The sequence below is a fragment of the Hipposideros armiger genome, unplaced genomic scaffold, assembly GCF_001890085.2.
Source record: "Hipposideros armiger isolate ML-2016 unplaced genomic scaffold, ASM189008v1 scaffold_592, whole genome shotgun sequence".
In the NCBI taxonomy this organism is placed as follows: domain Eukaryota; kingdom Metazoa; phylum Chordata; class Mammalia; order Chiroptera; family Hipposideridae; genus Hipposideros; species Hipposideros armiger.
This window is the reverse complement of record NW_017731942.1, coordinates 1,026,649-1,089,763: the sequence shown is the minus strand read 5'-3', so window position 1 is coordinate 1,089,763 and position 63,115 is coordinate 1,026,649. Positions and strand designations below refer to the sequence as shown.

Genomic DNA, 63,115 nt, shown 5'->3' with positions numbered 1-63,115 from the left:
ACCATATGATTTCACTGATATGTGGGATATAAAACTGAAAGCAACAAAGGAACAAGACAAACAAATGAAGAAACAAAACTCACAGACACAGACAACAGTTCAGTGGTGACCAGAGGGTGCGGGGAGGGAGGAGGGCAGTGGTAGATGAGGGTAAAGGGGGTCAAATAGATGGTGAAGGAAGGAGAACGGACTCTGGGTGGTGAGCACACAATGTGATGTATAGATGATGTGTTACAGAATTGTACACCTGAAACATGTAATTTAACTAACCATTGTCGTCCCAATAAATTTCATAAAATTTAAATAAAAATAAAAGGTCCTAGGCACATAGCAGATGCCTGATTTTATAAAACAAAAATTGTAAATAAGAAAAATGTTTAAAAATTTAAAATTGAGTTGTTTAAAATAACATTTATTATCTCAGTTTCTGTGCATCAGGAATCCAGGAATCCAGATCCTCAGTTGGGTCCTCTGGTTCAGGGTCTCTCACAGGATGCAGTCAGAGATTAGGTTAGGGCTACTGTCTCAGTCTCATTGGCGGGGGGTGGGGGGGGGATCCGTTTCCAAGCTCACTGTAGGGCTGCTGACAGAATTCAGTCCACTATGGGCCGTTGGACTGAGGCACCTCCTCAGTTCCTTGCCATGTGGGCCTCTCCACCAAGCAGCTCAGCTCGCTTTGTCAGGGCAAGCAAATGAGAAGTGTCAGAGTGTTGAAACAAGATGAAAGTCAGTCTTTTGTACCCTAATCCTGGATATCCCATTACTTTTGATTTTATCCAATAGAAGCAAGTCTGTACTTCCAGCTCACACTCAAGGGAGAGGAATGCACAGGGCCTGAGTACCAGAAGGTGGGATAATTGGAGCCATTTCAGAAGCTGCCCAAAACACCCACAAAGTATACTTTTCATTTTACACATTGCAGTTTTCATCTCTAGAAGTTTTATGTGGGTCATTTTTATATCTTCCATGTCTACTTAAAATTAAAAATCTTTCTCTAGCTTTGTGAACATATGAAATAGTTACAACATTTAATGCCCTGTATACTAATTCTATCATCTGGATCATTTTTGCATCCATTTGATTTTCTTTTTTCATTGAGTCATATTTTCCAGGCCCTTTTCTTGCCTGGTCATTTCTGATTGGATGTCAGACATTGTGAGTTTTATTTTATTGGTTGCTGGATACTTTTTGTATTGCAATAATTAATTTTGTTCTGGGATGTGTTAAGTTACTTGGAAATAGTTTGATCCTTTCGGGTCTTGCTTTTAGACTTTTTTCAACAGGACCAATGCAGCATTAGGTTAGGTCTAAGTTTCTACACTACTGAGGCAAATCTGAAAACTACCAGATGCCCTGTGGATTATGGGGTTGTTCACTCTGGCTGGTGGGAACAGGAATAGACCAAGCCTTGGGTAAACTCCCTGAATCCCTGCATGCAGTTTTTTCCCAGCCTCGGGTACTTCCTTACATTCATGTGCTAATCCATGCTCAGGGGAAGACTTGAGGAACCCTAAGCAAATCTCAAGTTCTTTATGCAGCTCTATTTGGTACTTTGTCCTTGCAAAACCTTATATAGGGAGGAGGAAACAAGTAGAAAGGAGGTGTCGGGAAGTGGGATTAATGGGAGTGGCATGGTCGGTCAGTAGGTCATACAGTATTTTACTGAGTCTAGCCTGTTTTCAGGAGGAGCTGTCAGCTAAGGGTGGGCCAAAATCCCGGGAACTGAGGGAAGGAGAATCTTGCCCAAGGTTTGGGTAATGAGCATTTTGTTCCAACTGATCAGGGGACAAGCTATTCAACTAATCACTTTGAGGCAAACAATGGGATTTATTTATTTATTTATTTTTAAAGATTTTATTGTGGAATCGGGGGAGGAGAACAGCGCTGGGGAATCAGGGGAAGGGGACCAGACAAGTTGCTGTCCTTTTGTTCTTCAGTCTAGTTGTGGAGGACGCTGCTTCACTGGCCCATGTTGGTATTATCATTGCGCTCTTCCTGGATGAGGCAGATCGGTCACTGGCCTCTGGACGGCCACTCACGGCAGCTCTTGGCAGCTCACACCGGCTGCCAGCTGCTCACACTGGCTGCCGGCCACACACGGTAGCTTATGGCATCTCACTGCAGCAGGGGCTGCAGCCTACGCCCTTGCCAGCAACTCCCAGCAGCCCAGCTCCAGGTCAAACTGTTGTTCACCATCTTAGCTGCAGAGGGCAGTGTCACTGGCCCTCATGTGGGATCCGAACCGGGGCCCTGCTGCTCAGAGCTGGCATCCCAAGCCAGCTCTTAACCAACGTGCCACTTGGCCAGCCCCAAACAATGGGAATTTAGAAGGCATGTGTCTGGCCTTGTCACAGGTAAACAGGGGTAGCCCTGAGTCCTATCTAAGCCATATGTGAAGGGTGGTTCTTTGCAGTAAGCTGTTTTCCAGATTACAAAAGATAGAGGATTTCTTTAACAGTCCGTCTTCCAGGATCACAGTTAAAATCCAGCATTGTCAGGAGACACGGTAGGGAATGAGAAACAGGAGGTGCCAGCCCTCTGGGATGTGATGGGTAGGTGTGCAGGCCTCAGCATCTACATTCCTGAGCAGAAGCCTCAGGGCTGACTGCTCAGGACTCTTCCAGGGTTTTCACGGCCAGGCTGTCTGGCCCCAAAAGGCCCCTCAGCAAAGTAGGATTCAGGAAGGTGACTCTTGCTTCAAAGTACTCCTGACAGAATGGACAGTCTTCTTCCCAGAGTTGGTCAGTGGCTGCTTCAGCAGCCATACAGGCTGAGGGCACTGACTACGGGAATGAAAGGCTGGTGCAGAGCTGTAGGGGTGGGCAGGGACCCCAAATTTACAGGCCTTATTTATATTTAGCACGGGCTTTCAACACTCCCCAGGTGTCAATACTGCTGCCTATCAGAATGAGCCTCCATTGCAAAATAACACGTTTGTCTTCATGACCTATGCCTGTATGTTTTTCTTTTCCTTGGGGGGCGGGGAGGGGGTTTGGGGAGGGAGACCAGCCAAGTTGTTGTTCTTCAATCTTAGTTGTGGAGGGCGCCAGTCACCATCTGGCTGGCCGTTGGCAGCTCGTGGCCTCTAAGCTCAAGGTGCTGTGTTCAATCTTAGTTGCGGGTGGGCATAGCCACCATCCCATGTGGGAGTCGAACCAGCAGCCTTGTTGTTAAGAGCACACTCTCTATCCACTGAGCAATCCAGGTAGCAGCTCAGCTCAAGGTGCCGAGTTCAGTCTTAGTTGCGGGCGGGTGTAGACCGCCATCGAACAGGCAGTCTTGTTGTTAGGAGCATGTGCTCTCACCAGCTGAGCCATCCTGCCACCTGTTGGCAGCTCAGCACCAGCTCAGCTCAGGCGCAGCGTCACTGGCCCATGTGGGAATCGAACTGGCAGCCCTGTTCCCCAGAGCTTGCGCTCTTAAGCTAACTTTTAACCAACTGAGCCACTCGGCCGGCCCTGTGTGTCTTTCTTTTAGGGAGCAATCCTGCTTTGTCTGTCTTTTCCTTAACACCTTTTCTTTCATATCAGGAACAACAGAAAAACAGCCCAAAGACATTTTCCAGAATAAAGAAACTAGCCATTAAAGACCCAAGGGTTTTTAGAGTAAGATGCTATTAGAAGAGGAATCCAGTCTCCCACAAATACCAGAAATGTATTCTGGGAGAGAAATAAGAGGTCATTCACTCAGAGAAGATCAACTACCAGGAGCTATGTGCACTGTGGTTTTCTAAGGAGATGATGATCTTCAGATGAACTACAGGACCTACACACTGTGGGTGTCCACAGTGCAGGCAGCACTGCAAACTGCTCAAGTTCGTCCTTCCGCCTGGACCACCTACCCCCAGCTCCGGGGCCTGGCCCGTCAACACCTCCACCCAGTTGCTTCCTGAGGCCATATGGGCTCCATCTCACTCCTCCACCTATAAAGTGGGGCCTTGATGGAGGTTTGTCATCCAGATATGACCCATGCATATGACAAGGCGTAAGGACATCGATAACGAACATGATTAAATGGTCCATTTGTTTATTCAGTAGAACATTAAGACAAATACACCTTAAATATTACAAATTTTTATATACAGGAATGACTACTCCCCTGTATGACTACAAACTTTTCAAGTTTGAAAAGATCAAAAAATATAGTCCGCCCTGTATGATTCATGAAGATAGAACCAAGTTCTTGATGCAATTTCTTCCACACAGTCAACAGATACTGAATCTACATCAGTTTGGCCAATGCTAGAGGAAAGCACATGAATATAGAAATGGAAAGAAAATGTTACATTGAAAATCCCTTTTCCAGTGTTGGTCTGAGCACCCAGCCTTCGCCTACATGACTCCATGGATGTCACTTCCGGAAGCGCTTGAACAGTGGGTGCACGTGCTTGGTGGCAGCCCTGCTCCTAGTCGAATGGTACTCCATGTACACAGTATCGTCGGCCCCAGACATGGAGCTCATTGTGCCAAAGCGCCGAGACACCTGTGGGGGACCCGACCCACTGTCAGTTTCCAGGGGGAAAGACAGTCCTTTTATAACATTTATAAAAAGTTTATAAAATTGGTAAGTTTAACAAATTTTATTTTTAATTAACATTTATTAACCACTTACTATGTTTCAGGCATGGTTCTAGGCAGTATTTACATGTATTAACTTATCTAATCCTCACAACCACTGTAATCCCCATCTCGCAGAAGAGGAAACTGAAACACAGAGAGGTTAAGTAACTTGTATAAGATCACACAGCTCTTAAAGAGCGGTAATGCCTACGACAGCCTGACTTGGTGACCCTGTGAGGTGGGACTGATAGACCTCACCTCAGGACACGGTCAGAGGCAGGAAGTTTCTGTGGGGCTTGCGTGTCGGGTGCTAGAGAGAGATCGAGTCCCCACCCTGGGTCTGAGAGGAGAAGATCTCAGGTAGCAGGAATGGCAGCATACCCCTAGGCGATGCTGGCTCTCCTTGTTCCAGTCATTGCTCACCTTTTGGCTCTAATACCGATTCATTTCCAGAGCACCTACCTAAACTGTACTTTTTTCCTTGGAAGGCCTGATAATTCCTCATAATGACACTTGCATTAATTATACCATATTGTATTGGCCTGGCACACAGTAGACATTCAATAATATTTGCAGAATAAATGAGAAGATAAGTATTTTCAGAACACTCTAAATTTTTCAAAGTAAGTGTTGAAACTACAATATGAGTTTAGCATCAGACCTGTCTTACAAGCTGAAGGCTCATCCCCATGACTGAGGGGGAAATCTGAGATGAAACAACTTGCCCAGGCCCAAGCAAGAGCGGCAGCCCAAGCCCGTCCCAGTCCTTCCTGCAGCCACTTCAGTGAGAGCCTGCGGTCATGTTTGCATCCTGGGCTCCAACATCAAAATACTAACATACTTACACCAACTGTTACATGAACAGAGCAGGAATCCAATTACAGCCACCGTGGGCTAAGCCATGTGAAACAGTATGTACAGAAGGAAGGTCACACCAATAGTTAACGGGTTATTACTATCCTCTTCTCTATAGTTGCCTGTGTTTTCCAAGTTTTTCAGGAAATTGCATGCGCGCGCACACACACACACACACACACACACACGTGCGCGCGCGAACGCACATTTGGGTGTCTAAGAATTCGGTCCTTAGGGGGAATTGACACCTGAAGCCCCACCCACTCACTTGACTGGATCTGGAGCCAAATTCTCCTGCCACCACCTCTTCCTCCGCGTCCAAGTCAGTGGCTGCCAGGACTTTCTGTAAGAGCTGCTGTTGTTCCTCTTTCGTCGAGAATGCCAACTCTTCCTCCTCCATGCCAGCAAGCTTTGTGATCACCTGCAGAGCCAAAACCAGCAGGCGACATGTCCTCTTGTTTTCTCTCCCTTGACCCCACCCCCTGTCCCCTGGGTTCTTTCCCTCAGGCCTGGCAGAGTAGGGAGCTGACAGCGGACAGCTCCTCTGGGCAGTCCAGAGACTAGCTTCAGCAGCCACCATCAACAAGGAGCATTCTCAACGACTGCGAGGCAGGAACGGTTACAAAGATGCTAGAGAAATCTGCTCCCAACACACAGCTACTAAATGACCATTTATGGAAGACCCACAGGGATCTTGGAAAACTTGAAACTCATACTCTGGTAGTTTTCCCATCTTGCACCAGGGAAAGGAAGGTATCAGAGACTAGACTGCACAGCCTGCTGCCCCTGAGAAGGGGCTTCCACCTCCCGGCTTGGACCCAGGGCTTCCAGCAGGAGGGAGCACTTAGAAATAACAAAGTGACGAGAATGGACTTACAAGGATTTTTCTAAAAAAGCGAGAAGATAGAAGACCTGGTGTTCCTTTCTTTGGGGATAACTTACTACTACAAGGCCTACTTATCCCTGCAGAAAGCTGGGATTGCTTGTGTAAAGGGAACGTTTTCCTCTCTTTTAATTCTTCTCGTAATTTTAATTAAAAGAATATTTCTAGAAGCAGGATCTGGCTGAGCCCTTCCGGTGGTTACACATCCGGAGTATAGGCATGGGACACCTCTTGCCCTGGCCTGGTCACCCCACCAGGGTCACGACTCTGGGAATTCTAACCCGGCCGCTCTCAATGGCACTACTGAAGGTGAGGGAGACCAAGGCTGCTCCTGCCAACACCGACAGCCAGTGCTTAGGTGCCTTTTTGTCGAGCTCACCCTTCAAGAACCCACCGCACTTACTCACTCCATGCTTCTCCGACCACTATGACTGTCCGAGGCATCAGGAGGCAGGAATGATGTCATCAGCACATACTTTTATATATAAAGGTCACAATGCAAATCCTTCACTGTCCCAAGAGTCCTGTCCTCTGGCCCAACATGAGGAGTCTGGAAGTGTCACTGCCTCTGGCTAAAGGAGGAGGCCTCAGACAACCCAGTCCTCTTGTCTAAGGCTAGCAATACGTTCTCATCAGTTTACAGAAAGATACACTCGAAAGTGTCTGACAAGGCAGCCCAGTCTTCCTCAAATCAAGAACCTGGGAATGTGTATACACAAGTTCTAGTGAAGTCCTTTCAGTACCCTGCTTCCAGCATCCTCCACCCACCCTCACAAATAAAAACCCTTGGGAACTAAATCCTGATAGAAACTATTTGTGTCAGCAGGAAAAAAAGCAAAAGCCCAGCCAGTGAAAATTAGACAAAGCTTTAGAATTTTGCAAGTTATTCAAATACCGGATTTGTACACTGAATGGCTCTGATGTCTGTGAGGCCCAGCTTACCACCTGGGAAGAGCTGTACCAGCTATCTGGAGGGGGCACCCCCTGAGAAAATAACCCAGGGGCTCAGACTTACATAGCACCTCAAGTCCTAAGAGGCTTGCACATGTCCCTCCCAACATCTAACGGTCTCTGCACAGGACAACTGTAAAAAGTTAACAAGCAGAGATTCCAGCCTTTTGCTTCAGAGGCCCCCTCCTTTGACCATTCACTGTGGGAAGCTGGAGGCAGGAGGAGATCCTGCACAATATTCTCCCTCAAAGTCCCCTGCAATCATGCAAAGACAAAGGGAGTCTGCAACAGGGCCTCAAGCCCCCTAATGCTCTGCACCTGCCTGAGCTCTGTGCCACACTGGTGCGAACAGTGGCCCCACTTCTCCTGGAGGCCTGGGTACAAAAAAAGCTGTGGTCCCACTCTTACCAGACACCAAATGGACACATACCTTAAAGCTATAGCCCTGGTCTACCAGGAACCTCTGCCGCTTGGTTGAGTAGGCCATTTCCTGTGTGTCCTGGGATACCAGCGAGTAGAAGAAGGCATTGTACTCCTCTGCAACCATCCCTGGGAAGAGGGCAGAAAGGACATTAGCTGTGAGAATGCGGGAACTAAGGGTCAGGGCTCAAAAGCAAGAAATGCAGTGGGAGAGCTTTGTAGTCAGGGGGTGCCTGACCTGACTTTGTACTGAGGCTTCATCAAAATTAAAAGTTTGTGTGCTTCAAAGGACACCATCAGGAAATTGAAAAGACAGCCTAATTATAAAATGGGTCAAGGATCTGAATAGACATTTCTCTAAAAAAGATATACAAACCCACTCCAACTCAAGGATGAGCCCCTGCAACAGCTTCCAAATTGGTCTCACCCCATGAGTCCTTGCCCACAGGGCTCCTAAGGAGTGGTTTTAAAAACGCAGACCTGAGGAGGTGAGTCCAAGATGGCAGATTAGGTAAACACTGTATCTGCTGCCTCCCAGGATCACAACAAAACTACAAATAAATTACAGAACAATTTACCTTAAGAATCATCTGAACACTAGCTGAACACAATCCTTATAATTAAGGATATAAAGAAGAGGCCACATTAAGACTGGTAGGAGGGGCAGAGATGTGAAACGGACTGAGCCCAAACCCACAGGGAGTGGTTGAATGCTGGGAGGGAAACCTTAGTGGCAGAGATCCCCAGATCAGAGGTCCTGTGCTAGGAAGAGGAGTTCCCACATCTGGCAGTGAAAGTCAGAGAGGACTCTATCTGCCTGTGCCGGTGAGATGGAAGACAGCTGGAAACCCAGAGGCCCTCTTACAGAGCCTGGACACAGACTCATTTGCCTACAAACACTCACCTGCTCTCTGGTGGAGGGGTGGCAACTCAAGAGGCCCAGACACATACAGGGTAAGACTGAATTGTGTGACTTTGGGGAAAAGGCTGGAGGGACAGGGGCCATTATTATCCCTGTGTGGAGCCTGACCCACATGTAGTCTTACAGAATGATGCCATCTTTTCTGTGCTGAGCTCTCCCCCAAAGGACAAAGTCTGGGACCACACTGGTCTGGTAGAATGTGTGTGTGTGCACCACCTTGGTGATGCCCTAAGTTCCCAAGCCCCGCAGCACAGCTGGTGCTACAATACCTCGGACAGTCTTCACTGCTAGGCCGCTGGCCCCACCCCCACAGGCTGTGGAGGCCTTTATGTAGTAATGGACGGCCCATGGTGGCCTCAGAAATGTTTGCTGGTGGGCGGTATAACCTAAGACCAGCGCTGCAGCCACTCTTGGGCAGCTCTTGGGGATTTGCAAGCCTGCAGCAAGCAGTAGCTAGCTGCAGTGTTCTAAGGACGTTTTGAGAAGTGGTCACAGGCCAGGAATTGCCTCAAGGAGAGCAGTGGCTGGCTATGTGTTCTAGGGAGCTGTGCAAAGTGGTCACAGGCCAGGCATCGGTGCAAGAACTGAATCTGCATGAACTTGTGAAAACCATCACCCACATCTCATGACTCCCTGAGACTCCACCCTACCCAGGCAGGGCTGCATTACCAAAGGATGCTCTCAGCTCCGGGTCAAAGAGCCTGGTCCATGCACCTAAGGAGGCTCTTTCAACAGTTAAGCCTTATGGGCTCCTGGCAGGTAGCAATAGAATTAGGGGACCGTGAGTTTTTGCTAAGTTGCCCCAGGTCCAATACTGATGGAAGCCAGCCTCGGTTCACAAAGAGGTCACACTCACATAACTCCAGTTCCAGCAGAGACAGCTGCCAACCACATATAGCTCTTTGGCTCCTACCAGGTAGCCACAGGCAAGTCAGAGCCATGGCTGAAATTGCCCTGCAAGGGAGCCCCTCCCAAGAGACACCAAAAAAACCACACAGAGGCCAGCCTCAGACCACACCACAGCACTACCTGGTTAGTCCCACAAGCGGCACACCCAAAGTGGGGGGGTCTCAACAGACACAACAGCCTGCATGGGCAAAGCCTCCTCTGAGGGGTCAGCCCACACACAGCAGCTCATACACTGTGGGCATAGCCAATCCTCAGTCAGTCAGCCTGGGAGTCAATCCCACTCAGTGATGTGCCAAAACAATAAAGGCTCCACTACAACAGGAGAGCGCACACAACACACTGAAGGGACACTCCTGGAACACACACACAGGTGATTATGGAGCCTGTGCCATTGGAACACACAGGACACGTACTATGTAAGGCCACCCAGCAAAGACTGAGAGACATAGGAGATCTACCTAATACATAGAAGCAAACACACAGAGGCAGCCAGAATGAGGAAACAAAGAAATATATCCCAAATAAATGAACAGGAGGAACCTCCAGAAATAGAGCTAAATAAAATGGAGGCAACCAACCTACCAGTTTCAAACACAGATAATAAGAATGTTTAAGGAACTTAGTGAGAACATCAACAAAGAGATAACTAGCATAAAGAACTCAGAAACCATGGGGGCGGGGAACCAAGTCAGTAATAAAGAATACAATAACTGAAAGGAACAATATACTAGGAGGGATCACCAACAGATTAGATGAAGCAGAAGATGAAATCAGCGATTTAGAAGACAAGGTAGCAAAATACATCCATTGGAACAACAAAAAGAAAAAAAGAATGAAAAAAACAAAGATAGTTTAAGGGACCTGTGAGACACTATCAAATGCAACAATATTCATTATAAGAGTACCAGAAGGAGAAGACAGGACGCAAGGGATTGAGAACCAATTTGAACAAATAATGACTGAAAACTTCCCTAACCTGGTAGAGGAACATGACATACAAGCGTAGGAAGCGCAGAGAGTCCCAAACAAGATGAACCCAAACAGGCCCATATCAAGACACACCACAGTTAAAATGGCAAAGGTTAAAGACAAAGAGAGAATCCTAAAGCATCAAGAGAAAGACAACTAGTTACTTACAAGGGTGCTCCCATAAGACTAGCAACTCATTTCTCAATAGAAACTTTGCAGGCCAGAAGGGATTGCAGAAAATATTCAAATTAAAAACAAGGACCTACAAACCAAGACTGCTCTACCCAGCAAGGCTATCATTTAAAATTCAAGGACACATAAATAATTTCCCAGATAAGAAAAATCTAGAGGAATTCATTACCATCAACCCAGTATTACAAGAAATGTTAAAAGGATTCCATTAAGCAGAAGAAAAAAGGAAACAAAACACCAAGATAAAAAATATGAATAAAATGGCAACAACTGTGTGCCTGTCAATAATCACTTTAAAAGTAAATGGGTTAAATGCTCCAATCAAAAGACATAGGGTAACTGAATAGATAAAAAAATAGAGCCGGCCAAGTGGCGCGTTGGTTAAGAACTGGCCTGGGATGCCAGCTTGAGCAGCAGGGCCCCGGTTCGGATCCCACATGAGGGCCAGTAGCACTGCCCTCTACAGCTAAAATGGTGAACAACAGTTCGACCTGGAGCTGGGCTGCTGTGAGTCGATGGCGATGGAGTAGGCTGCAGCCCCTGCTGCGGTGGGCTGCCATAAGCTACTGTGTGTGGTCAGCAGCTAGTGTGAGCTGCGACGAGCCTCTGTGAGAAGCCGTCCAGAGGCCAGCGACCAATCTGCCTCACCCGGGAAGAGCGCAATGATAATACCAACATGGGCCAATGAAACAATGTCCTCCACAACTAGACTGAAGAACAAAAGGACAGCAACTTGTCTGTTCCCCTTCTGTCACCTTGCAGCTGCCGATTAGAATGCTCCTGCGCACTAATCCTTTGAAGTCATAAGGAAGTGTCTTGGAAAGCTAAGATCCGAGGGAATGGTCTCCTGCTTAATCACAATGAGTTTCGGGTGAAGCAGCTGCCAGTCTAACTGAATCAATTAACTGGGTATAGATATTCAAATTGACCTCTTTGTGACCTTTGTAAATAAAAGCTTTACGCCTGCCAATATTAGGGCTCTCTCAGTCTGCAGAGACCAGACCCCTGGACCACAGAAGCTCTACTTTTGACTCTTGTGATTTCTTAACCCTTCGCTGCCCCTCCTCGAGTCCCCCAGCCCTTGTCACACGGGACGTGATACCCTTCCCCTGATTCCCCAATAAAATCTTAAAAAGAATATAAGACACCTGCATATGCTGTCTACAAGAGACCCACTGCCCCCTCTTTCCCCTCCCAGATCAAAAGAAACACACACACTGACAGTAAAGGATAGAAAAAGATATTTCATGCAAATGGAAACGAGACAAAAGCTGGGGCAGCAATTCTTATATCAGACAAAATAGGCTTTAAAATAGAGAATATAATAAGAAACAAAGACATTATATAATAATGAAGGGATCAATCCAACAAGAGGATATCACTTTAGTAAACATTTATGCACCCAATATAGGAGCACCTAAATATATAAAAGAGATACTGACTGACATGAAGACAGAGATCAACAGTAACACTATCATAGTTGAGGACTTCAACACCCGCTGTCACCAAGGGATACATCTTCCAGACAGAAAATCAACATGGAGACAGTGGCCTTAAATAACACAATACAGCAAGTGTATTTCATTGATATTTTCAGAGTATTTCACCACAAAACAGCAGAATATACATTCTTCTCAAGTGCACATGGAACATTTTCCAAGACAGACCACATATGAGGCCACAAAACAAGTCTCAACAAATTTAAGAAGACTGAAATCATATCAAGAGTCTTCTCTGACCACAATGGTATAAAACTAGAAATCAATGACAAGAAAGAAAAAAAAACAAATACACACAAACACATGGAGACTAATTAACATGCTACTAAATCATGAATGGGTCAGCAATGAGATCAAGAAATCAAAAGACATCTTCAGACAAATGAAAATGAAATGAAAACACAATAACCCAAAATCTATGGGACACAATAAAAGCAGTCCTAAGAGAGAAATTCATAGCATGCAGGCCTACCTAGAGAAACAAGAAAACAGTCTAAATTTACACCTAAGGGAACAAAAAAAAAACAAGCAAAGCCCAAAGTGAGTACAGGCGGAAATAATAAAGATCAGAGTGGAAGTAAATGAAATAGAAACTAAAAATTAAAAAAAAAAAAAAAAAAAAAGATCAATGAAACCAAGAGCTGGTTTATNTTTACACCTAAGGGAACAAAAAAAAAACAAGCAAAGCCCAAAGTGAGTACAGGCGGAAATAATAAAGATCAGAGTGGAAGTAAATGAAATAGAAAAAAAAAAAAAAGACAAGATCAATGAAACCAAGAGCTGGTTTATTTTTGAAAAAATAAACAAAACTGACAAACCTTTAACCATGTTCATCGAATAAATGAAATTACAAATGAATGAGATGTGACAACCAACACCACAGAAATACAAAAATTTTAAAGAAAAATACTACAAAAAACTACCGTATTTCCCCATGTATAAGACTCACCCCTTTTCGAAAAATCTGGGGTCTAAAAACTGGGTTGTTGTAGATCGTAGTCGAGTCATTTAGGAAGCATGGCATTTCAAATGCCATGGATGGAACTGAGGACAAGGCAATGTATGAAGACAGTGATTCGTCATCAGACACAGATGAGGACAAGCTAATGGTTGGGAGTTTTGACAGAGATGAGGAGTTGTATGAATTTTATGATGAATAAAACTTGAGTTCAATAACTTTATGTAATACATTTTTTTTCAAATTTCGGGCCCCAAAATTAAGGTCCATCTTATATATGGGAGCGTCTTATACGTGGGGAAATACAGTATATGCCAACAAATTGGACAAACTGGAAGAAATGGATAAATTCCTACAAGCATACAATCTTCCAAAGCTGAATAAAGAAGAAACAGAAAATCTGAACAAACTGATTACTATCAATGAAACTGAATCAGTAATCAACAAGTTCTCAACTAATAAAAGCCCTGGATCTGATGGCTTCACAGGTGAATTTTACCAAACATTCAAAAAACAATTAACACCTATTCTTCTCAAACTATTCCTAAAAATCCAGGAGGAGGAAAGGCTCCCAAACTCATTTACAAGGCCACCTTACCCTGATTCCAAAACCAGACAAAGACATTACACAAAAAGAAAACTATAGGCCACTATCCCCAATGAACATAGATGCAAAAATCCTCAACAAAATATTAGTAAACTGAATTCAGCAATACATTAAAAAGATCATACACCACAATCAAGTGGGATTCATTTCTGGTATGCAAGGTTGGTTCAATATCCACCAATCAATTAATGTGATACATCACATAAAATGAAAAATAAAAATCATATGGTCATATCAACAGATGCAGAAAAAGCACTTGACAAGATCCAACATCCATTTATGATAAACACTCTCAGCAAAGTGGAAATACAGGGAACATATCTCAACATAATAAAGGCCTTATATGACAAACCCATAGCTATATCATACTCAATGGGGAAAAGCTAAAAGCATTGCCCTTAACATCAGGAACAAGACAAGGTTTTGTCTTTCACCACTTTTATTCAACATAGTACTGGTAGTACTGTAAGTTCTAGTCACAGCATTCAGACAAGAAAAAGAAATAAAAGGCAACCAAATTGGAAAGGAGGAAGGAAAATTGTCATTATTTGCAGATGACATACTATATATAGAGAACTCCAAAGATTCCACCAAAGAACAATTAGAATTGATAAATGAATTTGGTAAAATAGCAGCATACAAAATTAATATTCAAAATTGGTTGCATTTTTTATACACCAATAACGAACTATCTGAAAGAGAAATTAAGAAAACAATTCCATTGACAATTGCATCCAAAAATAAATAAATAAAATACAATACTTAGCAATAAATTTAATCAAAGAAGTAAAAGACCTGTGCTCAGAAAATTATGCGGCATTGAAGAGAATTATAGAAGATACAAATAAATGGAAACATATACCAAGCTCATGAATAGGAAGAATAATATAGTTAAAATGTCCATACTACCCAAAGCAATATACAGATTCAATCCCTATCAAAATACTAATGGTGTTTTTTGCAGAACTAAAACAAATAATCCTAAAATTTATACGGAACAATAAAAGACCCTGACTAGCCATGGCAATCCTGAGAAATAAGAACAAAGCTGGAGATATCATGCTATCTGACATCAAATTATACTAAAAGGCTATAGTAATCAAAATAGCATGGTATTGGCATAAAAACAGACACATAGATCAGTGGAAAAGAATAGAGTCCAGAAATAAATCCATACCTATTTGGTCATTTAATCTATAACAAAAGTAGCAAGAATTTACATTGGGGTAAAAAGAGTATATTTAATAAATAATGCTGGGATAACTGGACAGAAACATGCAAAAAAATTAAACTGGACCACCTTCTTATGCCAAATACAAGAATAAACTCAGGGGCCAGCCGAGTGGCTCAGTTGGTTAAAAGTGCGAGCTCTGAAAGAAAAAAAAAAAAAGGGCCGGCTGAGTGGTGCAATGGTTAAGAACTGGCTTGGGACGCCAGAGGGCCCCGGTTCGGATCCCACATATGAGGGACAGTGACACTGCCCTCCACAGCTAAGATGCTGAACAACAGCTCAACCTGGAGCTGGGCTGCTGTGAGTCGCCAGCGACGGCGTAGGCTGCAGCCCCCTGTGGCAGTGGGCTGACATGGGCTACCGTGTGTAGCCAGCAGCCAGCGTGAGCGGCCAGCAGCCGCAGTGAGCGGCCGTCCAGAAGCCGGCGACTGATCTGCCTCACCTGGGAAGAGCGCAATGATGGTGCCAACTTGGGCCAGTGAAGCAACGTCCTCCACAACTAGACTGAAGAACAAAACGACAGCAACTTGTCTGTTCCCCTTCCCCTGATTTCCCAGTGCTCTTCCCATCTCCCCAATACCCCAATAAAAAAAAAATTAAAAAAAAGAGTGCGAGCTCTGAGCAACAGGATCGTCGGTTGGATTCCCACATGGGCCAGTGAGCTACGCCTGAGATGAGCTGCCGGTGAGCTGCCAATAGGCGGCAGGTTGGCTCAGCTGGTGAAAGCATGTGCTCCTAACAATAAGGTTGCCAGTTCAACTCCTGCATGGGATGATGGGCTGCGCCCACCTGCAACTAAGATTAAACACATGGCACCTTGAGTTAAGCAGCTGTGAGCTGCTGACAGGAAGCCGGATGGCGACTGGACTTGGAGCTGAGCTAGCTGCGCCCTCCACAACTAAGACTGAAGGACAACTTGGCTGTTCCCCTCCCTCAATTCCCCAATTCAAAAAAAAAAAAAAGAATAAACTCAAAATGAATTAAAGACTTAAATGTAAGACCTGAAACCATAAAACTCCTTGAAGAAAATATAGGAAGTAAACTCTGAGACATTACCCTTCATAATATTTTTACTGATATATCTCCTCAGGAAAACAAAAAATAAACAATTGGGACTACATCAAACTAAAAAGTTTTTGCACAGCAAAGCAAACATCAACAAAACAAAAAGACATTCTACTGAATAGGAGAGATATTTGCCAATGGTAGATTTGATAAGGGATTAATAAATAAAATAAAATAAATTTTGAAAATTTAAAAATTTATTTTAAAAATCATACAACTCAACACCAAAATAAACAAACAATTCAATTTAAAAAATGGGCAGAGGACCTAAATAGACATTTCTCCAAAGAGGACATACAGATGGTCAATAGACATGAAAAGATGCTCAACATCACTAGTCATTAGAGAAATGCAAATAAAAACCACAATGAGAGACCACCTCACTCCTGTTGGAATGGCTATCATCAATAAATCAGCAAACAAGTGTTGGCGAGGATGTGGAGAAAAGGGAACCTTTATGCACTGTTGGTAGGATTGTAAATTGGTTCAGCCACAATGGAAAACAGTATAGAGATTCCTCAAAAAATTAAAAATAGAACTACCTTATGACCCAGCAATTCCACTCCTGGGTATTTAGTCAAAGACAAAACACTAATTCGAAAAATATATGCACCCTTATGTTTATTGCAGCACTATTCACAATAGCCAAGATATGGAAACAACCAAAATACCTATCAATAGACGACTGGATAAAGAAATTGTGGTATATTTGTATAATTACGCTGTCCTAAAAAAGAATGAATCTTACCATTTGCAACAACATGGACCTAAAGGATATTATGCTAAGTGAAATAAAGTCACACATATGATCTCACTTATATGTGGAATCTAAAGAACAAAATAAAGAAAATTGAAATAGACTCATAGATACAGGGAACAAACTAATGGTTGCTAGATGGGAGGGGGCTTAAAGGATAGGTGCGAAAGGTGAAGGTATTAGGAAGTACAAATTTGTAGCCACAAAATAGTCACAGGGATGTGAAAAACAGTATGGGGAATATAGTAAATAATGTTGTAAAGACTACGCAGGGTGTCAGATAGGTACTGGACTTATTGGGGAGATCATTTAATAGATGACATAAATGCCTAATCACTGTGCTGTACACCTGAAACTAATATAACACTGAATGTCAACAATAATTAAAAATATATATAGGGCTGGCCAAGTGGCACGTTGGTTAAGAGCTGGCTTTGGACACCAGCTCTGAGCAGAGGGCCCCGGTTCGGATCCCACATGAGGGCCAGTGACACTGCCCTCTACTGCTAAAATGGTGAACAACAGCTCGACCTGGAGCTGGGCGACTGCGTAGGCTGCAGTGAAGCTGCAGTGGGCTGCCGTAAGTGGCTGGCAGCAAATGTGAGCTGCCAAGAGCCACTGTAAGTGGCCGTCCAGAGGCCGGCGACTGATCTGCCTCACCCGGGAAGAGCGCAATGATGATACCAACATGGGCCAGTAAAGCAACATCCTCCACAACTAGACTGAAGAACAAAACAACAGCAACTTGTCTGTTCCCCTTACCCGGATTTTCCAATGCTGTTCCCCTCCCCCAATTCCCCAATAAAATCTTAAAATATATATATATGTATATATATATATATTTTTTTTATATAAAATATATATATATATTATAGTCACAGGATATAAAGTACAGCATAGGGACTATAGTCAATGGTATTTTAATAGCTATGTATAGTGTCAGATGGGTAGTAGACTTGAGGTTATCACTTGTGAGGGTTGTAAATATCTAAATCAGTATGTTCTTTTGTATACTTGAGACTAATAAAGAATAAAAATTTTAAAAGATATAGAAAGGGCCAATAAGCACATGAAAGATGCCCAATATTATTAGTCATCAGGGAAATACAAATCAAAACCATAAGGAGATACTACCTGGTACACATTAGGATAGCTAGAATTTTTAAAAGACAAATAATTATAGTTGTTGTGAAGGATGTGGAGAAGTTGGAATCCTTATATATTGCTGGTGAGAACATAAAATGGTGCATCCACTTTGGAAACAACCTGGCAGCTTATTAAAATGTTAAACAGAGTTAGGCCATGACCCAACAATTCCACTCCTAGATATATGCCATAGAAAACTGAAAATATGTCCACACAAATTTTGCATATGAATTTCATAGCAGCATTATTCTAAGCCAAAAGTAGAAACAATCCAAATACTCATTTATCAGATTATTAGATGAATGGATAAATAAAATGTAGTGTCCATACAACAGAATATTATTCAGCAATAAAGAACGAAGTTCTAATACATGCTGCAATATGGATAACCCTTTTGAAAACATCATGGTAAGTGAAAGAAGACACTTACAGGGGCCCGAATTATATGATTCCATAGATATGAAATGTTCAGAATAGGCACATTTATAGAGACAAAAGATTAGTGGCTGCCTGGGGTTGGGAGTTGGGAGATAAGGGGAAATGAGGAATTACTGCTAACAGGTTAAGGATTTCTTTTGGGGGCAATGAGAATATTCTAAATATAGATTGTAGTCATTGGTGCAGATAAGCTAGCATAGTGACGTTAATTCTAAAGAATGTTTTTAATTTTCAGTCTGATAGGCATAGTATCTGCTTCCTTGGTTTTGCAAACAGTTCTTTGGGGCACAATGTTGATTTAGATTCAGTCCAAAGATGATTTTGCCCTGCTTTAACATTCCAAAGGTTTGAGGCATAAACTATACAAGGTAGTTCCTCTGGGAAGGCAGCTCCGACTCCATTTTAAAGTGGCTCTGTTTACATCATTTTTTTACAACTGTAGTCATCATGTTGTACATTATATCACCAGTATTTATTTACCTTGTAACTCGAAGTTTAACCCTTTTGAACACATTTATCCAATGCTCCCACAGCTACCCTCTGCCTCTGGTAACCACAAATTTGAACTCTTTTTTTTGAGTTTGATTTTTCTTTTTCTTTTTTGTTTAAGATTTCACATGTGAGATAATGTATTTGTCTTTTTCTGACTTACTTCACTTAGAGTAATGCCCTCAAGGTCCATCCATGTTGTCGCAAATGGCAGGATTTCCTTTTTTAAGGCTGAATAAAAAAGGAAATTGTATGTATACCACATTCCATTGTATATATACCACATTCTCTTTATATATTCACCTGTTGATGGGCACTAAGATGGTTACCATATCTTGGCTATGGTAAATAATGCTGCAATTAACATGGGAGTGCAGATATCTCTTTGACATAGTGATTTCATTTCTGTCACACATATACCCAGAAGTAGCACTGCTCAATGATATGGTAGTTTTATTTTTTTGAAGAATCTTTTTACTGTTTTCCATAGAGGCTGTACCAATTTGCAATCCTATCAACAGTACACACAAAGGTTGTCTTTTGTTCACTTCCATGCCACCATTTATTTCTTGTCATTTTGATAATAGTCATTCTAACAGGCACATGATATCTCATTGTGGTTCTGATTTTCATTTCCCTGATGATCAGTGATGTTAAGCATCTTTTCATGTACTTATTGGCTGGCCATTTGTATATCTACTTTGGAAAAATGTCCATTCAGGTCCTCTGCCCACTTTTTAATTGTATTATTTGGGCTTTTTGCTATTGAGTTGTATGAGGTTTTTATATATTTTGGATGTTAACCCCTTATTATGATTTGCAAATATTTTCTCCCATTCCATAGGCTGCCTTTTCATTTTGTGAATCATTTCCTTTGCTGTGTAGCTTTTTAGTTTGATGTAATCCCGACTTGTTTATTTTTTATTTTTTTACTTATTGCTTTAGGTGTCATATCCAAAAAAATCATTGCCAAGAACCACATCAAGGATCTTCTTTCTATGTTTTCCTCTAAGAGTACTGTTTTCAGTCTTACTAAGTCTTTAATCCATTTAGAGTTAATTTTGTGAGTGGTGTAAGATAGGGGTCTAGTTTCATTCTTTTACATGCAAATATTCAATTTTCCCAGCACCATTTATTGAAGAGACTATCTTCTTTCCATTGAGTATTCTTGGCTCCATTGTCAAGTATTAGTTGACTGTATATGCTTGGGTTTCTTTCTGGGCTCTTGATTCTGTAATTGGTCTATTTCTGTTTTTATGCCAGTACCATACTGTTTTGATTACTATAGCTTTATAACATAGTTTGAAATCATAAAGTGTGATGCCTCCTTTGTTCTTCTTTCTCAGGATTGCTTTGGCTATTTTGGGGTCTTCTGTGGGTCCACAAAAATTTTAGGATTATTTTTTTCTACCCCTGTAAAAAATGTCATTTGAGTCTTGATAAGGATTGCATTGAATCTATAGATGGCTTTGGTTAGTATGGGCATTTTTACAATAATAATTCTTCCAATTCATGTACACAGGATATCTTTCCATTTACTTGTGTTTTATTTCTTTCATCAGTGTCTTTTAGTTTTTAGTGTAGAGATCTTTTAACCTCCTTGGCTAAATTTATTCTTAAGTATTTTATTGTTTTTGATGCTACTGTAAATGGGATCATTTTACTTCTCTTTCAGATAATTCATTGTTAGTGTATAAAAACACTACTGATTTTTATATGTTAACTTTGTATCCTGAAACTTTTTACTGAATTTGTTGATTAGATCTAACAATTTTTTCAAGGAGTCTTTAGGACTTTCTGTACATAAAATCATGTCATCTACAAATAGAGACAATTTTACTTTTTCCTTTCCAATTCTGATGCCTTTTCTTGTTTGACTATTTTGGTTAGGACTTCCAGTACTATGCTGAATAAAAGTGATGACAGTGAGCATCTTTGTCTTGTTCCTGATCTTACAGAACAAGTTTTCAACCTTTAACCATTATTAGTTTGCTAGCGTTTGGTCTGCTAGTATTTTTTTTTTTTTATTGTTAGTTTCAGGTGTACAGAACAATGCAATAGTTACCCTTTTCACCCTCACAAAGTAACAATCCCCCTCCCCCCATCCACTGCCCTCCCACTCCCAATATCACGCTTATCTATTACAATTCCATTGAATCCGTTCCCGCACTCTACTCCATATCCCGAGGTTATATATGTATATATAATTATCGTTGACATACAGTATTATTCAACATCAGTTTCAGAAATACAATGCGGTGGTCAGGCCTCTACATCAACTATGAAGTGGACTCTCCAAAAGGACATGGGTCCATCTGGCCCCCTAAGAAATGCTTACAACATTATTGATTGTATTCCTCGAACTGTCTTTTTCTATCCCTGCGGTCAAATTACAATTACCCAATTGTATTGTCTCATCCCTTCCCCTTCTCCTTCATCCCCACCCCCTCCCGACTAGCAACCCTCAGTTCTTCCTCTGTGTCTCTGAGACTATCTCCATCCACTTCTCCCATCCATTCAGTTCCTTAGAATCCACGTATAAGTGAGATCATATGATATTTGTCTTTCTCTGACTGACTTATTTCACTTAGCATAATGTTCTCTAGTTCCATCCATATTGTTGCAAAGGGTACTATTTCCTTCTTCTTTATGGTCTGCTAGTATTTTATTGAGAATTTTTACATCTATATTCATCAGGGATATTGGTCTATAGTTTTCTATAGTGTTTTTTTTCTGGCTTTGGTATCAGAGTAATACTGGCCTTGTAAAATGAGTCAAATGGTATTTAAAAAGAATAAAATTCTAATCAAATTTCAAAGCGATTTTCAAATTATATTTTTATCTTTTTTATGTGTGGTGAAGAGTAAGGAATAAGTAACGTATTACTTTCACATGTGTTAGTCGGATTATATGCCTGTCAGTTTATAAAAGCTACAATTTATTGAGCAGCCTACTATATTCTGTTATGTAAGTCTCGTTCCTCATAATAGTCCTGCAAGGTAGGATGGCCACTCCTACATTAGATAGGAAACCAAGGCTCAAAGGGGCAAATTACTTGCCCAAGGTTACACAGTTAGTCTGGTGCCCAATTCTTTGCTTGCAATTTATAACTTACTTTGTCTCTATTTTAAACAAAATCAATTAGCTGCTTCTTAAACATATTTGAATATGGTACAATTCCAACATGTGCCCACTGATCATGTCATTTTCAAACATCCTAGCAGTCCAGACGCCTCTTAAGTGAATTCCTCCTGTGTACCAGGAGGATGCCATGTCTTAGCAGCAATGTCAGTCCCTGTTGTTGCCCACAGTTGAGGTCTGATCCCTTTTACCAGTTAACAAGCAGAAAAATCCATGCCTTTTGCTTCCTCATTCACTGAGCCTGTGATACCCTGATGCAAGCTATGACTCAGGGCACCACGCTTCACAGATGAGAAGGGATGTGTCCACCTGTGCTTGCCCAACCTGCTCCTAGCAGGCCTTCCTCTTACTCCTAACTGGAGGTTCAGGGGACAGCTTCCAGGTCTCACCCTTCCACTGGAGGCCCAGCTCTGCTTTCTCCCTTCTAGGTCCACATCATTAAATACTAATGTCCAGGCTTCCCTTACTGTCTACCAACACAAGCGCGCAGCTTAGAGAATATCCATGTGAGTTCCAAGCAGTTGCCATGAAAAGCACCCACATAGTCACCCCCAAGGCATGAGAAATAACAAGGACCTTAGTCCTTACTTTGGGACCCCCTCTCTCAGCGTATGCCTAGCCAAGGAGCTCAAGCTTGCCGTCATGAATGCACAGGCAGTTATCCCTACCCTCTTCCTGTCTGAGGTGGACCAAAAGGAGAGACCTCCTGAAGCAAAACGGGAAGATCATCTTTACCTTTTTTGGCTCGGAGGACTCGCCCTAGCCTCTGAGCCTCCTGTCGCCGGGAGCCACCATGAGATGAGATCTGAATGAGAACATTTGCTTCCGGTAGATCAAATGATGTGTCACCCACCTACAGAAATGAAGCAGTTGTGTGTCTGGGAAGATTTTTATATATGAGACAAAAAGAGAAAAAATTCAACTGGCCTCAAATTTCAAACTTAAATTAAAAAAAACAATCAGCATCCTCTTATCTCTCTGTACCAGGGTCTTTTGGAGGCAGGAGGCCTCCAAAGTGTGAATTCTCCTGAGAGATGTCCTAAAGAAGCTGTCAGGACTCACAGTCACCACCATCTGTCTCAGCCACATTTCCAGTGTGGGCTGCTAAGGGCCCAAAGAAAAGAGGGCCCTATCAACAGAGACTCTGTCAGTGATTCTTACTTTTTGCTATAGAAATAGGTCTGCACAAAACCATCCACACTATTAACTGGAGGCCATTGAGACCAGCAGCACATGTCAGACATGGGACCTAATGGGGGTCGCTGCCTGCACAGGGCTGGATTTCGACTCTGGGAAGCTGCCTCACTTGGGAGCTCCAACCATCTAGGTTCCCCCCCACAGACATCAAAGTTTGGTGCTTACAGGCACAGCCATGATCATTTGAGGAAAACCTCATTTCTTTTGGGCTCTGGGTCTGTTTTAATCTGAATGACTATTCTAAACAATTGGGCCACAGCTTCTAATTGCATATTAAAACCATCACCAAGCTGGGCATATGCGAGTTTGCACTGTGCTTACCTTCTTCACCTACCAAAGCTTACCCGGAGCCTGGGCAAAGGCTGCCTATGACCCACAGGCATCTCCAGCTCCGCAAAGAGAACCTCATCCAAATGCCCACTTTTGCCAGAATAGGTAATGAACTTTTTCCCCTTGTATAAAGTCAATACAACTTAAAACTTCTGTACCCCAAAAAGAGGTAGGAAAACTTCAGTCAAGCATAAGGACTTTATAGATTATGCATAATACACAAAACCCTAAATTCTGCTTCTTCCATTACCCACACACTGAATATGTGAAAATGAAAACTGATACATGATGCTTCTTCAACAAACACCAATTCACTGCCCAGAAATCATCCAGTGTCCCCCAGGCCCTGGGGTTGCTGGTACCTCACAACCACCCTGCATGCCACACAGACCTTGGATATGAAGATGGTGTTGATTTTGGGGTTGTGCTTGAAATTCTGCAGAATCTGCATCCTTTCTCCCTGGGATGTAGGACCATAGATATAGGGTCTAGAGAAGAACAAAGCTATATTAGGAGGACCAAAGAATCATTCCTCAATTATCCTGAAAGCACACCAGGGGGAAAAGGAGCTCCTGCAAAGTTCTCTCTACCAGAAAGCCCCCCATCATGCAAGAATATCAGGAGACTCATAAAAACGAGTGGCAATACTCCCTCCCCACTCCACTTCTCTCTCTCTCTCACACACACACACACACACACACACACTCACACACACACACACTCTCTCTCTCTTCATCCCTTTCCCACTGAGCTGAGGTTCAAGTTACATTCTCTTTGGAATTCCCTCCTTTACATTTTTTGTTTTTGGATTGTGTTCTTTCCTGCTTCAATGTCTTTAAGCTCTAAACTCAGTGTCTATACAAAGAAAATCCTCCATTTTTCGCCCAATGGAAGTGGCAAAGGAAACATTGTTATTTGCAAACAGAACTTTGGAAGCAACTGTTTCCTAATGATACTGAGCATTCTCCAAGAAAGGAGCAGAAAGGAGCAAAGAGCCCCTTCCAAACTTTTCCCCACTGACCTTTTATAACACTAAGTTCACAGCTCTTCTCTTTAATTCCCAGCTCTGCCAAAGGGCACAACACTATCTGACAGCCTCAATGGTCATCACCTCTTGGCACCTGGCAATGCCATTCCTCTGCTGTTCATAGAATGACCTGGTTTCTGTAGCTTCTCAGGGGTCAGTAATAACAGTGATTACAATGATGACAACAAAGAGAACAGCTACCAGGTGGTACAGGTCCCACCCTCATCAAACACTGGGCTGTGTACTACATTGAAAAAATTCCATCTATCCTGCTGGTAGTCCTGAGAACTGTAAAAAATGGGTTTCATGTTCTCAGTTTACAAGTGAGGAGCTGAGGACAGGAGCCTGAGCAGACTGAACCCAAGTGTGGATGTTCCATCACCTGGGCCCAGTAGCCATCGCAGGGCAGTGCCCAGGGAAGGCTCAGAAAGCTGAAGTTTTGATTCTCCACACAAGAGCTTCCCAACACTGTGCCAGAAACTGGTAACAGGTGTACCTGAGATAGCAAATCCTTGCCCGTGGGGAAGTTGGGCAGGACGTTGGGACAGCTGCACACCAAAGGCTGATGGCCTCCAGTCACCCCAACCACTGCAATCCTGTTATACTAGAGTGTTCAGAGCACCACACTAATATTATTTTCTATGTGTCTCATGCTGTAAAAAAGGTTGGGAAACTCCACTCTTCAGAAGAGCCTGTTTCTCGACACCCAGGTCCTCCATCATCAGGAGAACACAACAGAGCCCTCAGTTTCTGCAGGTTTCCCCATATAGGAAATGAAACATAAGAGGAACCATCTTCAGAAGAGCCCCTAGCATCTGTTGAACACCTCCAGATGACAGGCATGTGGATCCTTCGAGGTGGATGGTGGGAAGTGCACCTGACAGAGCAAGAGGAGGCTGAGAGGTGAACACCACTCCCACGGTTACACAACTAAGAGGAGTTGCTGGGAGTCTGACCCAGCATGTCCAACTCCAAAGTGAGTGTCCCACCCACTACCTTACATACCAAATCACCCAACAGGCCCTCCTGTGAATTACATTAGTAACACCTATTCCTTCTAATTAAGCCTGGGAGGAAGCCAAAGCTCAGAGACTCCCTGAGTGGAGCTCTGCTCAGGATCCACAGGATCCTTTTAAAGCAAGAAAACAAGATAAACGAGAACACTTCATACATTTAAAGGCCAGAGATACACAAAAGAAAGATAAGTCAAAGCTGTAATTATCTTTCCAGCATCCATGAGACAGCAACGACCTGTTGCCCTTCACTATGCCAGACAGGCTCAGATTCCACAGTGCAGGCAGATACACAGAAGGCTACAACCAATGGACAAGCCTCAGCTGTGTTCAAATGCAGGTGTGGGGGAGGACACCTGAGGAAGGCTCTAGGAAGAATCTGGATAGAATACTAAAAAGGGTGGGTGGGGGCAGAGATAAGGAGGGAAGATGGCTATAAATATGACACAGTCAATATATGCACTGCCTTGTTGCCTCTCTCAAATTGACACTGATGTGGCAGTAAAGGATTAAAAAGACACAAACCCATTTCCAGTCAAGATTGCAGAGTAGGTCAATGTGGTGCTCACCTCCTCTCAGGACCACATCAATTACAACTAAACTACAGAACAACCATCATTGAGAATCACCTGAAGTCCAGCTGTATCGAAGCCCTACGACTACAGGCATACAGAAGAAGCCACCTCAACACTGGTTCCAGGGCAGACACGGAATGAGCTGGTCCCACACCTGCATGTGACCATTAAAAATCAGAAGAAATGTCTCAGCTGTGGAGCCCAGAAAAGCAAGGAGTCGCACCCCATACCAGGCTCCCCAGCCCAGGGCTCAAGTCCTGAGAAGTCTCCACACTTCTGGTTGTGAAAACCAGCAGAGATTGTGGCTGAGTGAGATGGAGGGTGGCTGGAGTCCCAGGCTCTCCTCTTAAAGGGTCCGTGCACAAACTTACTTGGTGAAGGACTCACTCACTCTGAGCTACAGTGCTGGGGCAGTAGCTTGAAAGGTGCCAGGGACACACACGGAGGAACTGAACTGTCTGGCTTCAGGGAGGGCTAAAGGGGAAGCTTTCTGTAAGTCGGAGGAGCTGGCAGGAGCCATTGTTTCTTTGTTGAGTCTCCCCCTCCCCCGGTGTGCAGATGCAGGGAGACCCCATATCTGAGTCTCCATCAAACTGGCTATCACCTTTCATCTGTCCCGCCCTCGTGATCCCAGGATACCCAGCTCCACCCAACTTTTGGGCATCCTACGCCACTTCCAGTGGCTTTTTTGTACAAACAACCTGTCTTAGCTCATGCTGCTAACTTTCATAAAATCTCTTTTGAAGGTTCACAAAACCCAAACAGACAGCATCTGGCTTCAGCATGTCCCATACCTGTGACTGAGCAGCCCTAAGCCTGGAACTAGCAACACGTAGGCTCACTTCTCAGATTAGTCTCTCAAGGCACCTCTAAACCCAGTGCAGGTGGTAGCCATCTGAGGATTGCTATGTGGCTCATACCAGGTGGCCCTGGGCAGGGCACAGACTGCTGCTAAACTTGGCATGCAGCGGGTTGCCCCAGGAGGCTCCAGGGTTGGCACACCTGGGTGGCCAGCTTTGAACCAAGCCAGGGCATCACCTGGCTGCCTCCAAGGATGACACACCCAAAGGACAGACTGGGCAGGCACCAGAGCCCAAATAAAGTGAACCCTGGCTCTGTAGGGTCAGCCCTTGCACCACAGCTTTTCACTATAATCACATCCAGTCCTCACAACCAATCAGCCTGAGGGTCAATCCTCCCCACTGATGTACAAACAGTGAGCAAGGCTCAACTACAACAGGAGGGCACACACAGCTCATATAAGGAACACACCTGAAGCACTCGGCTCAGGTGAGCAGGGAGACTGTGCCACTGGGCCCCACAGGACTCCTACTATATAAGGCCACCCTGCTAACACTGGGAGACATAGCAGATCTATCTAATATATAGAAACAAACACAGGGAGGCAGCCAAAATGGGGAGACAAAGAAATATGTCCCAAATGAAAGAGAACAAAGCTCCAGAAAAAGAATGAAACAAAATGGAGAAAAGCAATCTACCAGACACAGAGTTCAAAACACTGGTTATAAGGATGCTCAAAGATCTCAGGAAGAACTTCAACAAAGAGACAGAAAACATAAAAATGGAAATAGAAAACATAAAAAAGAATCAATTAGAAATACAGAACACACACAAAAAAATGAAGAATATATTACAAGGAATAAACAGATTAGATGAGGCAGAGGATCAAATCAGCAATTTAGACTATAAGGTAGCAGAAAAGACCCAATCAGAAATGCAAAGAGGAAAAAGAATCCAAAAAAATGAGGACAGTTTAAGGGGCCTCTGGGACAACATCAAGTGTACCAACATTCACATTATAGGGGTACCAGAAGGAGAGGAGAGAGAAAGCAAGAAATTGAAAACCTACTGAAGAACTAATGACTAAAAACTTCCCTAACCTGGTGAAGAATATATATATGTAAGTCCAGGAAGTGCAGAGTTCCAAACAAGATGACTCCAAACAGGCCCACACCAAGATACATCATAATTAAAATGCCAAAGGTTAAAGACAAAGACAGAATCTTAAAAGCAGCAAGAGAAAAGCAGTTAGTTACCTACAAGGGAGACCCCATAAGACTGTCAGCTGATTTCTCAAAAGAAACTGCAGGCAAGAAGGGAGTGGCAGGAAATACTCAGTGATGAAAAGCAAGGACCTACAACCAAGATTCCTCTACATAGCAAGGCTATCATTTAGAATCGAACGATAAAAGAGCTTCCCGAAAAAGAAAAAGCTAAAAGAGTTCATCATCACCAAACCAGTATTACAAGGAATCTTAGAGGGACCTCTTTAAGAAATTAGAAGGGCCGGCCGAGTGGCGCGATGGTTAAGAACTGGCTTGGGATGCCAGAGGGCCCCGGTTCGGATCCCACATATGAGGGCCAGTGACACTGCCCTCCACAGCTAAGATGCTGAACAACAGCTCAACCTGGAGCTGGGCTGCTGTGAGTCACCGGCGACAGCGTAGGCTGCAGCCCCTGCTGCAGTGGGTTGCCATGGGCTACCGTGTGTAGCCAGCAGCCAGCGTGAGCGGCCATCCAGAAGCCGGTGACTGATCTGCCTCACCCAGGAAGAGCGCAATGATGGTGCCAACTTGGGCCAGTGAAGCAACGTCCTCCACAACTAGACTGAAGAACAAAAAACAGCAATTTGTCTGTTCCCCTTCCCCCAATTCCCCAGCACTGTTCCCATCCCCCCTATTCCCCAATAAAAATCTTAAAAAGAAAAAAAATCAGAAGAAAACCAAGATCAAAATATGAATCATAAAATGGCAATAACTATATACTGATCAACAATTACTTAAGTGTAAATGGATTAAATGTTCCAATCAAAAGACAGCATGGCTGAATGGATAAGAAAACAAAGCCCTTAACATATGCTGCCTACAAGAGACTCACTTCAGATTGAAAGGCACACACAGACTGAAAGTAAAAAGATGGAAAAAGATATTTCATGAAAATGGAAACAACAAAAATAGCTGAAGTAGCAATACTTATACCAGACAAAATAAGACTTTAAAACAAAGGCTGTAGCAAGAGACAAAGAAAGACCCAGTAATTCCACTTCTGTGTGTTTATCTGAAGAAACCCAAAACGCTAAGGGGACATGTGCACCTACATGTTCTTTGCAACATTGTTTACAATGACCAAGATATGGAGGCACCTGGGTATCTGTCAATGGATGAGTAGATAAAGAGGAGGTGGTACATATATACAATGGAATATTGCTCGGCCAGGGAAGGGAATGGGTTCTCACCATCTGTGGCGGCATCAATGGACTTGGAAAGTATTGTGCTGAGTGAACTATGTCAGGCAGAGAAAGACAGATGTAATGTGATTTCACTTATATGTGGACCCTAAAGGACAAAATAACAAACAAATAAAACAAACAAACTCATAGATACAGAGAACATTTTGACGGTTTCCAGATTGGAGAGGGGTTGGGGGTGAGTGAGAAAGGCAAAGAGATTAAGAAGTACAAACTAGTTGTTACACAGTAGTCATGGGGATGTAGGGTATAGCATAAGGGATATAGTCAATTAAATTGTAATAACTATGTATGGTGTCACATGGGTACTAGATTTATCAGGGTGATAGATGGGAGGAGGTTGGGGGACAGGGTGAGAAAGGTGAATGGAGTAAGTAGTACAAATTGGCAGTTACAAAATAGTCATGGGAATGTAAACTAAAGCATAGAGAATATAGTCAGTAATATGGTAATAACTATGTATAGTGCCAGGTGGGTACTACATTAGTTAGGGGGATCACTTCTTAAATTATATAAATGTGGGGACGGCCAACTGGCTCAGTTGGTTAAGAGCATGAGCTTTGAGCAATAGGGTCGCCGGTTTGATTCCCACATGGGCCAGTGATGCTGAGCCCTAGCTGAGCTGCCACTGAGCTGCCAACAGGTGGCAGGATGGCTCAGCTGGTGAAAGCACATGCTGCTAACAACAAGGTTGCCAGTTTGACTCCCGCATGGGACGGTGGCTATGCCCACCTGCAACTAAGATTGAACATGGCTCCTTGAGCTGAGCGGCTGCGAGCTGCCGACAGACAGCCGGATGGAGACTGCACTTGGAGCTGAGCTAGCTGTGCCCTCCACAACTAAGACTAAAGGACAACAACTTGGCTGTTCCCCTTCCCCAATAAAAAAATAAAGAAATAAATATACATACATATATATATATGACCACTATGCTATACACCTGAAATATAATATTGAATGTCAAATAAATAAAGTGTAAAAATGACACAAACCCAGAAGGGCAAAGAGAGCAGGAGAAGTAACAGCAGAACAGGAAGTAACACCAGGGAAGTGGAGAAGCAGATGGAGGCAAGCATCGTAAGTGAGCTAGGGACTCGAGAAAGCAGAAGTCCAAAGTCCACAGGAGGGAAGGCCAATACAAAGCAGTGCACCTTCTATGCAGCACACAGAAGCATCCAGGAACTAGTGACCAGCTGCCTTGAAAGGAAGGTGGGGGGAGGCTGCAGACAGAGAACGGGCAGAGTATGTGTATGAGGAACAGCAGCCAGGAGCACCTCCTTGCACCTGCAGAAACCTAGAGGCTCATTTCCTGGACTATGAGCAAGAGCTCGGCACTTAGGGATCTCGGGCATTGCTGAGGGCAGAGGCAATGAAAGTGAAGACTGAAGGGGACCCCCTCCTCCACCACCACACTGAAAAAAAAGAACCCCCCCACATGGAGAATGAAAAGGATCCCCCCACCACATGAAGAATGAAAAGGCTCCCCCCTACCACACGAAGAATGAAGGGGATCCCTCCACATGAGGATTCAAGGGGAACACCCCCACCATACGAACTGGCTTGGGACGCCAGAGGGCCCCGGTTCGGATCCCACATGTGAGGGCTAGTGACACTGCCCTCCACAGCTAAGATGCTGAACAACAGCTCAACCTGGAGCTGGGCTGCCGTGAGTCACCAGTGACGGCATAGGCTGCAGTCCCTGTGGCAGTGGGTTGCCATGGGCTACCGTATGTAGCCAGCAGCCAGCGTGAGTGGCCACCAGCTGCAGTGAGCAGCCGTCCAGAAGCCGGCGACTGATGTGCCTCGCCCGGGAAGAGCGCAATGATGGTGCCAACTTGGGCCAGTGAAGCAACGTCCTCCACAATTAGACTGAAGAACAGAAAACGACAGCAACTTGTCTGTTCCCCTTCCCCCAATTCCCCAGCACTGTTCCCATCCCCCAATTCCCCAATAAAAATCTTTAAAAAAAAAAACATGAGTGACCAAGAAAGAGAAGATTGAAGACATAGAAACAAGGACAGGGGCATAGGGAAGAGGCACAGGGAATTCACAGGAGGGTGACAGAGGGGAGCCCAAAGATGACGGCTGGGCAGCATCTCTACTCCTAGGGAGCAAACAGTCCAGAGCAGAGCAGGACCAAATGCCGGCAAGGATCCTACCAGGGAAAGAAAGAAGAAGGAGACTGAGAGATTAGCTGATGGATCTGACTCTACTGGGGGAAGTTTATGGCTGCATTAAGGGTCTAAAGAGGAGTAACAGAGTGCAGAGTAAACCAAACAAAAGCAATAATGAGGCAATTATAAATTCCATAAAAAACAAATGTTTACAAAAAAAGAAAATGTAACCCTAGTACACTATAAGCTTGGCTTGAACAATATTGACACCGTAAAATACTGTAACACTGAATACTAACTTAACCCCAAACATACTAGGAGGACAGGGGTCGGGGGAGTGGTGTATGTAAGAGCTAAATCCTCAATTCCCATAATAGGAAGTTAACAGGTCGCTTCTATAATTAATAATCAAGAAACTGCTATATAAATTACTTAGCAATATGAAGGTAAACAGAGAAGAATTGAAAGTAGCTGCCTCTGGGGAACAGGAATTGTGGGTGGGAAGAGAGGTACAAAGAACTCCTGTTTTCCATAATAATCTATGGTACTCTGATAAAAAATAAAATCTTTTGTAAATTAAAAAAGGTACAATTTCAGAAATTTAAGCAACTTAACCTTCCTGTGTCTCAGTTTTCTCGTCTATAAAATGGGAACAATGGGGCCGGCCGAGTGGCACAGTTGGTTAAGAGTTGGCTTGGGAGCACGAGCTCTGAGCAGCAGGGCTGCCAGTTCGGTTCCCACATGGGCCAGTGATGCTGCGCCCTCTACAGCTAAGATGGTGAACCTGGAGCTGGGCTGCTGTGAGTCGCCGGTGACGGCGCAGACTGCAGTGGGGCTGCAATGAGCTACAATGAGTGGCCGGCAGCCAGCGTGAGCGGCCCGCGGTCAGCAGCTGGCGAGAACTGTTGTGAGTCGCCGTAAGCGGCTGTCCAATGGCCAGAGACCAACTGCCTCAACTGGGAAGAACGCAATGATGCAAAAATACCAACATGGGCCAGTGAAGCGGCGTCCTCCACAACTAGACTGAAGAACAAAAGGACAGCAATTTGTCTGTTCCCCTTCCCTGATTCCCCAATGCTGTTCCCCTCCCCCAATTCCCCAATAAAAAAAAATATTTAAAATAAATAAATAAATAAATAAATAAAATAAAATGGGGACAATACAATGACCTCATATGACTGAGGTGAGGATTAAAGCATAGCTTGCTAAAGAGAAGGTGGTCTGAGTGCATTCTTCCCTCTGCATCTTACCCCACAAAGAATGAAGGCCCGTCTCCAGAGGGCCTTGCCTTCTGCTACTCACAGCAGCTGAAGCCCTGTGTCAGTGCAGCAGGAAGCTCGGTCCTCTTCCTCCTCACCCTGGTGGGGCTGCGGACTCGCGATGACTCTGGTGGGTGTTTTCTAAGAAGCTCTTTCTCAACGCCTGGCCATACCTGGATGCTGGCACAGTCTGCCTAGCTTTCCTGGTCCCTGGCCCACCTAGAGTGCTCACTCGGCCTGACATTTCCAATGCCAACTCGTGCCCACCTTTGGAGTCCAGCTATAAAGCAGCACGGCTCTTGCCCCTGATCCCTGGGCTCAGGGTGATCAAGCTCTCATGTCTACACGCTCTAACCTCTTACTCTAACCAGGCTCCTCTGTCTTGCCTAGTTTCTGAGACAGGGGCAACAGGATCAGAACCTTTAGATACTAGGAAGTTCCTGGGAGCTTCAAGAAAAAAACAGGCACCTTCTGCACTTTCACATGGGGAAGGTAAACTGGCTTTAGAGGCAAGTCCAACTTCTTTACCCTTACTTGTTCAGCCGAATGGCATACTCCTTGAGGGCAAACACGTTATCAGCAAAGACAATAATCTTGTCATTCCTCCTTTCGTGGAACTTGATCAGAAACTGGCAAGCTCTGAATTTGTTGGGATTCATGGTGTACAGCAAAATCCGCTTCTTGGTTTTGATTGCCACATACTCCCTGTAAAACTCTGGAGACATAGGGCACCAAACCTGTGATACAATAAGAATCAGGGATCAGTTTGCAAGTTTAAACATCACCTGATTGAAAACTTTTGAAGACCATTCATTTAGCAGAATTAACTTTAAAACAAATTAAAACAAAACCAATGTTATGTGAATTATCTCTCAGTATAACTGTAAACACACATACACAAAAAAACCAAATCTAGTACCTAACGCTGAACCAGGACACTCTTACATGTTAATCAGTTTATGAAGATTTTTAAATGTATCGATATCCAGGAATTATTTCCATAGCAGCCTCAAGTGAGGGAAACCAGATCTCAATCAGTGATGTAAGCAATCCCTCCCATTTAGATCACAGCACTGCATGCAAAACTGCACACACACTTCCTGGCTCTGCCTGTTGAGTGAGCCTTGCAATGAACACACCTAACACCCAGATCTCAGTATGTAAATTACATTCTCTATTGAAAGGGCTCCGTGGAGAAATGGCTGACTCCAGGACCAATGCAGGGCAAGTACTAGATGAGTCAGAAATATCTTGCTGGACCAGAAAGCAAGGAAGTGCTTAACACCTCAAATGGACATAGAAGCCACTTTGAAGGTAGTCCCACTGGTCACATCTGAGACAATCTGAGCATCCAAATCAGAATGGCAGTAACACTCCGGGGGGCCTCCTCTGTGCCAGGCCCTGTGCTTGGGCTATTGACAAGCTAAAATGAGCTCAGGGAAGTATACTGAAGTGCCATGAGTTTTAACGGTCTCAAGGCTGTGTACACATAAAAACAGCCCTCTGGGAGCTTTGCACTGAGAAAGGCCACAAAGCCTCTATCGACAGACTCCAGTGCCACTTCTGTGTGATCACTATAAACCATTTCTTCATGCTGCCACCACTGTGGAATTATCGGCCATCACTATATGCCAAACTCTGTGCTGAGCTCAAATCATTAAGTTCTGCTGTTAATATTTTCTGGTTTCCTCTGGGTCATATTCTGTTATGACTCCTACACTTCTTTATAACCAAAGCAATTCTCTTTTCACAGTAAAATCTTTAAAATCCTGCATTTTACAGAATGTGAGACATAAATGGCCAAAAAAAAACCATATAAAAAGATACTCAATGTCATTAGTAAAGAGGAAATCACAAATTAAGACCATAAAGGAATACCATTTCACACTTATGAGGCTAACAAAAATTAAAGGAAAACAATTCAATATTAGGTACTGGAGATGGAGCGACCTCACTCGCCAGTGATCAGTGTTAACTGGTACCATCACTTTGGAAAACAGAGTTTCCCGTGACATGACTAGGAGAGTGGACATCTGCAGAGTCTCCAACCCCACAATGCTACTGCTAAGTATATCTGCCAGAGCAGTGGTCTTCAAGCTTGGATCACTCTACATCACAAACTAAACATTCACACACATAAACGGTTTAAGGAAACAATATATACCCTTAATACATATTATGCATTTTGTTAGATTCTATTCTATCCTGGTCATGACCCACCAAAGTGATGTCACCACCTACTATGGGGTCACCATCCATAGTGTGAACAACAGTTTTAGAAAAACTCTTGACACAAGGGCCCCAAGAAACAGACACAATAATATTTGCAGCAATATTGTCATACAGCAAAAAAACTAAGCTCCAAATTTGTACAAGAAATAAATCAGAGGCTGCCTAGGCTGGAGTAGAGGTGGGGATTCATTACAAATGGTCACTTCTGGGGTAACGGAAATGTCCTAGAACTGGATTGTGAGGATAACTGCACAACTCTCCATTTACTAAAATTACAGAAGTTATAAATCACAGTACTTACAATTGGTGAATGTTATAGGGTAAGCTAAATCTTGGTAAAGCTGTTAAAAAATTTAGCAACCCAAATGTCTGTCAACATTAGAAAAGATTTTTGTATTTTTATTGCTGTGTAATAGTCCATTACATACCAAATTGTGGTATATTTGCACAATGGAATACTACAGAGCAATTCAAAGGAATGAATTACAGCTACATTCATCAACAAAAACAATAATGCATTGTGCAAGGCATAAAAATATTGAGCAAAAGACAAAAGTCACACAACATACATAACCCATTTCTATTTGTATGTACAGAAAGATTAAAAAGGTAAAGTGAAACAATGTATGTTTAGGGAATTATACACAGGAAGCAAAATAATAAGGAAAAGGAAGAGAATGACAAAGCTAAGCTCTAAGACACTGGTGCCCTGGAAGGGGTCACGCAACTAGAGAGGAACAGGACTCCCAAGGTCATGGCAATGCTGTCTCCTAAGATGGGTGGGGACTACAGAGACACAACTAAAGGGCAGGGAAGCTTTGCAATGGAGTGAATCTACTGCACAGGGTCCTCACACTCACCTTTACCCACCTTTCAGTACAAAAGCCACCCTACTGTAGCCATTTTAAGGTGCCAGGAAGAATTTCTGTTGTTGTTCCTTCTGAACATGTATTTTTAACATATACCTGTGCAGGTATTCATTATAGAACAATATTGGGAAAATGTCTTCTTAGAAATAAAATGATCAAGGTCACAGGAGCCTTCTGGGGGAATCAAAACCAACAGGCTTTAAAGAGCCTGGGAATGGCCTGGGTAAAGGTGAGCAGGAACACACTGAAGAGCTCACTTCCAGAAAGGAAGAGGAGTGTGGACTTGGAGCTGGGCTAACCTGGATGAGCAACCTCCCTTCACCATTTACTGGGTGCCCCCAACAGGATTTTGTTTCATGTCTGGGAAGTGGCAGAACACCGCCCATCACAGGAGACTGAGGAAACTGCATGAGGTGGCAGCACCTGTGCTCAGGGCCTGAACTGTGGGTCTGAGCCATCTCCCCTGAGCTACCTCCGCACACTGGACTTTGGCGATGTAGCCGACGTTCTGCAGCTCCATCCAGTTGGCTTCGTAGAGCTTCGGCCCGATCAGAAAGTTTAAGTCGACAATTTTGTCATCTTCCCGGACGAGCGTTGCAGTCAATCCCAGTTTGCAGTGGGCCTGCACGATGGTGAGCACCCGCCGGAACATCTTGGCTAGGGAAACAATTGGCGAGTCACACTGTCACTTGTTTAAATGCTCAAGTACTACACACAGCCTTGCAATGTACATTGGCCTATGACACTACATGGGCTAAGCCCCGGGTTTCTGGACCACAAGATGCTGGCTCTAGAAAAGAAGGATGGTATGGGAATGCCTAATCATCCCTGCTAGGCCTCTACAAAAGGAAGGAAGGAAAGAGCGAGAGGACAAAAGGGAGAAGCAACTTTCTGGAATCCCGCGCTCTTCCATCACCGAATCCCAAAATCCTGTGCTCTCCACATCACAGCAGAGCTGTCAGCAGGAGCACCAACAGCAACTTGAAACACGAACTACAACAATCAGCATGCCACTGAGCTCTGAATTATGCAAGGGATTTGTTCACCCTGAAACCTGTACCTAGGGCACCCAGGAGATGGCTGGGTATCTGGGGGATCAGAGGCGCAAAAGGATTCTTCCTACCTTCCCAGAAACCAAGAAGAAAACAGGGAGAGATGAACCCAGGCCTCCGACCCACTTTAGGAAATTCCCTTCTCCACACTCCTCCAATTAGCTTCATTTTGGTCAACTGGCAACTTCCTTCTTCATTTCTTTTGAATGTTCTACTTCTTTTGATTTATCAAATTAAATCAACACATAAAAGAGCACAAGATATTCATTTTAAAAGACCCAATTTATGAGTTTGCATGGCTCACCTTTTAAAAATTCTAATACTTGACCCCTGAACAACAGAACTTTGAACCACATGGGTACATAAAGGTTAACTGTATTTCTGATCCGAGGTTGGCAATCTATGTATGCAGAGAACCAACTTAAGTTATACACAGATTTTCGATTCACAGGCTCATTGGTGCCCCTAACTCCCAAGTTGTTCAAGGATCAACTGTACTCTGAAGGAAGGTTAAAATGTTTGAGTGATAGTTACCTTGCAATACAATTACATAAAGGTAAGGTTAATGATAATAGTGATAACAATGTGAAGAATGAGAGGTCAGACTGCACCAAAACACAAACCAAAAATGTAAGAACAGTGAAATGAGGGCTGGCTAACCCCAAGTAAATGTCCAGGTCTCACAGAGTTTCCAATATTGAGGCCTAACATGGTTTGCACACACACTTGGAAAACAAACAAAAAACCAGTGTCAGGGGCACCCCTAAGGACTGTGCCAGTTCCAAAAAAGGGTAGCCAAGGACCCCATACGAGGCCCCCATCAGAAACACATAGTAGCCACAGCCATGGAGACACCAACCTAATTGTGGGTCCAGGGAGGCAGCACTGGGGAAAGCCCAGGGATCGTGAACCCCTGCCTGGGTAGTGCAGCCAGAAACAAGCCCTCCCTGGAGCATCACCCTGACAGCATCGCTGTTATCCTCTCTGCCAGCACGACGGCCATCACAGGGAAAGAACATACATACAATGAAGGGCACAGCTCGATAAATTTTTCCACAGGCACCCGTGGAACCACCCAGGTAAAAAGGAGTGTTCTTAACACCCGTAAGTCTCTGTTCTGACTCCTGTCAACACTAGCACTCTCCGTTAAGGACACCATGACTGACTTCAGGCATCAATGAGGACGTCTGCCTCCTTTTCAAATTTCATAAAAATGGAATCAGAGTATGTACTTTTTGTGTGGCTTGTTTCACTGGACATTATGTCACGGTGGTCACCTGACATTTATTTGTGTGATTCTGTTTGTCCCTCGCACTTTGTCTCCAGTGCCAAGCACAGAGCCTGCTATTTAAAAAAGGCTCTCGATAAATGCTTGTTAAAATAATGAAATTGGCACAGTGCCTCCCATGCATTAAACACTTAATATATGCCAAGTGCTATAATAACAACTTCTTGTTAATACAATGACTTGATAGGGCGCTTTTTGGAAGATGTGTAAAAGAACACAGCAGTCTTTATCTTTTGAGATAAATCTTAACAATTTACCATTCTACCTAATCCAATGTGGTAAATGTTTAACAGTGCAGAAACTTACTCTGATTTGCTAGAATTCCCTTATTTAACATTTGCTCTCTGGTCTGTTGCGCGTGATCAGGTTATAGGGCTTACTGGGCCTGAACTCAAAATCCTTCAGAGCTATTTGGTTTCACTCTTCCACTCAACCAGGGACAAGATGACCCAGTGGACTATAGGGAAGAGACAGACACACATGGCGAGGGTGAAATGTGGGGCACACTGCTATAACCTTACTACCAGGTAACCAATCCCAAGCCTGGCTGCCACCCCCTGGGGCCTAAGGCCCAGGTTAAAGAACACCAACATATACTAACTATAGTTTCAAGCCTTCCTAAACTTCAAACACAGATGGTATTGTTATGGGCCAAGCAAGCAGAACCCCCCCCCCCCGAAAAACTTTTAAGTTTTCTTTCCTATAGATATGTTAAGTCTCCTCCCTAGTTTCTTTCTTAGTTCCTTAGCTCCTGGCTTTGATTACTCTTCTAATCAGTTTCTGAATCCTGGACTAAAGATTGCTCCTAGCCTGAATCATAGAAGTCTGCTAGCCCCCTGCTTCTTGATTGTTTTATAAACCAGTTTCTTAATCATAAACAATAGACTGTTTTTAATCTGAATCATAGAAATCTCCTACCCCTGCTTCAGATAACTACTTAAAAGCCTGTGACTTCCCAACATCCCCCAAGCCATTCTAGACCTAACTCTTGGATAATTCCATCCCAGGGATTAAATAGGTTTTAACATTTCTCCAGGCCAGTAAGCCTAATGATTCTTTCCAAATCCATTCTGAGCCCAGCTCCTGGACAACTGATGTCACCTAAGTGACAGGTTGAATGGCCACAGGCTCTATAAGAGCTAATGGATTTATTAATTAAAATCTATTTTTCCTCATTCAGGAGCCTTGGGGATACAGATGATACTCCAGCAAGATCACAACCGAAGAGGCCAACACAGTCTTCCAGGTGGATCTCGAGACCCCTTCCTCTCATCTGAGATCAGGTAGGGTGAGAGTTCCGTGACTCCCCCAATAGGCAGGGACACCTCTACACCCCTGCCCAGCAGGAAGCAGATATAGAAGAAAAGACTTCCTGTCCCTCAACTTCCCACAGAGATTTTACGGGGATCACATCTCTCAAGGGGAAAACAAGGCAGGCAGTTAGAGGCAGGCACTGGGTCTCTGCATTCCCGCATGTCCAACACAACCCACAGAATGCGACGATGGCCCAAAAGACCTCCGCTGTCCACCCAAAACTTCCCCTTTTCATTGTAATTATCTACTCCTGTGGGGAAATAATTGGGTACAAAATACCTAACTAGATTAGATCAGTCACCCACACATGTGCAATCTAAAAAGATGAGGTAATAACCTCTTGTCAATCACAGGTGTAAATCAAGTGATCCCACACCCAGACCTCTTTAGAGCCCATTCTAGAGAAAAAAGGATAAAAACTCCAAGTCCTTGCCAGTCAGTGCCTTTTGAGCTTCCTTCGCTCCGCCCTCTCCAAACTCTTTAGTGTACTTTTTCTCCAAATAATGCCACGTTGGGCCTTGAGCAGTTTTTCTCTGTACTTGGCCCACTCCTAATTTTCTGGAGTATACTATCTCTTCTAATAAACTTTCTTTACTACTTTGCTTTGGTATATTGTTCAATTCTTTGCTCAAGACACCAAGAACCTGTACATCGCACCGAAAAAGGCCCACTCTCTGGCAACAATATGATTTTCTATATCATCAATTTCTAACCCATCCAGACCTAATGCCCGTCCTCTTCCAATTTTTTTTTCTTTTAGTTTAATTTTTAAATTATCACACAATAGGGCTGGCCGAGTGGCACACTGGTTAAGAATTGGCTTGGGATGCCAGCTCTGAGCAGCAGGGCTGCCGGTTCATTCCACATGAGGGCCAGTGACACTGTGCCCTCTACAGCTAAGATGGAGAACAACAGCTCTACATGGAGCTGGGCTGCCGTTAGTGGCCGGAACAGCATAGGCTGCAGTCGTGCTGCAGTGGGTTGCTGTGAGCTACCGTGAGTGGCTGGCAGCCGGCGTGGGCTGCCATTAGCCGCCGTCCAATGGCTGGCAAGCGACTGCCTCACCCGGGAAGAGCGCAATGATAATACCAACATGGGCCAGTGAAGCGACATCCTGCACAACTAGACTGAAGAACAAAAGGACAGCAGCTTGTCTGTTCCGCTTCCCCAATTCCCCAACGCTGTCCCCCTCCCCCAATTCCCCAATAAAATCTTTAAAAATAAATAAATAAATAAAAATAATAATAAATTATCACACAATAAAACTGACCTTTTTCTGGGGGTAAGGGGTGGGATCGGTTTTATAAATTTTAAACATACACAGATTTGTGTAACCACCACAATAATCAGGATACCGACTAATCCATCACCCCAAAACCTCCCTCGTGCCCGCCCTTTATAGTCACACCCTCCTCACCCCATCCCTGGCACCCACTAATCTGTCCCCATCACTATAGTTTTGTCTTTTTAAGATGTCCCATCAAAGGATCACACAGTATGTAACGTTTGGGAAGGGCCAATTCCCTCAGCGCACAGCCTGAGATTCGGAGAGGCTGCTGCATGCGACAAGTGCGTCCCTTTCCAGTGCTAGGCAGTGTTCCCGTGGACAGACACACCAGTTCGTCTCTCCAGTCACCCACTGACAGGCTTGTCGACTGCTACTGGGTTTTAGAGATTATGACTAGAGCTGGAATAAACATTCACAAACAGGTTTTTGTGTGAACTGATGTTTTCATTTCTCTAGAATGGACACTAGCCCCAGGAGTGGGCCTGCTGGGTCACATGGAAATTTCCTAATAAACTGCCAAACTTTCCCAGAGCAACTGCACATTCTACACTTCCTCTGGCAATGCGTGCCAGTTCCAGTTGCTCCATACTGTCAGTACTGGGTATTGTTGATATTTTTTATTTTAACCACTCTAATAAGTGTGTACTGGAATGTCACTGTGGTTTTAATTTGAGTTTTCCTGAGGGCTAATGATGCTGACGTCTTTTCAAACGCTTATTAGCACCTATATATACTCTTTGGTGAAAAGTCTATTTGTGTCTTTTGCTCATTTTCTAACATTGTTGCCATTGCCTGAATGTCCAAGACGCCATTAAATTAGCATGTCTAACGCCTAAGTGTCATTCTCCAAACCTGCTCCTCCTATAGTTTTCCCCATCTCTGTGAATGTCCACTCCCTCCTTCCAAGTGCTCAAGCCAAAACCCTTACAGTCACCCTGGACTTCTGTCTCTCAGCTCCGAGATCCACCCTGTCGACCTAACCTTCAAACATATCCAGAATTAGATCACCTTTGTTCTTACTGGGTCAAGCCTCTTCTTGGGATTTCACAAACCAACCCATGTAGCTGCTTCTACCCTTGCTTCCTTCAGTCTATTCCAACATAGCAGTCAGGGTGATGGTTTTCTAGTGTTATGTCAGACCATGTCACCTTTGCTCAAATCCCTCAAATGGCTCCCCACTACTCAGAGTACAAGCGTTACCATGACCTATGAGGTCCTACAGCATTTGCCCCAACACACTACCTTGCCTGCCCCTCTCCAGCCTCAGCTTTGCCTGTCCTCCTCTCTGTTCCTCTCTAGTCACAGGGCCACCTTGCTGCTGTCGGGCCATGCCAAGCACTTTCCCACCTCAGGACCTGCACCCTGTTCCTTCTACCTGAGAGACCCCCTGATCTCTATGTGGCTTGCTGTGGACATCTAGGTATCTTCAGACACCCAGACGTGCTGGAGGAGCTCTCATTACACAGAAAAAAACAGATGCCAGAGCCATTTCACAATATTTTGAATACTCCATGTGAAAATGTCTCCGATTTCACTTCCTTCAGAGTATCTCTAATTGACACTTCATTTATCAACAGTTTGTCTGATCAAGAAAGGTTTGCCTGGAATAAAAGAAACACACTATCCATGCATGTTACAACGTGGATGAACCATCATGGGAAGTGAAAGAAAACAGATACAGGAAAATATACCTGATTCTGTTAATATATTATTTCCAGTAAAGGCAAGACTATGGAGCTAGCAAGCAATTAGAGGGCTGCCTGGGGCCAGCAACGAAAACACTGACTACAAATGAGTATGAGGGAGAGGTTCTAAAACCGGACCACAGTGACAGACAGCTGCACAACTCCATAAACTTACTAAAAATCGTGAGTTGTATCCTTATAGTGGGTGGGTTCTATAGTATATAAATCACATCAATGTAGCTGTTTTAAATAAAAGATTCTAGTTCTGCAATACTAGAAGTAGGGCTTCTGTAACATATTAAGGATCAATACTACAGCCTTCAAATAAAACAAACAACACTACTGTAAGGACTTTACAGTGTTCCCAGTCATTTCTGGAAGACAGGCTGCCAAGCTGAACTGCAGCAATAAGACAGAAAAAGAAAGAAAAGTACCACTTTCTGAAGGACCACCTGGGCCAGTGATTATGGAAGCGGGGAGTGTGCACACCTGCCGACTCCCCACCCTGACCCAGCCCCACATGCTTAGGACTCATTTAAAAGCTTTACTCAGCCGGTCTCTCCAGCGAGGTGGGTGTACTAGTCCCTCCCTCAACCCGCAACGGAAATCAGTGTGGGTCCACACTGAGTGGGCAGGTTACTCCCACCCTGCTGACCTGGGATGGTGTGTACTTCGTCCAGTATCATGAGGCCCCACTCCTGAGTGCGGAGCCATTCCATGACCCGCTCCGCCTCCCAGGACCGCTTGGTGGTGTGGCCCAGCATGGAGTAGGTGCTAATGGCAATGGAGCAGCCTATGGGCTTGTCCTTGGCGTCCGAGGTAAAGCGGCAGATCTGGCTATCGTCGATGGTGGACCACATCTTGAACTGGGCTTTCCACTGCTCCACAGACACAGCTGAGTTACCCAGCACCAGACAGCGTTTTCTGACAGTGCACGCAGCTGTCACACCAACCAGGGACTTGCCAGCACCTAAGAGAAACCAAAAAATAATCCCACCCAAGGTCAGGTGGACATGAAGGACAGAGACACAGTGACTAGCAGCACACGAGTCTGGGCAACTGCACTGATCACAGCTGACACTGCAGGGCGTTTGCTGCTCTGGACCGTTTCTTCTATATGAAAAGGAGACATGCCCACTTTATATACAAATATAAGAAGGAAAAGAGACAGTTGCCAGGCCCTGCTACGACACTCTACATGCATCTTGTTTAAATGCTAGAATCTCAAAACAAAGCAGAGGTGAGAAGACACTCCTACTGTTGCCATCTTCTGTGGGAAACTAAAGCCACAATGTAACCTGTGCGAGGCCGTGGGAAGAGGTGCTGCTGGGTACAGTGTGCCCAGCACACAGACTGCACAATGGAGGGACTCAGGAAAAGACAGCTGTTATGACTGCACCACAAACTGGGCCAAGAGGCCAGAAACCCAGGAAGTGCGTACACTACTGACAAAGACAGACAGGCAGAAATCCCAGGAACTTCCGCATTTACTGCTATCCACCATTTGAGGATCAAGATAAAAACCAAGCTATTTCTTTAAACAGCATTCTTCCTTTACCAGGAACGTGCATCAAAACAACTCATGGAGCTTTAAAAAAAAACAGGAAGAAGAAGGCGAAGGCACAGGCCCCTTCCCTGGAGACTGTTCCCCCTTAAGTCTGGGACAGGGCCACTAGTGAGTCTGTTGTCACTGCTGCCATGAACCTAGGCCAGGAGCTGACACGACTCAGGACAATGGTATCAGACAGGCCCTTTTGTGGCTATGCACAGTATAACCAGCTGTCCAGGAAAAAGCCAAGTGTCTGTGCTGGGGACCTGCTCACGCACAGATTTACAAGACTGTGAAAACCAGAACCTCACCCAGCTGTAAAATAACACCATCTCCACACAGCTCTCGTCCCTCACATTGTTTTCCTTCACTGCCCTAGATTTTCACCTCGCTGAGGTGACTTATTTACCATGTGTCCCTGCCTCAGCAGGACGAGCTTGAGGTCAAGAGTTGTTCTGTCCACCATTACACCCCAGTGGGGGGGTCAGGACCCTGCACACAGGAAGCACTCAAGTTATCTGTCAAGTCATGTGTCAGAGTCACCTGACCTTGGCCATCCCATGGCCAAGTATGATTTAGAGAAAGGCGCAGAGAGCAGGAGGCAGCCTGGACATCCTCTTCATTTGGGTATCACTTACCACAAGGAAGGACAATGACACCTGACCGTGCACGCCCATTCCCAAACATCTTCCGCAAGCTCTTCTCCTGATAAGGTCTAAGGACAGCTGTGGGTTTCAGATCAATGTTGATATCAGGGTTAACAGAATCGTTCCGGAAGTCATATTCGGCCAACAGAGGGTACTCCAGGTGGATACAACGTTTCTGGAGCTCCTCAATCATCTCCTGGGGAGTGAGCACAAAGGAGATTTTAAAAAAACCTTAACTCAAATGCATGTTTATAAACAGAATACATTCTAAGGGACCCAGTGGTCAAAGAATGGCAGTTTATCTACACTTTTGCAATTTCAGATCTTGCTTGATAACAGCTGGTTAAAGCATAGAAAGACAACGCAAATTAAGGGCAGAGACAAAATTAAATCCAACCAGCCAACAAAAATGCCCCTCAGACACCGTTTCTCACGCTCCCCAGGAGCTTGTGAAGGCTGACCCACCAGCCTGAGGAATAGGACACTCAGAGCTCACTCAATTAGGAAAAATAATGCTGTGGCCCAGACACCAAAAAGGAGAAAGCAATTCAGGAGACCAGCATTATTTCCTCTCACACAGACTGCAGAGTACATGCAGGGCTGGACCAGCTCGACACTGACTTAGAGAGGGAAACAGGAGGAGGTCCATTCACTAACCTGCTTGACTTCAAAAGATACTGTCTGTGTCTCCTCTTCTTCTTCTTCATCTTTATCCATTTGCTCATAGAAGTCAAACAGGTCTGTGGGAATGTCAGACTTGCCCTGCGGATCTGTTGCCCGGGAAGTGGAGGGCCCTCCACTGCCCTCAGCAGTCTTAGTAATCTATAAAAGAAAGACAAGGTCTGGGTTCGCATATTCAACCCCCGTTACCAACAAGAGCCGAAGGTGCAAGAAAGCTGGGGGACCAACAGGTTGCCAACGCTGGGCTAGAAGGCTGGGAGCTGCAGTCCTAACTGACTCGGGAGCCACATACAGCAGATCTGCTTGTGAACGTCTCTGTGATGAGCTCGGTCGCCTCCCCCTCAGGGCTCCTCAGGCGGCATTCCCGAATCACTGGATCCTGGAGAAGATGCTGGATGACATCGGGGTGGGAGCTTTCAACAAAGTACCTACAAGAGACAAGGAAGGAGGTGCCTACTGGTACACCATCTTCAGAAGGTTCCATTGCTCAATTAGATGGTCTGGAGACTGTGGCCTCATCCCTCTCTCCTTTCTCTTTCTCCCACAACCCTTTGCCAAATCTGAGCTAGGAGCTACTGGCCATGATAGTAAGGGCTGTGGACAAAGACCGACTTTGAAGACAAATAAGCAGGGGTCTGAGCCCCAGCTCCACTGCTCAGGGGAACACGGTGGCCAGTGAACAAGTTTCCAGGTTTGGCCACATCACTTTGCTTATTCCTTTTATTACCTTACTCAGGGGAGTAGGTGTTGGTGTAGAGCAGGCAGTCCACAAACATTAGCATCCTAATGCTTGGTGTGAAAGAGCCTCAGATGGGCCTGTCACAGAATCCCTTACCTGTTGTGCTTCAGGACCAGCTTGACCTTTCCGTAACTGACAGTACACAACTGCAAGGAGCGACAAATCAAATGGCAAAATTAGCAGTATGCAGCTCACTCAGACATTCATTACTGGGCACATCCCAATGCCTACCAACCAAGTGAAGAGTGCACGTTACGGCAGGAAAACCTCAAGGGCCAGGTCTGTCTAACTGAGCTTTTCTATGAGCCTCTTCTTTTTCAGAACAAAACCTTTCTCTTGCCTGGCTAATTCTGATGCATATCCCTTCGTTAATAAAACACTGCTTAAAATCTGTATTTACCTTTTCCGTTTCTTCCCCATCCCCACAGGTTCATCCTTACACATCAGCATTACTCCAGCTCCCAGCACAAAGCCGGCCAGAGTGTGTGTTCAGTAATGGTTTGCTGCATACATCAAATGCAAAGCTTCCTGGCCTCCTTACCAGCGTCCCTATTTCCCCAACTAGCATATGAACTTCTTGATGGTAGCGAATACAGCGTACATCCTCCCAGGTTCCCAACAACCTCTAGGATGGAATGCAGCGAGGTCATGTGGTAGAGACAAGCCACCACTCAGCTCCAGGCTGTTGCCCCCCTGGATGTGCCCCTGCACCAACACCTACATCACTGCATGAAGCTCCCAGCCAGGACTGAGCACAGAGGGAAACTGACGCAGGCTCAGCCTGGCAAGGTGCAGGCCTTTGTCCTGGATGGCCTTCCACATCACAAGATAGGGGAACTCTCTGCAAGGCGCCTGCCAGGTTCTGTACTGGATGCCTGTGGCACTCATCTTTTGCCATTCCAGGTTTGGGGGTCAGCACAGGACAACGAAAGCCATTGTCCATCTCTTCTGAAAGGCACTCACCTATCTCTCAGAATAAATCCAAGCATGTGCAACTGCTCTTCACATGGAATGCTACCCACTTCAACATCTGAAGTTCTTTTGACTCCCCATAGTGCAAATTGTTGACTATTGCCTGGTACAGGTATTCAGCCTTAGATCGAGTTTACCATCTGCATTAGTCTACTTGGGCTGCCATACAGAACAGCACAGACTGGGTGGTTTAACAACAGAAACTTATTTCTAGAAGGCTACAATCAAGGTTTCTAGTAAAGGCTCTCCTTCTGGCTTGTAGAGGGCCACTTTCTTGCTGTGTGCTCATGTGACCTCTTCCTTGTGTACACGCAAAGAGAAAGGGCACACAGGCCTTCTGATGTCTATTCTTATAAGGACACTAATCCTGTTGGATCAGGGACCCACTCTTATAACCTCATTTAACGTTAATTATTTCCTTTCTCCAAATACAATGCTTTAGGGGTTAGGGCTTCAAAATATGAATTTTGGAGGGGACACAATTCAGTCCATAACACCATTCACTCTGGGTTGCATTCCCAAATAAGTGTGGCCAGAATGGGCCTGAATCCCTACCTCCACTGTGTGACTACCCGCTGGCTAAGAGCAGCTCATGGCAAGTGTGGCTTCAGAAAGAACACTACACTGGGTGAAAAGGAGAAGCAGCTGGGGAATCAGTTAGTATGCTCCCCATGCTAGACCTGAACAGCATCTTCATGATGGCCACAGGTAACAGTGTGGAGCACTCATCCCCAGTTGTACTACATTAGCAAGGATGACAAAAAAACAGTCTTTGCCCCCACTTGCCTTAATAAACTGAATAATCCCATCGGGGACTCCCGTCTTGCTGAGCTTCCTGAGATACTCAGTGATGTCACTGGTTTGCAGCCCAACGCTGACAGCTGCATACAGGGAATAGGCAGTCAGTTTGTACTCATGCACATGGGTTGGTCGGCACACTGGCTCTGCAATAGCCACCAGGAAGTCTTGAGCATATTTGTAAACTGGAGAGAAGGCTTCTAAGAAAATATGGCCATCAGGAGCCTGAGAAACACCACACAGACACAACAGACAAGGAAACTAATGAGTTGCAGAGATTACTAGACTCTTTCCCATATCATTATCTGTGAAGGATAAGCTGCCCAAAAAGCAATCATCTAAGCTATCCAACCACAGGTCTATTTTTATAAGTATTCCTTCAGCTAACTGTGGGTCCTGTTACTTTAATCACATACAAAAAGTGAAGAAAACAGGTTTCCAAAGTCAGGGAAAGTCACCTTCCTAGCCAGTAAGTTACCCTTAGGCTAGATTTCAAATGAATGCAGAACATTAATTACTTCACGCTGTGCAAAAAAAGCTGCCTAGCAAATATGTGTCTCCAATTAATTTTTTAAAATGGGGAATTAAAATGTTACATAATAAAAGCCATTTATTCAGTAGATAAAAGTATTCCCAACCCTGTGGTAGAGGTGGAGACAAAGGGGAGTAAAAGGGCAGGTTAGAGATGAAGGAAGTCCAAGTCCAGGCAGCACAGGTGTGCACACCTGCTCATCACTATCTGGGCTGTTCACACTGCACGTGTGAAAGCTGTCCCAGCCAGCTCTGATGAGCAGCCTGCATTTCTGTTTTGGCTCCATAAACTCTTGCTGAGCCCTGCTCTGGCTGACGGTATGCTTACCACCCAGAGGGGCCTGGAGATGTGGTCTTCCTTTAGTGGCATCTGCAGCCTGTAGTCCTTGGCTCCGTACTCATCCAGTTTGGTGCTGGACTCATCCACCTGCTTCCCGGCAGCGGAGGGGACCGCCTCCTGGGAGTCGTTCCCAGGGGCGTCGTCTTCATCTTCTTCCTCATCCTCGTAGTGCCGCTTCTTGGACTTCTTCTTATCTGCAGATACCGACACAGACGTCAGCCCAGCAGAAGCCCAGTCTTCCCTGCGCCCTGCCTAGCGGCATATCGGGGAACCTGGCAGCAGCGGGACTCCACTAGCCTACACACTCCCAGCCAGGGTCCACCTCCGGCCGCCACTTCCGGCCGTGGCGTCCTCTCTCAGACTGTGCCCACCCGGCTCAGGACGCAGAGCTGCCCAAAGGTCAAGGATCGCCACCCGCCGGCGGCCCGTCGAGACCCGGCGTGAAGGCCGCGAGGGACCCCGGGGTTCTCTACGGCCCAGGAGCCCGAACAGCCCGGACGGGACGATGAGCGCGATGAGTACGGGCAGCCCGAGTGCGCCCACACCACCTCTCACCGCGGTCAGCCCGGTCCCTTTTGCCCATGGCGCGGATAACCTCTAACAGCCCGTGCTGGCTCCGGTTGTGGCGGCAGGTCTGAGAAACTTCCGGCTCACCCCGGAAGTCTTTCTGCATCCATACAGGAAGTCCCGCCTCTGGGCTCCGGGGCACGGATTGGGTAATTCAGCTGGCCCTTTTCTCCCATCCTTTCCTCTAGTGACTGGAGTCTAGTCAGTGTAGTATTTATTGAGTGCCTGTTTTGATCGCGAGGCACCGTTTTAGCCGTTGTGGTAGGACAGTGAACAAAGTAAAGGCCTTGGCTTCCTGGGACTTAAATTCCACCACAGAGATGTGGGAAGTAAACAAATTTGGTGTTAGGTGCTATAAGGAGAAATAAAACAGGGCCAAGAGTGACAGGCAATGCCATTCTAAACAGTGTGGTCCAGGAATACCTCTTGCAGTGGTGTTGACCCAAAGATCTTTAGAAACTGAAACTGTGTCCTATGTAAACACCAAGGAGGAGCAATGTAGGTAGGCCTAGGCTGCAGCCAGCACAAATGTGAGGGCAACACAGGTTTGGCAGTTAAAGAGTGTGGACGGAAAAGGGGCCACAGGTTAAACCTGACAAGCTCAGGAGACTTGAAAATAACCACATAGGATGGCATGAACATAAAAATTCCTGACTAAGATGGGCCATGGTGGGAAGTCACAACCTTGGCCTGTAGCTTCCTTGACAAAGGTCAATCTTTACCTTAAGCCTATCTGTTGTCTTTTTGCATTTAAGATAACATACCCTTGGAATGTAAGAGTAATCCCTTTCCAGAACCCCCAAGGTGCACAACCACACCAGAGCAAGACACTACAAAATCCCTCATTGTTACCTTGTTCCCCAAATACTACCTCTATGTGCTGTAAAATGCTATTAACTATGTTGTATCCACCAGTGTAAAAACTCTCCTTTTTTTTTTATCCAATCCCAGAGATTTCCCCGCTTTGCTTTCTCCCACCCCCTTAATCTACAACCAATGGATTTCCTGTAACCCTCCTCCTTTGATTCTACTGTATAAAATAAGTTACACAGCGGCCATTTTCTGGAGCATTTTCTCAATCTGTTGAGATTTTGCTTCCCGGCAATTGTCATCAGTTTAAAACAGGGCCCAGTTGCCACCCCCATAGTACAAGCCTCTCCATGTCCCTGGCCTAACCTTTCCTTGACCTACCTATAACTCAACAATAAATCATCCCCCTGTGGCTTGAGCTCAGAATGTCCCCTGTCCCACCCAGTTCCCATTTTAGAAAATTACCTGAAATTTATTAATACCCTTAGGCTTATTGATCACAATCTCAATGGCACCAAGCTGATCCCATCATTGTTCCTGGGCTGCCTCTGGAGGAACGCCCAGATTTTCCCTTAAAAACCCCAAGCTAGTCTAAGAATGGTAAGGCAGTTTTTGCAGGTGTTAACCTGCTGCCTTCTCAGCCCACCTGTGCTCTGATAATAAATGCTTCTTCTATGACCCAACTCCTGTGTCGATCTATTGGCTGAGCGGCGCGGGTAGCACAAGCCCTGGACTCATTTGGCCTCTGGTTTCAGTTTCTGGCAACCACAAAGGGCTAGCCTCGAGGCTCCTCCAGTAAGTCTTTCATCTTGTGGAGGGTCTTCGGGGCTGCCTGGGACTGAGTGGATTCGTTAGCACAAGACTGACCTCTGGAAGCAGCTGCTGAGCGATTTTGCTTACCAAGGGGGGACTTTGTGCCAGGGCCCACCCATCATGGATGCCTTTTTTGCTCAGTTGGGATAGAATAAGCATTTGCTCTGTTTCCTGCCTCTAATTATTGGTTCAGAAAGCAGGGTGGCCCTGATGTGCGCAGCTGGAGGATTTTGCACTCACCATCTGGGGGTCCTCTTTGAGGGCCATCTGGGGGTCATACTGGCACCAATAGGTGAGATTGCAATATCCAACAAGGCATAGTACCCCCACCAGTAAGGGGCTCTGGTTGCAAGCTTGCTCTGGTTATGGAAGCACACTTGTGGTTGGCAGCATTGTTCCTGGGAAGTGGGACCCGTCTGCCACACTGCAAAAGCTACCATGTCTGGTTTCAGTCTTTGGGCATCTGGTGATCATAAGGCCACATCTGGTTTCTGGTTTTAGCCCACTGGCCGATTGATGATGGTCGACAGACCATGTATATAAAGTAGGACAACATCACATCCGAATCTGGCACCTAGCTAGGTCTGATTTATCTGGTGTTCGGATCCGAATATGATTTTTCTAGTTTTTGTCTGTCTGATCCAGGGAATAGTTGGATCTCTATCTGTGTGTGTAAGTTTGTACTAAGAGCAGCTGCATTTGTTCCAGCTCAATAATGGGATCTAAGGTTTCAATCCTGGCTGGGAGACCATTGGGCAAAGTATTAGGCCATTGGCAAAACTATGGCTACGAGTCATTGACCAAAAGAAATTAATGTTCTATTACAGTACTGCTTGGCTAATGTATTGGGTTGTTGGAAAAATCATGACGCATTTTCGCAACAAAAAACAGAAAAAATATGTCATGACTTTTCTGACAACCCAATATATGTTAGATTCTGGAGAGTGCTGGTCACTCAATGGTTCATTGAATTATTATACTGTTTTACAAGTGGAATTGTTCTATTAGAGGACTGGGAAATAGGATGAAATTTCTTATGTATAAGCCTTTATGATAGATTCTGAAAAAAAGGGAACTAAACTGATAGTTCAGAGAAAAGGGGACTCCACCCATCTCCTAATCCACTTATAACCAGGAATGCCTGAGGCTGGGTAACTGAAGGAAAAAAGAGATACTTTTAAAACCAAGCAGCTAATTCTCTGAACCAAGCCAGACCCCCTACCCCTTGTTCCAGTCTCTTTGAAATTCTAGGGCTAATTGCAAGATCTTAGAGCCTCTCTACAATTGTTAATAATTCTGTTTATATGTATATAATTTCTGATCTGTGATTGTTTGTATTTTATATATAATGTAGTGTTTTTGCCTCCAGATGGTATTACTAGATTATATTTGATTGGCCTAAAAAAGATTAAGCTCATATAAATTTAAATAAAAACTAACTCAAGTACTTTTCAGGATCACATGATCTAAGAAAATATTTGATACTAAGGCTGGTTTAACTTTTGGTTAAATAGATATGTCTTTTAAGGTTATTAACATTAAATATGGTATCTTGTTTTATAAAAATAAATTCATGTTATCTCTGTTACAAAATTTGTCAAGAACATAGCTTGGGTAATAATTACCTTTGAAATCTCAGAGTTAAGAACTAATAGAATGTTAACTGAAAAGGTTTTAAATGAAACTTTTGATTAATAACTATACAGTGAGGATGCTTTGACAAGGTTTCTCAGCATCTGTTGGTAACTTAAGATTTCAGTTAAATGCTAAAAATTATTGAATATCTAGGTATTTCAAAATAATGAAATACTAAAATGTTAATTATTAGGTAGGTCTGAGTTCATCTATTTCTGGCTTCTTATCACAGGAAAGCTAAAAGATTAAGATCTGTTAATAAATATATCTTGTATTTTATTACAAAACCTATACTTCTAAAGGTTGCAAATGTATTGTGGATTTGCTGATGGGAATATTGGTTACTTGCTTTTAGTTGTCAGTAGAAATTAAGGTTCTGAAGGTTATGGATTCTAATTAATATGAAAAGAAATGATGTATGTTTTCAAAGAAGGTGTAAGGTATGGAAATGTATTTTTGAAAGAACTGAAAAGTAGTTTGTCCTCAGGATGGTTATTTCTGAATGAGAGGAGACAAACTAAGCAGGACTGGGAAGGTTATAGAAGGTTTGTAAAGAAAAATCTTGAGAGAATTTTATATATGGTTAAGCTTGAAATGTGATTAAATTTAAATATCGAAAGTAAGCTAGTACAAAATTAGTTAAGTTTTCTCTCTGCTAAATAAGAAAGTTTGTTAGACTATTTGGTTTGCTACTAATTTTATGAAAAAGTTTTCTGACTGAAAAGCAAAGATTATGTCATCAAAATAATTTTATGTTTTATATTGTTAATTAGGTCTTCAGTTACTCAAGAAAATTAAATCTAAGAACTAAGTTTTGCTAGTTTTGTAGCCTCTGGAGGAATGCCCAGATTTTCCCTTAAAAACCCAAGCTGGTCTGAGAATGTTAAGGTAGTTTTTGGAGGTGTTAACCCGCTGCTTTCTCAGACCACCAGTGCTATGATAATAAACTCTTATTCTGATAATGAACTGAACTCCTGTGTCGGTCTATTGGCTGAGGTCTATTGGCTGAACAGCGCAGAGAGCATAAGCCCGGGATCATTTGGTCTCCGGTTTTAAGTTTGGCTCAAATAAACTCTTACAAGCTTTCTCTTAGGCTGGATGTTTTTTTCGTCAACAACAGTATGGACAAAAAGGGGGCTCTTTAATAAATATGACAAGTCCAGTGACACAGAGAACCTCACAGAGTGGTATGATCATAAATTCCTAACTGGACATCATGGTGGGTAGTCATGCCCCAGGCATATAACTTTTAATTAAAAGGCTTATTTTTGCCTTAAGCAGGCCCTGACCATTACTCTTATGCATTTAGGTTAACACAACTTTGAAATGCCTCTTTTTCAGACCACTCGGAGGAGTAACCACCCTAAAAGAGAGCTCATAATCTTGTTAACTATCCTGTAATCTAATCCCTGATTTGCTTTCTCCCACCTTCATGTAATCTTCCTTACATTCCCTACTTAATCTCCAATTTAAAGAAACTGCAAACTGTCATTCTGGGAAGGGTTTTTTTCAGTCTGTTGAGAACTTGCTTCCAGGTATGTTGTCAGTTTGGCTCAAAGAAACTCAAATGAACTCCTAAAAATTCTCTACATCGACAAGAAGAAGCTGAGTTGGGGAGCAGTGTGGCTGGGAAAAGTGGGGAAGAGGACATATACAGTATGTGTAGAGTAGTGGTTCTCAAAATGGGGTCCCCAGACTACAGCAACATATGGAAACTGGTTAAAACTAATTAGAAAGGCACAAAAGCAAAGTATCCAACACCACCCAGACATATTGAATAAAATTCTGCAGGTGGGGCCCAACAATCTTGTCCTCCAGAAGATTCTGATATAGAGCCTTGGAGGCCATTATAAAAACTTCGAATTTTATTATGAAATGGGAAACTACTGGAGAGTTTTGAGCAGAGAAATGAAAATCTGAATTAGTATTAAAGGATCACTCCACACTAGGTACTCTATTGAAGATAGACTTCACAAGGTGAAGGGCAGCTATTGCACCACTCCAGTTGAGAAATCGCTGGCTTATCAACCCAAAAATGCCAACACCAAAACATATCATAATTAAAATGCCAAAGGTTTAAGACAAGGAGAGACTCTTAAAAGCAGCAAGAGATGAGCAGTTAGTTACCTACAAGGGAGCTGCCATAGACTGTAAGCTAATTTCTCAATAGAAACTTTGCAGGCCAGAAGGGATTGGCACGAAACATTTAAAGTGATGAAAAGCAGGGATCTATAACCAAGGTTACTCTACTCAGCAAAGCTATCATTTAGAATCAAAGGAGAGAAAGCTTCCTAGACAAGAAAAATATGAAGAAGTTCATCACCACCAAACCAGTACTATGAGAAATATTAAAGGGACTTTTTTAAGAAGGAAAACAATTAAAAATATGAACAAGAAAATATCACACACAAAAAAATTCTCACTGACAAAGGCAAAAGCAGTGGATCAACCAACACTAAAGCTAGCACAAAGGTTGAAAGGTAAAAGTTGGAAGATCATGTATAATTGCAACAGTAAATTAAGGGATACACACACACACACACACACACACACACACATACACGAAATAAAAAATGACAAAAACATAAATGTGGAAGGGGTGAGTAAAACATGGAAGTGATTTTAGAGTGTGTTTGAACTTAAGCAACCATCAACTTAAAATAGACTGCTATAAACTTAGTTTGGTATATATGAAGCACATGCTTGTTAACCACAAACTAAAACTCTACAAGAGATGTACAAGAAATAAAAAGGAATCCAAACACACCACTACAGAAAGTCAACTTACAAGAGAAGAAACCAAGAGAATAAGAAAGGAACAGGGAACTACAAAAACAATCAGAACCAGGAGTCGCCGGCGACGGCGTAGGCTGCAGCCTGTGCTGCAGTGGGCTGCCATAAGCTACCATGTGTGACTGGCAGCCAGAGTGAGCGACTGGCAGCCAGTATGAGCTGCCAAAAGCCACTGTGAGCGGCCGTCCAGAGGCCGGCGACTGATCTGCCTCACCCGGGAAGAGCGCAATGATAATATCAACATGGGCCAGTGAAGCAACATCCTCCACAACTAGACTGAAGAAGAAAAGGACAGCAACTTGTCTGTTCCCCTTCCCCTTATTCCCCAATAAAATCTTTAAAAAAAAATTAGAAAATAAAATGGCAATAATTACATACTTATCAATAATTACTTTAAATGTAAATGGATCAAATGATCCAATCAAAAGACAAATTGAAGGGGGTTGGACAGCATAAATACGTAGCTGCAGTGTTGCCACAGGGACGTGGAAAACAGTTCGAGGAATGTAATTGATGGTGTTGTGAATATTTTGTGGGGTGTCAGCTGGTCACATGTCTTGCTAGGGAGACCGCATCATGGATGGGGAAGGGGCTTGATCACTGCACTGTACACCTGAAGCTGATGTTGTATAATATTGTATATCAACTATAAGTGAATATATATATATATATATATATATATATATAGTCATGGGACGTGGAGTATAGTGTGGGAGTGGAGTCAAGGGAATTGCAATAGATATGTATGATGTTGGGGGGAAGTGGGGCAGTGGATTCGGGGAGGTGGGTGGTCATTTCCAGGGGGTAAAAAGTATAACTATTGCACTGTGTTGTACAGCTGAAACTAATTCTAAAAATGTATTTCGTAATAAAAAATAATTAAAAGAAAAAAAGAAATTGATAAATAAGATGTGGTACATATGTACAGTGGAATATCACTTGGGCATTAAAAAAATAATGAAATCTTACCATTTGAGACAACATGGATGGTCCTAAGGGTAATAAGCTAAGTAAATAAGTCAGAGAAAGACAGATGCCATATGATTTCACTTATATATGAAAATCTAAAGAATAAATTAAACAAAACAGAAACAAACTCATAGATGAAACAATCTGATGGTTGCCAGATGGGAAGAGGGTTAAGCGGCTGGATGAAAAAGCTTAAGGGATTAAGAGTACACATTGGCAGTTACAAAATAGTCATGGGAATGTAAAGTACAGTTTAGGGAATATAGTCAACAATATAGTAATAACTATGTATTTTGTCAGGTGGGTGCAGACTTATGGGGGAGTCATTTAATAGTTATATAAATGTCTAACCATTATTCTTGTACACCTAAAATTAATATAGTATTGAATGTCAATTGTAATTGAAAAACAATTTAAATCAATGGTTTACCAGGGTGGTAGTGGTGTGATGAACAGTGGTTTCATTGTGAATACTTTTTTAAGATAATGCTGGATTTGCTGACTGACTAGAAAGTGAGAGAAAGAAATAAAGGATAACTCCAAGATTTCTGGACTGAGCAACTGCAAAAATTATGTACCTCAGAGGATGTACAAATTTAAACGGTGGGGGCCGGCCAATGTTGGTTAGGAGTTGGCTTGGGATGCTAGCTCTGAGCAGTAGGACCCCGGTTCGGATCCCACATGAGGGCCAGTGACGCTGTGTCCTCTACAGCTAAGATGGTGAACAACAGCTCGACCTGGATCTGGGCTGCCGTGAGTCGCTGATGGCGGCGTGGGCTGCAGTGGGGCTAGCAGGCAGCTGCCGTGAGCTGCCATGAGCTGCTGTCCAATGGCCGGTGAGCAACTGCCTCACTCAGGAGGAGCACAGTGATAGTGCCAACATGAGCCAGTGAGGCGGGGCCCTCCATGGCTGGACTGAGGAGCAAGGGGACAGCAACTTGTCTGTTCCCCTCTCCCAATTCCCCAATAAAATCTTTAAAATAAAATTTAAAGGGTGGTTTTAGACATATTGAACGTGTGTGGCTGTATTAATCTGCTCCAGTGTAATAAAAATACCACATTGTGATTTAAACAACAGACATTTATTTTCTCACAGTTCCAGAGGCTGGAAGTACAACGTCAAGATCCTGTTCTCTTCCTGGCTCGCAGATGGCTCCCTTCTGGCCTCACTGTATCCTCACAGAGAGGTTGCAGAAAGGGCAAGCTTTCTGGAGCCTCTTCCTCTTCATAAAGGCACCTGTTTTGTCAGATTAGGGCCCCACCCTTATGACCTCATTTAACCTTTATCACATCCTCACAGGCTCTATCTCCAAATACAGTAACATTGTTTGTTAGGGCTTCAATATAGGAATTGTAGGGAGGATGCAATTTAATCCATAGTGGCCGATTAGACAATCAAATGAAGTGTCAAGAAAGAAGTTGGATAGGTTAAAGTTCAGGAACCTAGAAATAAGTTTGGGAATTGTCAACGTATCTATGATGTTGAAGCTGTAGAACTAATTGAGGTTACCTAGGGAATGAATGTAAGTAAAGGAAAGGTCTGACAACATTTCAGTGAAGAGGCTGGAAGATGAGGGAGAACTGGGCAGTTGGGGATCAGTCAAGTGAGACAGGAAAATCATGAGTCCTGGAAATCCTCATTTCATAACTTCATTTCAATTGAGGTGGAGGAACTGATCGACTTTGTTACCTGCTGATGATCAGCTAAGCAAACTGAAGACTGAGCCACAGGATTTGCAATGTAGAGATCAGTGAGCTAAATGGCCTTCAGTAAATTGGTTTGTTGGTGGTCCCTGCTCTAAATGAATTTCACTTACTCAAGAAGTGGAAGAACCACAATTTTAAAACTGGCTTTTGCATTGTAATATTTTCTCTGATTAAAGTAATACATGTCATTAAAAAATCTTGGAAAACAGAGGAAAGCACAGCAAAGGCTTGTTTAAATCATACATAATACCCTTAGCTATCTACATTTTGGTTTATTTTCTTCCAGGCTTTTTTCCCCCGATAAGTAGGTGTTTTTACACCATGAAGATGTTACTTGAACATGACTTTATGTCCTCCTAACATAAACTTTTTCACCTATCACTATTTTTAGTGATAGTGAAAAAAAAAATGACTGATTTGCCATTGCATGTCAGTATCATAATTTACTGAAACCCTGATTTGGGGGCATTGGGATCATTCCAGTTTATCTTATTATAAATAGCTCTGTGATGAATAACACTGACTATAAATCTTTAACTGCATTTTGGGTTATTGTTTTTAGGGTAAATTTTGAGAAATAGAAATACTGGGTTAAAAATATTTCCTTTTTTAAAGCTATTACTACCAAATCTGGTTAATTTTACTGAAGGGTGTGATGAGGAAGAATGGCTAGCCTAACATTTGCATAATTAAAATATTTTGTGAAATAACATTTGCAAGACTACTCAAGGGGGAAAGGATAGTTTCCTCAATAAATGTGTTCAGAAAACTGGATAAACACATGCAGAAGAACGAAATTGGACCTCTATCTTACACCACTCAAATATTATCTCAAAGTGGATTAAAAACTTAAAAATAAAACGAAACCATATTAACTTGTAGAGGAAAATGCAGGGAGAAGGCTCCTTGACATTGGTTTTTGCAACAGTTTTTCTGGATATGACAACAAAAGCACAAGCAACAAAGGCAAAAACAAATGATTGGGACTGTATGAAAATTAAAAGCTTCTCCACAAAAAAGAAACAAAATGAAAAGGCAATTTATAGAATGGGGGAAAATATTGGGCCGGCCGAGTGGCGCAATGGTTAAGAACTGGCTTGGGATGCCAGAGGGCCCCGGTTCAGATCCCACATATGAGGGCCAGTGACACTGCCCTCTACAGCTAAGATGCTGAACAACAGCTCAACCTGGAGCTGGGCTGCCATGAGTTGCCGGAGATGGTGTGGGCTGCAGCCCCTGTGACAGTGGGTTGCCATGGGCTACCGTGTGTAGCCAGCAGCCGCAGTGAGCGGTTGTACAGAAGCCGGAGACTGATCTACCTCGCCTGCGAAGAGCGCAATGATGGTGCCAACTTGGGCCAGTGAAGCAACGTCCTCCACAACTAGACTGAAGAACAAAACGACAGCAACTTGTCTGTACCCCTTCCCCCGATTCCCCAGCACTGTTCCCATCCCCCCAATTCCTCAATAAAACAAAACAAACAAAAAAAGAATGGGGGAAAATATCTACAAACCATATATCTGATAAGGGGTTAATATCATATATGTTTTAACTTTATTGGGGAACAGTGTGTTTTTCCCAGGACCCATCAGCTCCAAGTCAAGTTTTTGTCCTTCAATCTCAGTTGTGGAGGGTGCAGCTCAGCTCCAAGTCCAATCACCGTTTTCAATCTAGTTGCGGGGTGGCGCAGCCCACCATCTCATGTGGGAGTCGAACTGGCAACCTTGTTGTTAAGAGCACACGCTCTAACCAACTGTGCCATCCGGCTGCCCATTGGCAGTTCAGCTCAAGTCGTTGTCTTCAATCTAGTTGTGGAGGGCGCAGCTCATTGGCCCATGTGGGAATCTAATCGGCAACCCTGTTGCTCAGAGTTCGCGCTCTAACCAACTGAGCCACCTGGCCGCTCCCAAAATATATTTTTTAAAAACCTTATACAACTCAATAGAAAAAGAAATCCAACTAAAAGTTGGGCAGAGGAACTGAATAGACATTTCTCCAAAGAGGACATACAAATGGCCAACAGGTACATGGAAAAATTCTCAGCCTCACTAATCATCAGAGAAATGCAAATCAAAACCACAGGGAGGTATCACCTGGCTATCATCAAAAAGACAGAAGATAACAAATGTTGTCAAGGCTGTGGAGAAAAAGGAACGCTTGTGCACTGTTGGTGGGATTGCAAATTGGTGCAGCCACTATGGAAAAGAGTGTGGAGGTTCCTCAAAAAATTAAAAAATAGAACTACCTTATGACCCAGCAATCCCACTCCTGGGTATTTATCCAAAGGAAATGAAAACAGGATATTGATGAGATATCTGCATCCCCATGTTTACTGCAGCATTATTTACAACAGCCAAGATGTGAATACAACCTAAGTGTCTGTCCGTGGGTATACACACACACACACTCTGGAATAGTATTCAGCCAGGAGAAAGAAGGAAATGGTGTTATTTGCAACAATATGGATGGACCTAGAGGGTATTATGCTAAGTGAAGTGAGATAGAGAAAGACAAATATTGCATATCACTTATATGTGAAATCTAAAAAAATCTGAACTCATAGAAACGGAGCAGAGTGGTGATTGATTACCAGGGGCTGGGGGGGGTGAAAGAAATGGGGAGATATTGGTCAAAGAGTAAAACTTCTAGTTATAAGTTGTGGGGATCTAACTTATAGGACAGTGAAAAATAGTTAATAATGCTGTATTATACACTTGAAACTTTCTAAGAAAGATCTTAATGTTTTTGCCACGCACACACACACACAAAAGATAATTATGTGGCATGACGGATAATGCTGTGGTGGTAATCACACTGCAATAAATGTGTATCAAATCAACACGTACACCTTGAACTTATACAATGTTATATGTCAATTATATCTTAATACAGCTGAGGAAAAAATAGTTTGTACTAAGCAAAAACACCCACATTTATCATACAAGTTTAAAATTACAGATAAGCAAAAATAACCACTCATAACTCCAACAAGCACTTGAGTGACATATATCCTCCCAATTTTTTTCTATTTTTAAACAAGAAGTGGGATCATCTCATGTAACTTGCTTTCTTTTTTTTTTTTTTTAGTTTGGCATCCCTTTTTTTTTATTGTTAGTTTCAGGTGTACAGAACAATGCAATAGTTACCCTTTTCACCCTCACAAAGTAACAACCCCCCCTCCCCCCATCTATTGCCCTCCCACCCCCAATATCATGCTTATCTATTACAATTCCATTGAATCCGTTCCCGCACTCTACTCCATGTCCCGAGGTTATATGTATATATAATTATAGTTGACATACAGTATTATTCAACATCAGTTTCAGAAATACAATGCGGTGGTCAGGCCTCTACATCAACTATGAAGTGGACTCCCCAAAAGGACATGGGTCCATCTGGCCCCCTAAGAAATACTTACAACATTATTGATTGTAACTTGCTTTCTTTAAGTCAGTAATATGAGTTCCATGGTATGGATTGCCTACAATTTATTTGCTGAATCCCTGTGATGGTTAATATTATGTGTCAACTTGGCTAGGCTATGGTGTCCAGTCATTTGATGAAACACCAATCATGATGTTACTATTAAGTATTTTTTATATATAATTAACATTTACAGTAAGTACACTTTCAGTAAAGCAGAATACCCTCAATAATGTGGGTGGGCCTCATCCAATCAGTTGAAGGCCTTAAGAGCAAAAACAAGTTTCCTAAGGAAAACAAAATTCTGCCTCCAGACTGCAACACAGAAGTTCTACCCCTCTGGAGAACACTAATACAGATTTTATTAAAGGAAAGTGCGCTGCTGCTGTAACAAATACCTAAAAATGTGGAAATGGCTTTGGAATTGGGTAATGGGTAGAAGCTGGAAGTTTTGAGATGAATGATAGAAAAAGCCTAGAGTGCCTTGAAGAGACTGTTGCTAGAAACATGAATATTAAAGGTGATTCTGCTGAGCGCTCAGATGGAAATGAGAAATATATTATTGGAAACTAGAGGAAAGGTGATCCTTGTTATAAAGTGGCAGAGAACTTGGCTGAATTGTGTTCTGTTGGGTGGAAAGGAGAACTTGTAAGGGATGAAATTGGATGGTTAGCTGAGGTTTCTAAGCAAAAACTGAAGGTTTGGCCTGATTTCTCCTTGCTACTAATAGTAAAATGTGAGAGTAAAGAGATAAATTGAAGAAGGAATTGTTGAGCAAAAAGAAACCAGATTTGAAGATTTGGAAAATTCTCAGCCTATCCATACTGCAAGTAACAGGAAAGAATGCTCTGAAGAAAAAAAACGAGGGTGTGGCTGACAACTATTTACTAAAGAGATTATTAGGTTTGTGATTTATGGTTGCAATCTACTATGTCAGCAGAAACCCTGACAGCTTGGAAGTGGGGTCAGAGGTGTGACTACATAAAGGAAGGCTGTCAGACTTCTGGGACTCAACAGGCAGGAAAAGGGCTGATAGGGCTATTCGGCTGCAAACACATTATCCTTCAAGAAAAGGCAGAATGATTTGAGGGTAGTTCACAAGCCAGCAGAGCTGTTGCTGCCACCATGGGCCCGGAGAGGACAGGCTCAGGGTGCGGGTCTGATGACTCGTTGGGTCACCACCTCAGTGGGCTCCTCACGACAGAGCATGGAGCCAATGAGGATTTTCCTGAAGTCTTAAAACCAAATGGAATCTGCTCTGTAGGTTTCAGACTTGCTTGGGACCCAGTCCCCTTTTTTCCTCCTGATTTCTCCCTTCTAAAATGGAGATGTCTATCCTCCACCTATCCCACTTGAAAGCAGATAACTAGTCTGGGTTGACAAGATTCACAAATGAAAAGGAATTTTGCTCTAGCATGAATCATACCCCAGGTCTTACCCACAATTGATCTGAATGGTTTAGATGATGGAGATTTGAGTTGATGATGTTTAGATGAAATATAGAATAATGCTGGAATGATTAAGACTGAGGTATAGTGGGATGGGGTTCATGTATTTTGCATGTGGGAAGGATGTTGAGTTTTTAGGGGCCATAGGGCAGACTGCTTCTACCATGGGTTTTTTTAATCCCCAAAAGATA

General features: G+C 43.6%; 1 protein-coding gene across 2 annotated transcripts; it reads right to left on the bottom strand.

The window, feature by feature from the left end:
* Positions 1 to 4,009: 4,009 nt before the first annotated feature.
* ERCC3 (ERCC excision repair 3, TFIIH core complex helicase subunit) lies at positions 4,010 to 49,428 on the bottom strand. Of its 2 annotated transcripts, XM_019624551.1 has the most exons (15): positions 49,315 to 49,427; positions 48,748 to 48,953; positions 47,877 to 48,113; positions 46,215 to 46,264; positions 45,672 to 45,807; positions 45,356 to 45,520; positions 44,690 to 44,894; positions 43,158 to 43,472; positions 36,348 to 36,532; positions 33,309 to 33,511; positions 23,910 to 24,006; positions 22,727 to 22,844; positions 7,679 to 7,797; positions 5,683 to 5,835; positions 4,010 to 4,482 (listed from the first exon to the last, which is right to left on the bottom strand). In XM_019624551.1, the coding sequence occupies exons 1-15, from the start codon at positions 49,340 to 49,342 to the stop codon at positions 4,351 to 4,353; spliced, it is 2,349 nt and encodes a 782-aa protein (XP_019480096.1). In that variant the 5' UTR covers positions 49,343 to 49,427; the 3' UTR covers positions 4,010 to 4,350. The 2 variants fall into 2 exon arrangements, with proteins under 2 accessions (XP_019480096.1, XP_019480097.1); XM_019624552.1 differs by lacking the exon at positions 4,010 to 4,482 and having other exon boundaries at positions 5,747 to 5,835; positions 7,679 to 7,799; positions 22,728 to 22,844; positions 49,315 to 49,428.
* Between the last annotated feature and the right edge of the window lie 13,687 nt (positions 49,429 to 63,115).

Coding starts and splice junctions, on each gene's coding strand:
- ERCC3 (XM_019624551.1), bottom strand. CDS start 49,342: ATGGGCAAAAGGGACCGGGCTGACCGCG. Junction 48,114..48,747: donor TCTCCAGGCCCCTCTGGGTG/GTAAGCATACCG, acceptor GGTGTTTCTCAG/GCTCCTGATGGCCATATTTT. Junction 24,007..33,308: donor TATGCCATTCGGCTGAACAA/GTAAGGGTAAAG, acceptor GTTCTTCTCTAG/ACCCTATATCTATGGTCCTA.